This window comes from Vulpes lagopus, chromosome 10 (assembly GCF_018345385.1).
Source record: "Vulpes lagopus strain Blue_001 chromosome 10, ASM1834538v1, whole genome shotgun sequence".
In the NCBI taxonomy this organism is placed as follows: domain Eukaryota; kingdom Metazoa; phylum Chordata; class Mammalia; order Carnivora; family Canidae; genus Vulpes; species Vulpes lagopus.
Window position 1 is genome coordinate 8,491,675 of NC_054833.1, and position 72,089 is coordinate 8,563,763.

The window sequence follows — 72,089 nt, forward strand, 5'->3', positions numbered from 1 at the left end:
CTATTTGTTGCTTTTTCTCTAGTTCCTTTATGTGTAAGGTGAGCTTTTGAATTTGAGATCTTTCCAGTTTTTGAATGTATGCTTGTATTGCGATGTATTTCCCCCTCAGGACTGCTTTTGCTGCATCCCAAAGATTTTGAACGGTTGTATCTTCATTTTCATTAGTTTCCATGAATCTTTTTAATTCTTCCTTAATTTCCTGGTTGACCTTTTCATCTTTTAGCAGGATGGTCCTTAACCTCCACGTGTTTGTGGTCCTTCCATATTTCTTGTTGTGATTAAGTTCTAATTTCAAGGCATTATGGTCTGAGAATATACAGGGGACTATCCCGATCTTTTGGTATCGGTTCAGACCCGATTTGTGACCCAGTATGTGGTCTATTCTGGAGAAAGTTCCATGTGCACTTGAGAAGAATGTGTATTCAGTTGAGTTTGGATGTAAAGTTCTGTAGATATCTGTGAAATCCATCTCGTCCAGTGTATCATTTAAAGCTCTCGTTTCTTTGGAGATGTTGTGGCTATCACTTTCCATTAAACCTCCAACAGTTTAAGATGTCCTACTTAAGAAGTGACAAATAATATTCCTTTATACCTGCTGGGAGGAAGAAGTCTGGACCCTCTGGCTGGTCTAGGATTGGTCTGATCTGTGTGTACCTTTATATCTAGCAGCTTTTTTCAGCTTGTGCAGTGACTGGACAGCGTAATACACAAAGGTCTCACATTGGGCAAGGGAATGAATGGCCAGACATCCCCTGATGGTGACTGAGTGCTCAATGCCCCATCACTACCTCCCAGCACAGTCTGAGCCCCACAAGTCCTCCTCACAGGTGCCCTGACCAATCCCTGACACAGTTCTGTGTCCTGAGAGCCATGCTGTAGTCCAGCCATGTGACACATCTACAGAAGCCCTTGCCCATGACGAGATCTTGGAGCCTGCAGCTCAAAATCAGCGGCCTTCCCAGGATCCAGCTGCTCTGCGCTTACTTTGAAACCTATGAAATTGCTTCACTAAAAAGCCAAGGCTTCTTCTGGACCCCATCGTGGGCAAGGTTGACAATGCAGGCAAAACAGATGCAAGGCAAAACACCAGCTGTGTGTCAGGCCCGAGGTTCTATGCTTCCCAGGCTCATCCACTCTTCCCAAACATCCCAAGAGGGAGGTGCAATTACTCTTACTTTTCAGGTGAAGAAGCTAAGCTCAGAGAGCTGAACTTCCCTAGGCTACAAGCCAGGTAGGTGCAAAACCCTGAGGTCAAAGCAGACACTCACTGCCTTTGGAGGCCCATTTTTATGAGGGAAGGGAGGACAGAGGAGACCATTCTTGTTCTTACCTTACTACACAGTCACTGGTCACTGGTAACATAATGTGCACAAGCTCATATTTGTTGCTCTATATTTCATTATCTGGCATCAAAAGAGAAAGGGAACACTTTCAGGTGTTCAACTCGTTGAGCATTGGGTGTCTGACTTTTGGTTTCCACTCAGGTCATGATCTCAGGGTCCTGGGATCTATCCCTGCATCAGCTCCTGGCTCAGCAAGGAGTCTTTGGATTCTCTCTCTCCCACTCCCTCTGTCCCTCCCCCTTTTCATTCTCTCTTTCTCTCAAACAAAAAAAAATCTTTTAAAAAGGAGAGAGAGAGAGAGAGAAAAGGGAGCACTTTTAGAAATATGTTTATTGGGAAAAAAAGACACCAGTAACAACCATTTTTTCTGAATTCAGATAAATGTTTTAAATGCCTGGGGTTTTTTATTTTGTTTTTGTTTTTGTTTTTTTTAAGTAATAAAAAATGGCTCTGGCAACAAGTTCCCAAGGCCTAGGATGAAAATGAAAGATGAAATAAAGACAAGCTGTAACAGGGCAGTGACCAGAGAGGTTAACCACATGATACCTCCATTTACACAGAGTGTTGACATGACCCTCAAGACAGAAGGCTCATATTTAGAGATAAGTTGAGTCATGGAAAAGTTTCTGCTTTCTGTGCCAACAGAGACTGGAGAAAGGCAGCAGAGGATGTTGAAGCAGCCGCAGGCACAGGAGACCAGCTTTGGGAAGTCTCCACCTAAGAGAGGTGTGTCCACTAACAAGCCACTAGGACTCTCTACGCCCCTCTCCCCACACATGCCTCTAAGTGAAGGCAAGAAAGTTGGTGGTGGCTAAGACAGCTTTGTCCAAACACTTGTCCTCAAAATTTGACTCTTTTACAACACTTAACAGATAGACGTTTAACAGAAAGAGGGATTCTGGTCCACTACATTTAGAAGACCCTTCCCACAATATCCCCCCACCAGGATATTCATTAAGAGAATTAGCATATTAATGACTTTGAGAAGTCCTAACATAAGCATATACCTATCAACTTTATATAATCCTTTGCTTTTAATATTTAAAAGTATTCTGCAAATACTTTTATATACAGATTCTTGTTTTTCATTTAATCTTCCACAGAACAGAGGTTTGTTCAATGGAAATGCTCTGTAACAGAAATGTAGTGGAATATTCCTTATTTCCACGGTTGCAAGGCTCCTGGGACCAGTCAGAACAGCTGCCCCTTTGCCAGCCAGATCTCTACATGGAGCTTTTCCATAGCCACAAATTGTAGTCTGAGGGAAGCAACATCCCCCCTCCCCCCCCCACCCCCATGAGCCAGCAGAAGGCCCAGTGCACCTTTATAAACAAGACAAAATTGATGCTCAAGTTTTCTGAATCACTGAAAAGGGTACTTGTTTCACCTGAATATTATTCTATACCTGTTCTACTTTCATGTAATCAAAGAGAAAAAAAATATTCCAACGCGGTATTTGGGGGATAAAAAAGAGAAAAAGAAAAAAAGAAAGAAAAGAAAAGCAAAAAAGAAGAGAAAAGGAAAGAAAGAAGAAAAAAAATATCAGTGAGAAAAGTATGTTTAAATCTCAGGTTTCTTTAATCTCATAGAAAAATGAACCTGCCAGAAAAATAGTTGCAAGGTCACAGGAGTTTGCATGGCTCCTGAACCACATTATGTATAAACAAGTACTTCTTGAAGGCTGTTGAAGGTGACCAGATTTTTACACACTGTAACTATAAAGCATAAATCATTCTAAGTAGAGATAGCTCAAACATGTTAGGTGAGTATGTCCATCTTATTTACATAGTTTCAGATGTATTTTAAGTAAGAGTAGAACACTAGGAATTTCTTCCCTGGTGTTTAAATTTAGAACATAAATTTAAGGATTGGAAAGCCTTGTAACCATAGTCATTATGTCACCCAAGCTACCTGGGAAACATAACATCTTTCATGCTTATAGGGCATGGAGTTTTACTCTTTCATAATATTCTTTGAACTGTGGAGTCAGGTTCAAATATTAATCTACATTTACCAGGAAAAAAAAATTATACCTCTAGTTTCTCATCATTGTCCACATCCTAAGCCCTAATTGAAATATCAATATCAAAAGTACCAGTACTCTCATGTTCTGACTTTAAATTGAACTAGAACAACTAAAAAGCTGTAGGGTGAAAACATTTTACATGGTAGAGTATCATGTAAGCCAAACAATTAAAATTTCTTAAGAAGTAAAATGGTCTATCATAATTTGCCCTACATATTTCAACCTAGCAAAATTAAATTAGCCATTTCCCTATCGAATGAAAAAGTAGTTCTAACACACAAATATTTTTCAGGGGTCACTTTGGATTCTATCCATTAGGCATGAACTAGATTAAGTTTCTGAGCATAACTGGTCATTTCCCATCACAGAATTTAATATCACTTATGAATAAAACCCAAATATTGTCATGGTTTTTAGGCATTTTTTTAACCATATAACTAATATAAGCATTTATTTTACAAAATCAAGATGACAGTTAGGTCATTCAATAATAATGAATTGTTTATTGTAAGCTTACAAGCTTACAATAAACTGAGCCATCCTCATTTGATTTCCTTTTTTTTTTTTTTTTTTGAGGAAAAGGATCATCTCTGTGTTTCCCATATAGCCTAAAACAATACCTTGCATATAATAGCAAGGGATCAGTGTGTTAGAGTGAAAACAATTCTTGATATACCTGGTCAAACACATATGAAATTAAGCAGAGTATGGGTGGAATGAATCTTATAAACTGGCTCCCCCCAAAACTCCAGATAAAAGGTCCTAATTCAACCTGACAGCCAATAGCTCCCTACCATGACACAACAAAGCTGCCCCAAATTATCAAGGAGTCATAATCCCCTATTAATTTCTCTGCCATCATAAGACAGATTCAGAGAGTAAAAACTCTAGTGGAGCCCACAACCTTTCTAGGTAGCTAGAAGCTGCAGGGAAAAGATGGCTTTCTCCTGGAACAGGTTTTGTTGCTCATGTGACAAATACGACCTTACATAAATCCTCTCCTCCCATCTGTGTTCTAGCTGACTCAACTTCAAAATCCAGGCAATGCTGCCACACTGCGTTATCAGTCTCCCAATGACATGACAGAGGGCTGTGTTCTGGTAGCCAGCTTGAATTAGGCACTGTAGGAATCAAATGACGCAAATGTTCCTAACAATAGATTTCTGAAACTAAGATCACTCTGGTTTATTCATAGAATCTAGAATCATAGAATATTGAATGTGAAGGACTTGTATACATCACTAATTTAACTCACTCCATTCAAAAAGGAAGAAAACAGGGGTGCCTGGGTGGCTCAGTTCATTTAGCATCCAACTCTTGATTTCAGCTGAGGTCATGGTCCCAGCATTGTGAGATAGAGCCCCAAGATTCTCTCTCTCCTTCTGCACCTCCCCTCTTTTCTCTCTCTCTCTCTCTCAAAAAAAAAAAGGAAGAAAACAAAGTCCTTCAAAATGAAGGGATTCATCTGGGGTCTCAGAGGTAATTCAAGGCACAGCTATGGAACCAGGGCTCCATCCTTTAAAACTCTGGGTCTTTTCCACCACCAAATTTTAACAAAATTTCCTACAAAGTTTGTACTGTTGCATATGAAAGAATTATTCTAAGATTGACAAAGAGGCATTGATAAAAATGTAACTAATGATGTACTGATTTAGGCTTCTTTTTAATCCATCAACCCATTTATAGATCTTTGGCTTTTGTTTTTTTGTGTGTATCCACAGAAAGGTACAGACATCCAGAAGAGACACACACCCACATTCAGACATTCCTATTTGGGGCTTGCACATGTGGGTGGCTAGTTGCCTGAGCATGAAGAATTCCTTCAATTGGAAATAGATATCTTTGAAGAAATCTGACAAACCGATCCCTTCTCTCATGTCAAACTAAAAACCAGTGCATCAGTGATCATTATGATCACACGGTCTGCCCAGCCAAGAATCCATTCTTTACACAGTGGTAAGAATAATACTACCAGTCACTCAGAAGGGAAGTCCTTCATTCAGGAATCCAAGGATATTTACTCAGACATTTCTTTGGAAACATCTAAGAGCTATAGAATCTATTTCAAAATGCAAATTGAAATTTCCTCCCTGAATTTATGTTTAGAGGAAATAAAACTTCACATTTCTTCTTCTCTAGTACCATCGTGCTGCTGGTTATGTAGTTTACCTCTTGCCGTTTTATAGGGAGCTATGTTGTAGTGAAGAAGTTAGTTCTATATGTATTTCTATTCAGGTATGTTGCTGCTGTTTAAAAAAAAAAAAAAAAAAGAACCAACAGTAACGAAATACTGTGCAGACTGGAAATGACATGGCAATTACAAGCCCAGTTTGGGCTGATTTAGCTCTATCTTCCCATCTCCAGAGTCATCGAGAAGGTTATGACTGGCTATTGCTCCAAGTGTCCTAGAGCTCCAGGTCTGACCCCACCAAGACTGCAAGTGCAAGAACAGACTAAAGCAGTGTTGGCATAGTTCGGGGTCCTCCATCTTCAAACTCCACAACCAATATTACTCAACTCCCTTTCTTAGGATTCCTTTCCTTTCCTTTCCTTTAAACAGAAGTTCATTCTCCTTTCCCTGAGTTCCTAATTACATAGATGTTTGGTCCCATCATTCTTATTTGCACTATACTGCCTTGTACTATTTTTTGGCAACTTATACCCCCAACATTTTTCCTCTGCCCTTTTTTTTGTTTGTTTAAGATGTTATTTATTCATGAGAGACACACATACGGGGGGGGCGGGGGGGGCAAAGGGAGAAGCAGGCTCCATGCAGAGAGCCCGACGTGGGACTCGATCCTGGGTCTCCAGGATCAGGCCCTGGGCTGAAGGCAGCGCTAAACCGCTGAGCCACCCGGGCTGCCCCCTTTTTTTTTTTAAGCTTTTCCTGACCTCCCCAGTAAAGGAGCTAGCTCAGACCTCAGAATTCCTGTCTGACAGCAGGACAGACTCATATAATGTGTGCATAACCCCTAATTCCTCCGCATATCCATCCGCCTCTCTGCCAATCCCTTGAAGGCAAAGACAACACTGTAATGTATCGTTGAGTCTTTAAACATTATAATACTTCTCAGCACAAAATAAATATTTGTTTGTAATCAAACAAACTGATTCATTGATACCGTAAGTTCCTGCAGAGGCAGCCCTCACTAACTGGCTAATTTTCTGTTTTGTCGCTCCGTGACTGCTGTCCTCAGGGTAGCTGTCCCTTTTTCCTGTCATCATCCTGTATCAGTCACAGTCAATGAGAACGAGTAGTCTAGATGGGCACATGGATGTGAACATTGTTGTGAGTGCAGATGAAGTCAGGAATGCCGGCCTTATACACGAGAAGCAGAAATGCTAAGCTTATATATGAAGTGGTCACTTGGATTAGTGAAATGGTCACTTGGATTAGGATATGGGGAGTTTACATTCTTTCTCCCCTCACACAAAGAACAATGCTTCTCTGCCTGCGCTGGCCACATATCCAGAACAAAATGGTACAATGACTGTTCAGCTGCCTCACTTGATCAAACATTTCAGCAGCCTGGTGGTCAGACAGTTGAGGAGTAAGCAGGAGATGTAAAGCATCCTTTTTTTACTGAGGACCCTGGCTCATTTGAGAGGGATTTGTTGGAGAATCCATTCCCCAAACAGCTTGTTTTGTTTGGTTTGGCTTCCTTTGTATGTAGGCTGATTGTCTTAAACTGCCAAAGTAGGAAATAAATGGCATTAAAAATGTGTTCCTATGAAGAAGCAAATGATCTCTTTTACCCTAATATTCATCAGAGATTTCCTGAAATTTTGAAAACAACACAAAACCATCAGTGACTTTCCGGTGATTCTTCCCTTGAACTGAGTCTAATTTCAGGTTCTTTCTCCCTGCACTTTAAAGTTGCTAATGTCTGTAGCAGTATGCGCTATCACACCAGCTTTAATTCAGGTGCAGCTAAAATTAGAGGTAAACTTACTGGTTAAGTGGTCTCATATCACATATCACACCGAAGCTCAAAGTAGACACTTAGGGCTACATTTTTAAAAGGGCTCTCCAAATTTGCATTGACAAAACCCTCATTGGTATGCATGAGCAGCTGTCTGGTTACCCACCCCACCCAATGCAAGCTGGTGACTTCCTTATCAAAGGCTATACAAATCTGGGGCTAGGACTATAATTGCAAATTGATAAAACATTGAAACATTGACTACAAAATGCAACCAGCATGCCCTTACCCATTGTTGCTAGAATGAGCTATATCAACTATCAACCCTTCACACAATATGTGAACTTCTCTGCGATGCCTGCCTTTATTCTAACTCAGTGGTGAGATGGATGTTCTCATTCGATCAAGTATCATCACCAGACCATAACAGAAGCAACTCCTCTGACACCAAACCCAGCAGCTGGGGAATAAAGCACAAACAACCTAAATCTTCAGAGGCTGATTTGTAAACCAAATGATCTAACAAAATAGATATAATTTTTCCCCTCATTCACTCACTCTCCGGATGAAGATTGTTATGGGCTGAATATTTGCTCCCCTCCCTGCAAACTCATGTGTTGAAGCCCTAACCTCCAATATAAGGGCATTTGGAAGTGGGGTCACCCTTTGGGACCTAATTAGAGTTAGATGAGGTCATGAGAGTAGGGCCCTCATGACGAAATCCTTATTTAGGAAGACACACCAGAGAGCTTGCTTGCTCTCTCTCTCCTTGCCATGGGAGGACACGGTGAGGGGCACCTGGGTGGTTCAGTTGGTTGAGCATCTGCCTTTTGCTCAGGTCATGATCCTGGGGTCCTGGGATCAAGTCCCACATCAGGCTCCCTAATGGAAGTCTGCTTCTGTGTCTCTGCCTCTCTCTGTGTGTCTCTCATGAATAAATAAATAAAATCTTTAAAAAAAATTAAAAGGACATGGTGAGAAGGGCAGCCATCTGCAAGGAAGGAGAGAGCTCTTACAGGAAATCAAACTACCTAGCCCTTGATCTCCGACTTCCCAACCTCCACAACTGTGAGAAAATAAATTCCTGTTGTTGAAGTCACCTGGCCTATGGTATTTCCTTACGGAAGCGCGAGTTGACTGAGACAAAGAAATAATGGTAGAAGTGACCATATATACAAATACATAAGTAAATACTGACATTATAGCTGCGGTGGGATAGGTATCACTGAATGGCTCCATGTGGATTTAGATCCAGCTGCACACCATTAACTACACTTGCGGTGTATGTCTTCAGCTGGCGAAAGTTTCTCTATTTAGCCCATTTGGAAAAGGTATTCCCTTTGGGGAACTATTTAATAAGTCAAAGGCATAACAGAAACAGTGTTGACCTCATTAACATAAGCTCCCTTTTCCTGTTTATAACTTGCCCATAAACCTTCATAACTGCTCAGTAAGAAAACCGTCTGGATGATAATAGTACTCAGAGGGGGTGTTGTTTGCAGATCAGTGAAGCCAGGCCACATGTCCCTCCACCAAAGAGCTTTAAAAGTGCTACTCTTGGTGAAAACAGAGCTTACTTTAAAAATTATTGACATATCAAGACCACTATATAGAGGAGAATGTGAGTGATACAGAATATAGAAGAGACTTTTCTTTATAACATCTTAACATGGGCTTACACAGGCCTGCAATTCTAAAATGCAATCGGTTGCAAGGCTCACCTTATATCCAAATTTGCTTTTGAACACACCCACATGTACAAAGTTATACCCATGGAAAGTGATACCTTTCCTAAAAATAATGATCCTAATAATCAGTGTTATGTGAAAAATGTGTCATAAAATTGTATAAATGAGTGACATTTATATCTTAATTATCTTTTCTGTGTGTGTATATGTGTGTGTGTTGGAAAGTAAGGAAGAAGGGGATAAACTTTATTCTTTAAATTTGCTCTTATGATCTCTGAAGTATTGATAAGATGTGCAGCACACACACAGGTGAGGAGGAGATACAGTGAGATGACAAAATAGAAGGTTACAGAGGGTAAAAAAAATGAATCAAAAGGGAATAGTTTGGATACATGGGCGGCTCAGTTGGTTGAGCGTCTGCCTTCCGCTCAGCTCATGATCTCAGGGTCCTGGGATCAAGCCCCACATTGAGCTCTCTGCTCAGCAGGGAGTCTGCATCTCTCTCTCTCTCTCTCTCTCTCTCTTCTCTCTCTTTCTCTCAAATAAATAAGTAAATAAATCTTTAAAAAGGGGGGCCATTTCTTCTTTAATCCATACTGTCTCACTAGCAAATAATACTAACTTCAGTTTATTCTCAAAGATATATTAAATGCACTCTCCCAAGCATCTCATATCTTTTTTGTGTTGATTAAATACCTACATTGAGTGTTCTATGGAACCTAAGCAATTCAGTGTATATACCATCCAAGTTAGAGTACCGAATTAATTGAAGTTAATTATGAAGTATGAAAACTACTGCCATATATATATAGTCTTTTAGAAGTAAGTGAGGATCACCTTCACATAGTAGTGAACATCAGTGTCACTAAGGGTGGGTCAACAGGATGTGCTTCCTGTGTCTCACCCCTGAAACAGTCTTTCTAAAAATGACTGATGTGAGCCTAGTCGAATTTTTAGATCTGATTTTCAGTGAATAGAACAGCAGCCATGAGATGGACAATAAGCAAGGAAGCAATCTGAGAAATCCAGCTGATAGAACTTTCTGCAGGATAACCAGCCAGCTCTACTCAACAGGCATATGGCACAAGGGAAAGAGCAAAAGGAAGGTGCACCGAGTCCTCAGGAAAGGCTGTTAAGATACAACAACCAAATATTATGTGTGGACCTGAACTGGATCCTACTTGAAACACACCAACATTAACCGGTATTAAAGGTTAATGTAAGGATGCCTGGGTGGCTCAGTGGTTGAGCGTCTGACTTTGGCTCAGGGCTCAGTCCTGGGATCGAGTCCCACATCAGGCCCCCTGCATGGAGCCTGCTTCTCCCTCTGCCTGTGTCTCTGCCTCTCTCTGTGTGTCTCTCGTGAATAAATAAATAAAATCTTTTAAAAAAAGGCTATTGTAGCAAATTTCAATATGAAACGGATGTTAGTAAGAATGTCCCTGTAATAATGTAATGGTTATTTAGGGAAAATGTCTTTATTTTTGGAGAATGCCTTCAAAAGTATTTAGGGATGAAATATCATAAGGCCTATAACTTATTTTAGATATTTCAGCAAAAAATGTATAAAGCAAATACAATGAAAGACATACAATTACTAAATTTAGCTCATGAATACATAGTTATTCCTTATACTATTGTCTTTACTTTCCTATAGGTTTGAAAGTTATGAAAGCAAATGAATCTACATTAACAACTAACAGAGTCTTACAGAGATGACATTCTTTCAGTCTTTTTAAAATATTAAATAAAAGAATGTCACAAATGCACCTAAAGATCTATTAGTAGAGAATTGACCTAGTAAAAATAATTATTGTAAAATGTGAATCCTCGCTTTATTGTTTGGTTGTAACTTAACAGCTGGGCTCACTAGTAAATTAGGAGGAACATAACTCTTTCCTCAAAACATTATTGGGAGAATCAAAAGAAGCAATCACGTTTTATAGATTATATGTTGCTCTTTATAATCATAACTTATACAAATTCCACTTATAACCCGAACTTCTAGGACTTGGTTCTTACCTGGCAGTCAATTTCCTAATTGCAATGAACTTGTTAGTCCTTGACTCAGAAGAAGAAGCGTACTCCTAGATTCACCATTCTAAACATTCACACCTTCAAATACATATCCTATATTTTCTATCATCTGGCAAGGAACCAAGCATAGTACCTTATTCTCAATAAAAGCTACCATATACAGGTCACATATAAAGTAATTTATGGTCACGGAAGACTGTTCTCTTGGCATATATTTTAATTTCTCCCCAACTTACTGTACATCCTTTCTGAACACTGTTGTGATCAAAGACGAACATTATCAAATCAAAAGAGACCACTGTCTCTGCAGCTTACAGGGGTATCTGGCAAGAGATCAAGAGTCCACATATGAAACTCTGTGTTTTGCAGGTTTGGGGAACACCCGGCAGATGTTCACTTCTAAAAATTCTACATCTCCTCATCTCTCTGCCTTAATTATTTGAACCCCATCCTTTTCTGTTATATTACTGCTGAGGTGAATTTTTTATATAACTGATTGTGTGGCAAATGACTTAATACAAGTGGCCAAGTTTCTCAGAAATTCTTTTTTCTTTTTTTTCTTTCTAGTTTTTCAGAAATTAATTTTTCTTCTAGAACACAGAGGTACAGGGACTTTAAATGTTCCTCCTGCTATTAAAAAAAAATAGGCAAATTACCAAATCATAGATAATGAAATGCATTACAAGAAAAAATTAAGTATTTAAAAATTGAAGTGAACCACCAAGGAATATTAAGAACTTAGAATCTTGAATTTAAAATGGACGTTGGTCTAGAGGATTCAGGAAATGTTGCTTACGATGTACAGATGGATATCGAATTCTGTGTTTGACAAAGTTTCCAGTACTCATACTCCTCTTATTCTCATTCAAAGTAGGCTCCTCCCAATTCCCATGGAGCCCAAGTAGGTCAAAGAGATCTTGCTGGTAAATAGAACAAAACAAGCCCTCACCTCTAGCAGGGGCCTAGCCCAGCCTTGAGCAAGCACCTTAGAAGGCAGGTATGAGCAAAGAGAGCCTGAAACAGCCACCTACATACCTCTCCTAGGTCTCCCATAATACCAACAAGGCAAGGAGAAGATTTGGAGACAATACTATTGCCCACTCCACCCACCTGCCCAAGATGGGTAGAGAATTAGCTATGAATTTGGAGTATGATTCTTGCCAGACATTTGCCATGGCAAGGGGCAGAAGGAGCTCATAACAGAGTATGCAGGATGCTCAATTTGACTCCAGGAGCCAGGTGGATAATATCATTGAACTTCAAAGAGTACATGAGAACTGACACAGGGCACCTGCCTGGTTAGCAGGTGGCCCAGGAAGGAGCCCAGAGCAGTCATGGTGCATCGGGTAGGAGCAATAATGTGTTCCTTCAGCTGGGGTTGCATAAGAGCCAGAGCCTGGGAACCACAGCCCCAGGGAGAAGAGGTGTTTCCACAGAAGCCAACAAGGACAGGAGCAAGCTAGCCTGCAAAGCTGATACTTCCTCCTTGTTGCCATGGGACTTCTGACTCCTGGGAGAGGAAAATTCACTGACTAGGATTTTAAAATAACTTAGCAGTTTGGGAAAAAATGGTCTCAATTCTGGAGAAACATGGCCACCTTTCTGCACATCTGAGTTTTGCCTATAAATTTCAATCCCACTACCAACCACTCAGAACGTCGTGCCTGATTCTCTGCTTCAGACTTAGGGAGGCATGCTTTCTCAGTTCCTCAAGGCAAGAGAACTCAAAACTGCTAATGAAGAGCTACATTCTTTCCCCTGTTCTTTAGCAAGATTTTCACAGGGTAAACCTTCTAATCCAGCTTCCCTGGCTTTCAGGACCATGTAAAATTGTCAGCGCCTGCCATTGTAATGTGTTTTAACACAGCAGGCTCATGCAAGGTGGCAGCTGGAAGCAGGTGTAAGATGGGGGCTGGGTTGGCCAACTTCTAAGGAAAACCAAGGTTTTCCTGGCAAAGAATCTAAAAGCAAAGGTACACTGCCATCTCCAGACTACACCAAAACCAGGAAACCACTTTTGACCTTAGTACTCAGAGTAGGATCAAGGAGTATAGTAGGATTCAATCATCCACAGCAACCCACCAGAGAAGATAGAATTCAGAGCAATAACCTAGACTGAGAGAAAAGGAAAGCAAGGTATTTTGTAAACCTTTTTTATTCTTAAAAAAAAAAAAAAGAAAAGAAACAGAATTATAGTGTTATTCTAAACAAACAGAATCAGATAATAGGATTTTTCTAACATCTGATGTTGACCACTTACACTCAACAACAACAACAAAAATTAAACTATCTCTCACGGATTTAATAAAATATGTATCTGTGAAAATAAAATACATACTAAATTATAATTTACTTGTGAAGCATCCAAAGACTGAGAGAGTTTACTATGTATAATCAAACCTGTCTGAAAAAATTAGGAACAGATATAAATCATCAAAAAGAAATTTGAACCCGCAGAGATAATGAATGATGGTGAACACAGATTTTTATCAAATATGTCAGTAACTTTAATTAATATGCTGCATTAAAAATAAAACAAAAATCTAGGAGAAACAAATATTTTCAGAGAAATATTCAAGACAGAGGCAAAATGTTGGGGGATCCCTGGGTGGCTCAGCAGTATAGTGCCTGCCTTCAGCCCAGGGTGTGATCCTGGAGTCCCGGGATCGAGTCCCGCATCAAACTGCCTTCATGGAGCCTGCTTCTCCCTCTGCCCGTGTCTCTGCCCCTCCCCCCGTCTCTCTCATGAATAAATAAATAAAATCTTTTTTAAAAAAAAGAGAGCTACAGAGGCAAAATATGATGGGTCTTGTGTTCAGGAGTAGAAAAAGTACAGAAATACCCATAATTATTAACAGTGATTCTCAATGGAGTCTAAATGGGAATATACTTTGGAAGAAATCATTTTGTAAGTAAAAACTGAAATTGCTTCCCAAAAAGTTTGCTTTATATAGGGTAAAAACAATAAGCAAAGAAAAATCTTCAAAATATCTTTTGTGCTATTCCAGTTTTTGTTGTTGTTGTTGTTGTTGTTGTTGTTTTAGTAGGCACACACAACATGGCGCTTGAACTCACAACCCTGAAATCAAGAGTCACATATTGCTCTACCAACTAAGCCAGCCAGGCACCCCATAGCCTCATCATTCTGGTCTGTTGCTTTTTTTCAGAACACATTGAATCTCCACCTCTGAAATCACAATCAACCTGTGAAAAACCCAATCATTCCCCCCTAACATGAGGGTGGAGACTTGCTACTAAATGCAGTTTCTTAAAACTGCACTGTCAAAGTTTTAGTCTCAAGACACCTCTACATGCCGAAAAAAATTATCTGGGCCTCAAAGAGTTTTGTATATGTGGATTATATCTGTCACAATTATATTATATATATTATATTATATCTGTTACAATATTAGAAGCTAAAATTTAAAAGTTTAAATGTATTTGTTTACTTATTTAAAACAAATGGTGCAAAACTCATTTTTAAATGATGTATTTTTATGAAAAATAATTATATGTCCTAAAGAAATGATAATTTGTGAGAAAATGGCCATGTTCTTTACATTTTTATAAATTTCTTTAATGTCTGCTTAATAGAAACATACACAGGTCCATATTCAATCTGTTGAGTTATGCTGCTCTTGATGAAGTATATGAAAGGTATTTGACTTGACAGATATATACTTGAGGAAAGGAGGAGTATTTTTAATATCCCTTTCAGATAACTGTAGATATATTTTAAAACTACACCAAAACTCAATTTTTTTTAGTTTACTTACAATGTGGAATCTTATATCATGTAAATAAACATTTTTACTCTATACATTAAAATATGTTGGTTTATCTCATACACTGAAGAGTTCTTTTACCATACATGGTTTTGTGACACCATTCATTAATATTTTAGAAAATACTGGTTGACTGAGTTATGCTGATCTTCTAAATATTCCACATTTCATGATACAATACCAAAAAGTCACATTTTTAATATCACCGTTGGGCTCATCAGAAAAAAATCTTTAAGAATTGGAAAGCTCTCAAGCTCATGACAGATACAATTTTTCAAAACTTCAAATTTTCACTTGAGATTTTAAATTTTCTCCTTGGAAATGAATACTATAGTTTGTTTTTGAATTGACATTTGCAAGAATATATCTGGGAAATACACAAATTTGAGCAACCATAGTTGGTGTGGCAGTGAGTCTTTCAAGGAAAAATGGCATGTCATGCAAAAAGCCAGTATAGCTCAGTTCACAACTTAATTCAACCTCAAGACAACATCAGTACAGGGATGCCTGGGGGCTCAGTGGTTGAGCGTCTGCCTGGCTCAGGTGGTAATCCCGGGGTCCTGGGATCAGGTTCTCTATCAGGGTCCCCACATGGAGCCTGCTTCTCCCTCTGTCTATGTCTCTGCCTCTCTCTGTCTCTCATGAGTAAATAAATAAAATCTTTAAAGAAAAAAGACAACCTCAGTATAAAGCAGAAATGCTTTATGAATACTTCCCATTTTGTCATACAAAATATTAAAAGGATGTTTACCGAAGGGTCAAAATTTAATAAAATTAATAAATTATATTCCTTCATTAAAGACATTTTTTCTAAAAAAAAATAATTAAGAGAAACTAGTTGTTTTTTTTTTTCTTTTTAAATGCAAAGACTACAAGGACCTCTTGAGTTTGAGGCCACTGCCTTAGTTAATGTTAAGATGCTAAACCTTTTACCCACCATTTCTTTTTCACCATCACTGCAAACTCAGTACCATGTAAAAGGCAAATAATATTTTGGACCTATTATAAAAATAATTTTGAAATTGCAGACCCTCTGAATATATCTCAGGGGCCACTAAAGATGGATAGATCACTCTTTGAGAACCATTGCCCTTAAAAAAAAAGAAAAACAGAATGACAAGGAGTAGGCCCTTATAAACATCTGCTAAGTGAATAAAGAAGCTGTAAATGTGGGATATTCTAAGTGCATTAAGGACCACTCATCAGTAAAATCTGCCAAATAAGTAATGCTTTCCCACCAGTGAATACCTCTCAGAAACTGAACAGGAAAGGCCCAAATTGGACCAGTGATGCAATGGTGAGAGAAAGATGTGAGGAGCCAAGGGGTGTTTAGAAATAAGTGGCAGATTTAAAAAGAAGAAGAAAAAGAAAAAAAAGAAAGAAAGAAAGAAAGAAAGAAAGAAGAAGAAGGAAGAAGGAAGAAGAAGAAGAAGAAAGAAAGAAAGAAAGAAAGAAAGAAAGAAAGAAAGAAAGAAAGAAAGAAAATCAAAGAATCCAGGTGAACCTGGACTGAACAAATCAGTGTTGAATCAATAGTCTTTTCTAGAAGGGCCTTTTATATTGTTTAAAGTGTACCTTAAAATATTTCAGCATGGATAGTGTATTACAGTTACAGATTAGTTTTCATGTATATCCTCAGGGCAATTAGTTAACAATGGACATATTTTAATTAGGATACCCACTACAGAGTGTTTAGTTAACATCTGAAAGACTAATCCAGAGTCCACACTCCAGAGAGTTACCAGTCTCAACTCTCTTGAAGGGTTTACCATGAAAGATTGTATGATTAGTATAAGAAATGGCTTTCCATTGGTGAAATGAGTTTAAAATTGACAGAATATCACAGAGGTACCTCTGCCTTTGCAGGACACAGTGTAAGGCTCTGAGGACAATGGCATACCACAACCTTTAGAAGGGGTGATTTGGGCCTAGGACACAGGTTTCTTTTTTTAATTATGTTTATAGATTTCACTTATTTATTCATGACAGTCTCAGAGAGAGAGAGGCAGAAACATAGACAGAGGGAGAAGCAGGCTCCCTGTGGAGGAACCCGATGCAGGACTCCATCCGGGACTCCAGGATCATGACCTGAGCCAAAGGCAGATGCTCAACCACTGAGCCACCCAGGTGCCCAGGACACAGGGTTCTGTGCTCAGACTCACAATGATCCTGTCACCTAAGTACTTAATCTGAATCATGAAGCCAGAATACGTTCACATCTGTCTTGAGTGGACTTTCTGCTCACAGTTGGCAGAGTGCCTTAAAAGGACAGAGCCAAGACTTTATGGATTTTTTTTAAAGACTTAATTGAATTTTGAGGCACCTGGTTGGCTCAGTCAGTTAAGCATCCAACTCTTGATTTCAGCTCAGGTCATGATCCTAGGGGTCATGGAATTGAGCCTTGAGGGGGATTCCATGCTCAGTGGGGAATCTGCCTGGGATTCTTTCTCTCCCTCTCCCTCTGCCCTCCCAAGTTCATGTACCTACTCACTTTCTCTCTCTCTCTCTCTCTCTCTCTTCTCAAATAAATAAATCTTTTTAAAAAATAAAATAATTTTTAAAGACTTTATTGAATTTAAAAAATATATTTCGCTAGGTCATTTCAAAGAGGGCTTGTGGAACCAAAAGCAAGAACTCTTAACACTGAAGTTCTCCATAGGATGTAATGTTCACTCAATAGTTTCATCTTTTTCCTAAGGAAATGTAGGGCTTAATCACTCATATTCATAGTTGGTGATATGAGAAAGTAAATCAATGTTTTCAAAGTTTAAAAATATTTCTATGTTTAAAACTTGGTTTCTTGCCTGCCTGCCTGCCTGCCTGCCTGCTAATAAGGGTTTGTAAGTGTACCAGAATTCAGTCTGAGACTTGCCTTTGGACACATACCACCCAGTAGCAAGAGACCTCAAATCTTCATTTATCTCAAACAAAAAAGTTTCTGTTGGTTACAAGAAGAAGGAAAAAAAAAAAAAAAAGACTCTTAACATTTGGGAAAGACCAAAATCATTTCACAATGAAGTGGCAGGTAACAGTTGAACTAGTGAAACAGCTAAATAACCTGTCAACATTTTCAGCTGGAAGCATCAAACACCTAGGCTACAAAAGATTAACCTTGCCCAATGAATGATAGGCCTGACTTTCACCCTTGGCTTTTCGAAGGTAATCTCCAAGCTTTTGGAATGTCCAGCCTGATGAGAGTGTGTTGTGTGTTCACAAACTTGGGCCATGCCAGATAGTCTATGCTAAAGATATGATTTATGGTGAAGGAGCCTCAGGCCATGTAGTATCAGCTCCACCTCTGAAGAGGCTGGAATCTGAGGTCAGACACACAGGGAGCCAGCCATGTCTTCATGACTGAGCTCCAATAAAACCTGAGCTCTAAGGCTGAAGTCAACTTCACAGGTTGTCAATACTCTGTGTATATCAATATACATCATTTTCTATGACAAGCAAATGCTGCCTGCGTAATTCCACTGAGCAAGGGCAACTGGAAGATCCTCACTTGCAACTTGCGTAGGTTCTGCCCTATGCCCCTTCCTGCGTGGCTAACTTTAATCTGAATTCACTTGCCGTAATAAACCGTAACTGTGAGTATAACTGCTTTTTCAGTGAGCTCCGCAAGTCCTTCTTACAAACTATTGAATGTGAAGGTAGTCTTGGTTATCCCCGAACTCACAACTGATGTCAGAAGAGAGGTTGGGCATTTGTGTGGCTCAGCAGTTGAAAGTTTGCCTTCAGCTCAAGAGGTGATCCCAGGGTCCTGAGATGGAGTCCAGCATCTGGCTCCCCACAGGGAACCTGCTTCTCCCTTTTCCTTTCCTTTCTCTGCCTCTCTTGTGTCTCTCATGAACAAATAAATAAAATCTTAAAAAAGAGAGAGACAGACAGAGAGAGAGAGAGAGAAAAGAGGGTGGTTTTGGGGAATCCAAGAGTTTGTAGTACCCAGATGATTTTATTCCCCCAGAAGCTAAAATCAGATTAAAGGCAGCCTCAGAGTAGATAGAGAGAGAAAGTATACTGAGCTGACCAGACCTTCCCCTGCAGGAACTGGAAACTGAGAGAAGGGTCTAAATATTAAAAAGAAGGACACCTGGGTGGCTCAGTGGTTGAAGGTCTGCCTTTAGCTCAGGTCATTACCCGAGTCCCAGGATCACGTCCCACATCTGGCTCCCTTCAAAGAGCCTTCTTCTCCCTCTACCTATGTCTCTGCCTCTCTCTGTGTCTCTCATGGCAAATAAATAAAATCTTTAAAAAAAAGAAAAGATTAAAAGGACTAGAAGTAGAAAGAACAAATGTAACACCTTAAACCCAAACTAAAAATATTAGGCCACATGAGCTACTATATTAAATTCAATTCACCTCAACTGCATATACATGGAATCCAGGATTTCCCTCATATTTTTTGAACTAGAAGTGCTTGTAGAAGTGAAAAGTGTAGAGAGTGGCCTGAGAGTGGAAAGCTGCCAGATAGTAAAGCAAAGGGGTCTTGGAGTCATGGTCCCAGATGGGGACAGCTCTGTCCTTTAGCTCTAGGAGATGGCTGCATGCAGTTAAGTTCAGAGCCACAGTCAGGAGGGGAAGGAAACTGGCTTTCAGGCAATCTGATGACTTGAAGGCCCCCATGTCTCAGACAGCCAAGCTCCCAAGTTCACACCTCATACAATGGCAGAAAAGAATGAAGTAAGTCAAAAAGGAAAGCCAGTGCCCGCAGGGCCTCAGCATGGCCATGGTATATATTTCAAAGTGAGAAGAAGTGTTTGGGAAACATGAGGTTTCTAACATCCTGGATATGAGAGTTATATAATATCTCAAAGAACAAAACATCAATTTATTTTCCCTTCAGGATATTCTGTTTTCCTCTCAACAGCTTATGTGTACTGTACACACCAGCTGAGGAAGGATAGGTAGGTGGGTTTCAGAAACCTGTTTTCTTGAAAGCTGAGAAGACAGCCATATTCAAAGCCGCATCTGTTGTAGGCAGTACGGTTGCCAACAATGTTGCTCTGCTTGGGACACAGGGCAGCCTCTGAAATGGAAGCCTGCCCAGTCATCCAAGGCTGTCAAGCTCCAATCCTTTCCTTTTAGAACTCATTCCCTTTTCCACTAAGACAAGGCTCTGACACACTGCAAATACCTAAGATATCACAAACAGACTGTTTTCAAGAACTATGTGTTCCAGAACCAAATAAGAATTTGGGGAGAATTACTGGTTTGACCCATCTGAGCTTCTGCTCTGTGATATTTTCAGAAGACACTCAAAAGGCTAGTGTGCCTCTGCTTGTTCCTCACATCTGTTTATCTTCAACCTTCCCACCTCCATCAACTCATTCAACAATCGTCTTTTTAAGTTGTGAATAAGCCCCTCATGAAAATCCATTTTGCAAAGTTCCAAATTTGCAAATCAAAGAAGTAGGTTTCTGTTTCATTAAAGAAGCAGGGCTCTGCAATTTATGGATCTGAACATTTTCCCAAACCAGGTGACTCCTTGTCATTTGACAAGCTGTGAGTGTTCTAAAAACTTTTCACACATTGAGAAAACAGGCAAATAAGATGACACTTGGGCTTAGGTGGGAAGCACCAAACTCCATGAATCTGTCAAATGATCCTCAATTTTAAGGAGCTTCATTTAGTTTAGTAATAATTCATTTTACCAAGAACATTTATAGAAAATATATTTTCCATTAAGTAAGGCAAACCTTTCCTTGAGTTCTTGACATTCATTCCTATCGATTTCTCTCTCTCTCTCTCTCTCTCCCTCCCTCCCTTTGTGAGTGTGAGAGAGAGACAGACGGAGACAGAGAGACAGAGACAGAGATCATTCTTTCCAAACGCCTACAAAGAAAACCAGATATGTTCCTTTATTTTGGACCACAGCTAGATTCTGTACTATCTCAGGAATCCAAAATCTAATCAGAGGAGAGCTAAGTAAGGGAAACTGATATTCATCTATCCCTTTATATTTATATATTCATTCTCATTTAAAAGAATATTGATCCTTGGGGATAAAATGGTGTAGAAGACTTGTAGTCTCAGCTCTTGTGAAACTTAGCATCAAATGGAGAAAACAGAAATCTTATAAGGCATCCAGAGCCAATGTGATATTATGTTTGATAGGGCAGATGTATGGTGCCCTGGGACCATACCAGAGGGTATAATACCATGAGTTTAGCAGAGGAAGTGACATCTTAGGTGAAAGCCAAAGACTGAATAGGAGTCAAGCAAGAGAAGAGGGAAATCTGTTTCAAGGAGAAATAACCACAGGTAAAGGAACGTGGTAAATTCTATGAGTGACAGAGACCCTTCTATAAGGAACATCAAGGAAAGAAACAGGACAGATTGGCACTGGCCGGACGCTAGGTGCCCTTGTGTGTGACTCCAGGGAGCTGGGATCTTACCCAACAGCAGTGGGCTTTCCCTAAAGGATTATTAACAAAATTAAATTAAAAACTCTACAGTGGCATTAAGATCAAACCTAATTAATATCCTTAACTGGGCTAATATGGCACGAGGAAGAATAGCATCAGGAATCAGACACACCATCAACAGATGCCTAAAGTAACTGGAAAAGAAATCCAGTTTGGGGCACAGCAGTGAACAAAGACCTCATCACAGAAATGTGAGTTACTGGAATATAAGGCCGCAGTTCAGATCATGACCAACAAAGACTAGCTTGAGGCTGAGCTAAATCTCCAGACATGATCCCTTCTATCCCCTGTCCTAGATAACAATATCTATCTAGCATGAGGCTCCACCTAGAGTGTAGGAGACTCAGTTTCAAAGATTAGAAGGACTGGAGGGATAAAGGGCCATCGGTTCAGTGATTGATTCCTTCCTTCCTGAATTTATTCATTCAATAGGCATTCACAGTGGAGGCCATTCTGGGAAAGTATCCATTTCTGCTCAATAATTCAATATGTATGTAAATGAAGTATTAGATTACGGAAACAGCTGACAAACTAAATGCACGTACAATTTGCTTCAGGTGCCTCTTAAAGGTCAGATATTTGACACAATATCAGCAAAAGACAAATGGAGAACCAAGCAATGTTAATGGTCAAAATACTGTGACTTCACTAGCCGGGAATATCCTAGAAAACAACGGCAATGTCAGAATCAGCCTAATAACCAACGTACTATTCAGCATTATTGTATCAGCCTGCCAATCAGGGTATTTTATTGAACACCTACTATCATAAAGCAGATTCAGACATTAATGTTGGAAAATTAAAGAAGACAGAGAAATGCTGGGCCTCATTTCAAGAGATTATAATCTAATTGTAAATTATCTAAACATACAACATAGGAACATAAGTGCTGAAGGAGAGTCTCCACAAAGGATGCAGTGAGTGGACAGTGCAGGAGGTTTGTCAGGAGAGGCTCTGTAGAGGTGGACGGACTGGACTCAGGACTGCAGATATGAGAAACTGTAGGGTTTAGCAGTGCCAGTCTTATAGAGCTGGACATGGTTGCTAGTAAGATGTTGTCTTCTTACTTTGTTTTAATAAAAGCACATTCCAAAGTCAACCATATGCTTGAGTCCTGATCCAAGCACGCCATTGGCAATGTCGCTATCAACCTGTTCCCAGGGCTGTCATACTCTCCAACTCTCTAACCAACTGTCATGATCAGACCCAGCCAACTAATACTCATTCTTATAAATTCTTTCTAGCTACTTCTCACCTATCATAATGCACTTTCTTAGACTGAGAAGCAGATAAGTGGGTGTTTTCCTTCCTCCCTGCAAACAATGCTTAGAAGACTCTGGGGTAAAAGGATTTCCTACAGTTTAAAACTCTAATAACTTTCAAGGAGTCATTTTAGGGGCATTCCTAATATATTGGAGACTTTTAGATGATGGGGTAGTTTACCAGTAGCCTGAAATTTACTTGACCTATTCTTGAAAGGATACATCTCTCACAGGCCAGTGAACCTGGGGACACTTCCTGAACCACACAACCTCTTAGAGGGTAGTTGTGACTCATAATAGTCTTCAGTGACATCTCTATCAGATTTTTTTATCTTCATGTCTGTTAGAAATTCACTCTTCAGTGTCTAACAATTACTAGTTTTGAACTCAAAACCACCAGTATACTTTATTGATAGCTCCTTATCAATTACTCTCCCCATTCATTCCCTTCAGAAGGCTATACTGGAGAGCATCCAATTTTCATCCTTTGTTCCAACTACAATGAAGTCTCGTTGCTATTATGGCTTCTGGATTGACATTTAAGGAGCATATGAACCCTGTTTCAACAGCCTTTTACTTTCTCATGGATATTCCCTGAGCAAGGTGCCTCGTCTGTGTGCAGATAGACAGACAGAAATGCACCATGTCTCAGCATTTGGCATTTACTATTTGACATGCACAGAGTTCAAGTCAAATCTATGAAAAACAGCAGCCAGACCTTCTGTGGGGAAAAAAAATCTGTAGAAGGGGCAGCATTTATATATTTCAGAAAGCTGTTAGCAGATCTCCTTGAAGAATAAATTTTGGAACATTAAGAACTCCAGGAGAAGAAAATTTATAATACCATTCTGGGGATAGAGTACAAAGAGGATAAAATTTAATGAACCTTCATTTTATGTAAATACAACAAAACTTTGGATTTATAGAACTGATAACATCAGGGAACTCATTTAATTTTATATGACCCAAGGTCCCAAATTTAAGGAATTCATCTGTTAAAGTTATTACTATGTTAGTCTAAGGGCCAGTAACTTCATAAATATGTATGGCAAGACACCAACCTTGAGTGGCAGAGAGCAGACCAAAGTTTCAGCTGATACAATATAGGGGGGAATGGTTTTCTCATAAATGGAAGAGGGAGGACTCACTTGCAACGATGTCCTTGTTGTAAATTTAAAAAAGGGACACATGAGTCGCTCACTCTTACTATAGCTATAACTTGTTGGAACACTATCTTCTATCTTCAGGGACTGGTCTCATGATGGAAGCAGACTCAGAGAACTCTGGGCAATGTCCTCCAGGAACACATAGTAGGGGAGCAAAATTATTCCAAACATGACTGAACCAAGGGGAAGAAGCTAACTTTGCCCCAGACCTTGGAGCTGAGGGTAATATATAAAAAAAAAAAGCTGGTAAACCAAGATGTAAAAGCTGAATATGGGATTAAAGATGAGAGGAGTCAGAAGAGCAAATAAGAGGGTTGTAAAAGAGAGCAGCAAAGGGGGACGAAGATGTTTGGGAGAGAAGGGGGAATATCACAATGTCCTGCCAGAGGTGACAGCAGAGCCACTATGACTCCTGGGCAGTCATTGGTACTTAGAAGCAGAGAACAGGGTTAGAAGACCACCTTGAAACCTTATGAGGGACACAGACAATCTTGAAGCAACTCGTCAAGGGGATGAATAACCAGGCTTCAATCTCCTCCTCCTAATTTCCCACCCCATTGACTGACCCTGACCAGAAGCCAGAGGGCATGGGAGCTCCTTTTTGCAGTTCATATGAATCAGCCTCTCATTGCACAGGGTGGAGAATGGAGGCGAGTAAAGACAGAGACTCCAACAGAAATTATTTCCCTATCAGTCTCAGACCTCCATTTGAAAACATCCAGCAACCCAAGGAAAATCATTCCACAACACATCAACCTGGGGAAGAAGGCTGGAGTCTCCCATAGCATCCAGGAGCAGTGTTGGATTCAGGCAGTCCAACAGTTGTCCTCAAGTAGTTAATAAAATTTAGGGGCACCTGAGTGGCTCAGTGGGTTAAGCCTCAGACTCTTGGTTTCAGCTCAGGTCATGATCTCATGAGTTGTAGGGTCTAGCCCCTCATCAGGCTCCATGCTCAGCAGGGTGCCTGCTTGAAGGATCCTCTCCCTCTGTCCCTCCCGCTACTCACTCTTTTGTGTACGCATGCTCTCTCTATATATATCTTTAAAGAATAATTAATAAAATTTATTCCACACTGTGCTAGAAACTAAAGAGACTGTCATACTTCCTGTTGCCAAGAATTTTACAATCTAATATGTTCAAATGATGAAACAAATATTTATCAAATTTCTTATATACGTTCAGGGCAGAGATACAAGGCTTCTTTGTATTACATACCTTTCAAAGGTATTATGTAATAGTAAGAGATTCACTTGAAAAAAAATAAAAATGTTATTATTAAATGATGAACATTATGAGTTCATAGAAGTGGAGTAAGATGTGCACAAAAAGGAAGCATCACAATTCCCAGACACCTGACTTGATGCACTGGCCTAGGTAATACCACTCCTACTGCAGCACTTTGAAAGGCTTCTAAGCAGGGTATGGACCTCTCGGTCCCTTCCCCTGTCATCTAGGCTTCATACATTCCTCTCCATAGAGATTTCTGAAAAATCCAATGGAATAGCAGCCAGCAGGCTTGGAATGATACTGTGTCCACACCTTACTAACTTTTTTTTTCCACCTTACTAACTTAAACTACACTGAAGCAAGACTTCTTGTGCCTCAGTTTCCTTGCCTGGATAATGCACCTTAAATCAGAAAGATTTCCTTTAGCTCTTTCTGTGGTTCTCATATGATTAGAAAAAGAAATTGTTATTTTTACAGTGAAGGTGCCAGACTTTCTGTTTTAAGTATCTTCTTAGGTTATCTGTACAGTGTTAGTATTACTGCTTTAAGCTGTGTCCCCAGTCTCCAAAACCAGGCACCCCAATGTCATTTCCTCTGTTTTCCCTATAGCTGAACTTCTACTTCTGTGACTTCTATAATCCCCTTGGTGAAGGAGTTTTCCCTCTTGCCCTGTAAGCCACCTGCTAATTGGCATGTGATGGAGCATCCCACCTGTACGATACCTCTCTCCTGCTAATAAATGACACAAATTAAAATGATCACACTTATCGTATATTCCACTTGAGATTAAATAAGGGAATGTTTTATTCTGTATAAGTATCTTCCAGCTGTAGGAAGAAAATGTTAATCAGACATTAAAGATGCCAAGAAAAATAAATTCAATATGTAAATAGCTACTTTGAGTAATTAGCTATTTACTATTTAATAAATGCTAAATAAGATCTCCCAGTTCACCACAACACTGGAGAAAAAGTATTTTGAAGGGCACCATAACAGGTTAGTGTTGACAAGAGCCTACAGCCCCAGCGAAAGGTCTAAAAGTTTAATCAGGTTCTTGTGGCAGTAAAGCAGCCCAGTAACTGAGCTTTGTGCACATAGAATCAGTCTGGGTGGTTAGGGAGAAGGATAATGGGACAGCTCTCGCTCTGACAGAGGTCGCCAAATATGTGATGATCAATGACACCTCACTGTGGAAGAAGCAAAGAATGGGTTCAAATTCTGACAAGGGATCATTACTTGGGTGTGAAAGGCAAGCTTTGCTCTGATGGGCTAGTTTATCTTGTGCCAACTTACTGTTAGAACCTTGACACTTACTGGGTGTGATGGTTAATTTTACGTGTCAGCTTCAACCTGACTGGGCTAGGGAATGCCCAGATTGCTGGTAAGACATTATTTCTGGGTGTGCGTGTGAGGGTGTCTCTGGAAGAGATTAGATTTGAATCAGAAGAGTCAATAAAGAAGATCGCCCTCACCAGTGCCCTGAGCATCATCCAATCCATCAAGCGCCCACACAGACAAAATAGCCAAAGGGCAGATTTGATCTGTCTGAGCTGTGACATTCATCTCTTGCCCTCAGGCATCAGCTCTGACTCAGATCAGAACTTTTACCAGCAGTCTCCCAATTCTCCAACCTTCGGACCGGGACTGAATTATACACCCAGCTTCTCCAGCTTGCAGATGACAGATCACAGGACTTCTTGGTTTCCATAACTGTGTGAGCCAATCCCTGTAGTAAATCTCTTCTTACATATTGGGTTTGTTTCTCTGGAGAATCCTAACTAACAATCTAGGGTTTCACATCACAAAATTGCAAATAAAGGGAGCAAAACCATGAGAGCAATGGCTTAACTGGAGATGTTTACAAATGGAAGTGGGCTTAGAAGGATGGGAGGCATAGTTTCACTCACTGGTCCATCATGATGCCAGTATCTCACTGGAGATGAAGACTAGCAGCCTGCTGGTCATCCCAATGGTGAAGAGCTTCCCATCCAGCAATTTCTCCCAAGTAAGACCCCCACTGAGTATTCCCTTCAAGAACCACTATCAATGCCTGATAAAGCATACAACCCCACAGATGTTTGTGTGGCTAACCGTGGAGCTAATAGAAGTCCCTTTTGCTCCACATATTCTCTTCTCAGAGGAAGAGCACAAAATTGCAAAATAAGTAAGCTAATTATTTTCTCCTTCAAGCAACTGTGTATATTACTTAGCTATAGAATAGAGGAGACTATTCTGAAAAGGTTTTTCTCTCAGGCTCTTGCTTCCCATTTCCTTCACTTGTTCCCTCACCTGGTACTGGATCCTCACTGGTCCCCAAGCTGTTATTAAGAAACCATGTTACATCGTGAAGTGACATTAAGCCTTATTTCCAGGTGTGGAATAAGGGAACTGGGGAAATAGTATGTATACTGGTTATTCTCCAACTCCAGAGCCAAAGTGCTGCTGAGTAACCTGCTCAATTTCTGTCTTCGGGACCTTCAAGCACAAGATAAATAGATGCAATTAGGGTACCTATTCACAGATCTGTTGTGAGGATAAAAAGAGTTTGCATCCATGAAGCACTGCCAACAGTGCCTAACACAGAGTAAGTAATTAGTAAGTATTTGTTACTATTGTTTCTTTATTTTTATCATTTATAAAGAATTGCTGTTCATTATAAAAAATCCAGAGAAATAGAGAAGACAATGGAAACCATATCTAGTCCTAGCATCCAAAGATACCCATTTCAATATTTTGGAATAGTTAACAATTTAACTGATTCCAAATCAGTTACTGAATTTGAACTGATATTTGGTAAAAATCTTAAATTTTTAAAATAGAAATGGCATCATGCTAGATAATTTTGTTTGCTGCTCTTTTCACTCAATATTATGAATATTTTCTTATGCCCTTAGTAGTCTTCCAAAGCATAATTATAATGGGGATATTATATACTACCCTATGGCTGTAATAGGATTTGCTTTGCCATTGCCTGACTGAGCCTTAGGACAACTTTCGATTTTCTACTATTAAAAACAGTGCTGCAGCAAAGAAAACTGGTTTGGTGTTTTTTGTTGTTGTTGTTGTTGTTTTGTTGTTGCTTTGTTTTGTTGTTTATTGAGGCTTTTTTCTTTTTTTGCTGCTTCATGATTGCATCTGGTATAGAAAGTGGGATTTGAGGTTACTTCTGGTTATCTTTAGCATCAGGCCCTTTGTGATCTAGGGAGAGTGGCCCAATATTCTGCTCAATATACACACTGATCGATATACACACTGGTCATTGGGTTAGAAGCCAGGGATGGGGGCAGGATTGGAGACACAGGTCAAAACACCTTCCTAACTGCTGTCAAGTGAATGGGGATGCTCTGTCCTATGAAGCCAAACATGACCAGGCCATAATCCAGATATGCTCCAACTTCTTTGGCCTAAGAATTAGTAGAAATTCATTCTAGAGTCTGGCAATAGGATTTGTGTATTGTTCTTTGCTCATGTTAGTATTTCATTGGAAAATTGGGAGATGCTATGTCAAAAAATGATAGTTGATCTGTTTGATTTATATTTTATATGTAATATATAATGTGTGAACATGTTTGTGAGCCACAGACACATAGAATCACAGTAACCACATCTCTTGCTCCTAGCTAGCTACCACCAGTTCATGCAACTCCTCCTCCTTCTCTCCAATTCCTCCTTCTTCCTCCTCCTCCTCTTCTCCCTCTTCTTTCTCCTCTCCTCCCTCTTCCTTCTTCTTCTTTCTCCTCCTTCACTGCATGCTCTTTTATCCAATCCCATTCCCTTTCCCAAAGACACCCATTCTCAAGTATTTAAGTATGTTTAGTCAGTATAAATTTCAGGCCCTTGTTTCATATGTGAGTAGCTATGAAAATATAAAACATTATAGTCTGTATAGCGTTTAATGTAAATTTTATTTTGCTACTCATTTCATATTTATCTTTTATGGTAGCAGCATGTTCCTCAAATCGGTTCATGCTTCCATTCCTGGATTTAGTTCAATCCACCCAACCATTATTCCTTTTTGCACACATGCCATATTTTACGACTCTATTAATCCCATGGTGGTTGACTACATTGTCTTCAACTCTTCAACTCTCAAGAGCTACTATCAATAGCTCTTCAACAAACTATTTCACCTTTGTACAGTTTTCAGAAAACTGTACAAAGCCAGGAAAACTGTATAAATCTTCCCTGTAAAAAAATCCAGAAAAGAACTGTTAAAGCACAGAGCATTTTTACGTTAATTTCACTAAATTGCTCTCCAAAAGACTACACCAGCCCTCATGACAATTAGCAGCTATTGAGATTATGAGTCTCTCTTCAACCTCGCCAGCACTTGATATTGTCCAAATTCCTTTTTTGCCAATCACATAGATGCCAACTGGTATTTTATCTTTATTTTCGTTTGTCTCTTTGTCAGTGAAACTGAACATCTCTTTATATATTTCTCAGCCATTCAGGTTCCTCTTTTGTAAACTAATGATTCACCCACTTATTGGGTTTTCTTATTTTGTATATTTTATAACTATTTCTTACATATTGTAAATCCTTTGTCAGAGATGCTGCAAATAGCTCCTTGCAACCAAGCACCCAGACAAACTCTATTTTAAATAATTCATACTTGTCTACTGTTGAAGAAATTCTAGTCAGTAAAAGACATTGTGTTGGATGTAACAGACATGTGGCTCCCTCACTTCCTTGCCTTTTCAGGACCTCTAAAACATTCCATCCTTGTATTTCTAGGTTTTATTTTTCAAGAGGAAAGTACCATTTTTTACTATTTTTATGTTGCAACTCACAGCATTAGCAGGAATGGTAACAGTAGTCCTAACATGGCCTTTACTGCAACCACTCTGCACAAGAAAAGTTACACAAATGGAAAACTATCACAGGTACTTGGCATATTATGGCTTCTAGGTGAGAAAACCAAAGATTACCTAGGTTTTTCCATGTCATTTATGTTGTGAAATACTAATTCTTTCTTCTCATACCTATTATTTTATGTACATGTTGATTTTTTTCCTATTCCTATTACTCTTATTCTCTAAGGTGCTTGTGTTTGGAAAGATGGTCAGTTGACAAGGGCCTGTCAAGCCCTCATTCCCCATGGCCTCTCACGATTCTCAAAGAAGATTAGAGCAGGTGCTCTGGTGATAGGGAAGGTCATTACACACAATCCTAGCTTAGGCCCACAGCAGCTGCATTGTCCTAGCTCTACCGTCACTTGCACATGCAACCATTCCCAGAATACAGTGTGATTCAGCCTATGTTAGGGATAGGAAATACACTTTAGGGAGAGTTCCTGAACAGAAACTTAGATTCCAGCCCAGCAAGTTTTAAAAAGTATACTCATAGGAATTTCTCAGGATGTGAGGTAGTTGTAGTAGATGTTTTCTCTCACGTTGAAGTTCCCTTTCATGTGCAGAGCTATAGATCAGAGTAGTATTCCTGGTCGGCATCCCTACCCTTTGCTTATCAGTGGGAAAATAAATTGCTTATTGTGATTGAAAAAGGAGGAGGAGAAACATGGTGGTATACCCAATGATGATGCCACTTCCTCGTGGGATCAAGATGGCCCTAGAGAACTTATATTCTCCTCTCCTCCATTCCAGAAGTCTGTAGATCTATGGTAAGACCTATCTGGCCCAGCATTGCCCATGACTGAGGGAATGCTTTTCTAATTCTGGGGTCAGCATTTGAAAGCAGACTTACACACAGATGAAAACTACCTCCTCCAGCTTCAATCTTAAAAATAACCAATGCTGTATGCTGAGTCCATTTTTCTTATTTCTCAGAGTCGATTTAGAACTCAGAAGGTGAAGAGGGTCATTGAGGTTCCCAACAAGAACAAAATTTGTTAAACAATACAAGTAATTAAATTTTATTTCCAAATATTTTGATTTAATATATTGAGGGTGGGACAACTCCTGGAAATCTTCATTTTTAACCAGATTTCCAAATAGTAATGCAGTAGGCTCCCATGATGACCCTGGAAATGTTGTTTTAAATATATTTAGGAATGGCTGTTATAACACAGCATCAGGTGGACTCAAAAAAATATAGCTCTACAAATTCATGTAACAGGAATTTTATTTTTCGTTCAATTTTATGTAAAATTATTATAGCAAAAGTGATATTTATTGAGTACCTATGTTTAACAGTCCCATTGCCATGAGCTTAAGAGATGCTGTTCCAACTTTTATAAAGGCATGAATTTATTACTGCAAATTTTTCCAGATGAGGAATCCAAAGTCCAGAGAAATTTCATGACTTTCTAAAGCTTTGAAAGGTAACTAAATGACAGATGAGGTTGGGACTTACATCTTTTGGGTCAATGTTTTTTCCACTATTCTGCTTTCTTATTTATATCTACATGTACTCATAAAGTGAACCATTAATCAGTGCACCCAAAAAGCGAGAATTCCCACTCACTTTCCAAAATGTGACGAAAAAAATGTCAGTTTTATTCCAATATCAAGTTATCTCCAGAGTGTTTGGCACTTATAAATCTTTTCAAATAATATAATATGCCTTCATTGAGAGGGTATGTATGAGTGAAAAGGAAATAAGTATGTGTGAGCTGACCCCATTTTCTCTTCCCATTAGTATATAATGGTGACTTGGTCATAATCTTATTTTCTACATTGTCATCAAGAGTAGGGGTGCCTGGGTGGCTCAGTCAGTTAAGCATCCAGCTCTTGAGTTTGGCTCAGGGCATGATCTCAGGGTGGTGAGATGGAGCCCTGAGTCAGGCTCTAGGCTAGGCATGGAGTCTGCTTAAGATTCTCTCCCTCTGCCCCTCCCCTCATCCTGTTCATGCATGCTCTCTCTCTCTAAGAAAAAGAGAAAAGTAAAATATATCAGTTGGAGAGTGCAATGAAAAGAACACAAAACTTGGAGTAAGGCTCCCTAAATCTAATTTTATCTCTTTTATTTCCTGGCAGTCTGAGGTTTCCTCAACCATACAATAATAGCTTTGGTCAGGATTAAGGACCTACACCACCATTTCTCTTATTTCCTTCTGTAAAAAACTATGCTAGCTGATCATGACATTTTTATTCTCAATTGACCTGCAAGCAGAGAGGTAAAGGCTTCTCAATCCAGGGCTCTCAAAGCTGGTAACCGATGGATCAGAGTTGGAATGCCATCTAAGCCTTCTTTACCATTGCTGAAATAGATCAAACCTAAAATCTTTCCACCTGTAAGTCGAAGATTGCTGTCAGTAGGGACCAAAGAGACAGTAGCAATTAGGTGAAAAACCATAAGCCAGAAATTAACATTCTAATGAGTTTGAGGAAGACTGGCTTCTGTTGGATATAATCATTTGCATATAGCAATTTCCCCCAACCAGTGGTTTTTCCCCTTTCTGAAAATATATAGCTTGACATCTGGATGAGAAAAAGAGTCGACATCTTCTTCCCTGATGTCTCTCCATCAGGTGGCATAAAGCAATATAAGCAATGCCCACACGGTATTTGTTAAGAAATCCAGAAGAAAAGTCAAGCAAGAAATACAATCTCATGCCTGTTTCAAAACCCCTGGGGAAGGAAGGACCTAGCAACTATGTCTCTGCTTTAGGGCAGAGTAGGGACTATCCTGCTGCAGGGAGTAACCACCAGGGCCTCGTTAGTGATAGAACATCAAGCTGTTACCTAGTAATACATCATTTTTCTCCTTCTTTCCCATTAAGTAACCCCTTCGAGAAATCACACCTGCTTGGTCAGGACTTTTGAGCAGAGAAACCTCAAAAGTCAAGAACAACCTCTAGGTAAGTGAGGTCTCAGGGAATGTTTGTCCACCAGACAGATACTCCAAAAAACTATTGCCCCCTCCAGGAATCAAGAATCCCCATGGCCAGGTTCCGCCACCCCACTAAACCTAGCTGATGACATTAAATGATTGAGATTTCTATACTGTATTCCTTGTGTTCAAATCCAAAGGTACTTCTGTAGGTCTGATCGAGATTTGGAGTTAACCCGTTCCTCACGGACACATGAACAATGTATATCTTCTCAATTGTCTCTGACCTTCTCTAGCCATCCTTATCAACCTGAGAAGCAGTATCACATGTCCCACTTCTGAGGGTTCCCCATGTGATAGTTTCCCTTTGGCGATAATAGATGCTTCCTGCCACCTGTGACCCAATAGGTTTAAGTGTTTGTTTGCTAATCGACTCCAAGCCCTCTCCTATTTAGCCCTGGACTTGACCCTCCATTGCCTCAGATGCTAGAGTCTAATAATTTCCCTTGAGTTCTAGTTACAGCATGCACCTGGTGTTTCCTTTATTACCAGAAGCTTTCCTAGCAGCAAAATCCTGCGCTATATCCAAAAGCAGAGACACACGTGCTTTAAGGATGAAAGTCAGGCATTCACAAAATGTAGAATTCAAGAACTCCCTGTCCTTTCCTGCCATACATATCCACATAGAACACCTTGTGTGTGCTTTTCCTGACAGTTTGAAAGGGCCTTTGAGGTTTAATCAGTAGATAGTGGCAAAAGGATAACACAGTGTTCATAGTGGGAATTCTTATCTTAATGCTCCTGCCGGCAGAACACCAAAGACTGCATGCTCTGCAGTTTATTTAGCTGTAAGGAATAGGGGTCAGGGTGATTCTTGGGTTACTATATATAAAAATATTACTTTCTCAACTCAAAAGTGATCCCTAGGCAATGCGTAACAGCAACTTGTAAGAAGTTCAAGGTAAAATATTTCTTTTAAGGGAATACGTTCCTTTCCCCTGTAGTTCATACTATAATAATTCCTGAATTACTAAGTGTGGTCCTTTTTTTTTTTTTTTTTTGCATTCCTTTTTACTTTTATTTTAGCAAATGATCATCCCTAATCAAGTCAATGATGGAAAATGAAAAAATTAATCTTGATTGATGCACCAGAAAAGGGGGAAAAAATCCATGACTTGTGATGACTAAGCAAACATTGATATTTTAGAGCAGTTAAGACTTAGAATCAGGATCCCTGGGTGGCGCAGCGGTTTGGCACCTGCCTTTGGCCCAGGGCGCGATCCTGGAGACCCGGGATCGAATCCCACATCAGGCTCCCGGTGCATGGAGCCTGCTTCTCCCTCCGCCTGTGTCTCTGCCTCTCTCTCTCTCTCTCTCTCTCTCTGTGACTATCATAAATAAATAAAAAATTAAAAAAAAAAAAGACTTAGAATCATAAAGACAATTTGAAAATTCTGTGAAAACACCTGACTTTTTAAATATAACAATTGTATACATTGAACATATTACTTTGTAAATTTTATATAATTTTTGTTTAGGGTTCTAATGCTACTTAGCATCCCAATTATTTTATTAATTCAATTTTCCTACAAAGCATTTCAATTGCTTTCTGCTAATGTAGTCCTTGGACCTGCAGCTTTGATGTCACTTCAGACATTTTAGAAAATGCAGTATTTTGTACTCTGCCCTGATTGAGAATCTAAATTTTTCACAAGACCCATAGGTGGTTCAGATGTATGTGAACATGTAAAAAGGTTTTGAATGAAGAAAGGAGCCTGGGTTTCTAGACAAGATCTCAGATTCAAGTTTCATGACTTTTGAAGTTAGACAAGTTTTCACATTTTTTTAAAATATCATACTTTTCTCTTGTAGGAGCATAATAATTTATACATTATAGGATTGTCAAGAAGTTGAAGTTAGCTAATGCATATAAAGAATTTAATTAGCACAGGATTTAGAATCCAGAATTTTTCAATGAATGATCATTGTCACCTTTCCAGAAGTTATGGGCTTTCAAAATAGAATAATACAAAGTAAGTCCCTTGCCCTGCACATGCAATCTACATAACTTCTGCCCTTAAACTTCAACTCAGAATTATTATTGTGACATTTTAATGGATACTCTAGTTTTCTATAGTAGACCGTCTTAATCTTGATAAAGGAGGACCAGATTAATATAGAAAGTCCAACCATTTAGGGAAGGGGGAAAAAACCTTTATAAGAAGTAGAGAAAAAAATTTTGGACAAAAGTGCTATAGATGAAGTCACTAAGTATTGGTTGCTTACCATTTATTCATTCATTCATTCATTCATTCATTTACAATAAACTTATTTATTGGCTACACTATACTGGATAGTTAAACCACTGTAAATTTTTTAAATATGCACTTTTTCTTTTCTAAACAAGGTGTACTAGGGATGCCTGAGTGGCTCAGTGGTTGAGTTACTGCCTTCGGCTCAGGTTGTGATCGTGGGGTCCTGGGAGGGAGTCCCTCCCTGCAGGGAGCCTGCTTCTCCCTCTGCCTATGTCTCTGCCTCTCTCTCTGTGTCTCTCATAAATAAATAAATAAATAAATAAATAAATAAATAAATAAATAAAATCTTTAAAAATGAAATAATATAAATAAAATAAAATAACATTAAAAAACAGGGTACACTACATGGCTTCAGGGTCAAGGGAGGAATAAGTGCTAGTCCTAGTGGAGGGGCTGGGAAAGGATGGACTGGGATGCCCTAAAGTAAAGGGTAGCTCAGAAAGCTGGTGCCTGGTGCCTGGTGGGTGCCCGGGTGGCTCAGTGGGTTGAACATCTGACTCCTGATGTTGGCTCCAGTCTTGATCTCAGGGTCATGAGTTCAAGCCCCACATTGGGCTCCCATGGAGCTTACTCAAGAAAGGGGAGTGGGGAAGGGTAGCTTCCCTTCTATTCTATCCCTGAGAATAGAATCAGGCCCAAGGCACAGATGTCTGGGGTTCTCTGAGGGCCAGGCAGAGGAGTCCTGGGATGAAGAACACCTGGATACCCCAAGTACTGGCAGTCCCTTGTGCCAGCCTCATCCTAAGAGGCTAAAAACCCCCAATCTACACCCATATCTCTTTCCCTGCCACCTGCCCACTCAGACAGAGTCACAGTGCAGTGTCACCTCAACCCAGAGGCCCAGCCAGGTGAAATCCAAGTCTTCAGATTGTCACATAGAAAGTAATTAGAGAAGCTTTCAATAATAAATATTCTTAGTTGATAAATTTATAGAATGCAGTATTCATTCAGAAAATAGAGATCCCTAGCTACGAGGAAAAAAGATTCATTGAAGCCATGAGACAGGAGCTACTTTGGAAGATGAGCAGAGTGTGAATATTCATAGATATGGGGATGAAGGAAACATTCATACAGAGACATAATATGGTACCTAAGGTCTAAAATTGCATATGCAAACGTTTTACTATTACACCTAATTTAATTTAATTTGCATTTGAGTAACTCAGCAAATTGGTAAAGACAAAGACTGGCTTATAAAGTGTACATATGCTCCCTAAAAATGCCAAATTTCATCCCCAAAGCCTATATAATTAATTTTATTCTCCCTATTCTTATTTTAAGCTTTAAGGAGCTAAACCTATATCCAAGGCAATGCATCCATATTTCTAAGTTTCATTCTTTTCAACACTTTTAATAAAAGGATATATAAAATATTTACATTAACTAGTCATATAAATGAGAGCATGTCCTCCTTCACCCATACCATTTATGAGAGGTTGTATTATACTACAGTGATAGTGATGAAATTCTAGATTTTCGATAATTTAACCCAACAGAATTTATCTTCCTGGGTCTGAGCAACAATCCAAAGTTGTTTTCCTTTTCTTAGTATTCTGTCTGCTTTGATCTGTAGATGACTGTATATCAACGCATGATTCCGCAAATACCATAGCAGGGAAAAAGAGATCACAGAAAATATTATAGCAGTTAATTGCTTCTAACCACCACATATGTCACTTCCATTTATATTTCCCTGAACAAAGCCAGTCACATGGTTGATTTCAAAGGAAGAGGAAATAAGATGTTCTTTGTATGCCAAGGAGGGGAGAAAAATTGTTATTTTGAATGAAGAAAGTTTAATGAACAACACAATCGTGTAGTAATGAAAGTCTGTCTGCAGGGAAAACTATCACTTGCCAACATTTCCTATGCCTCTCTACAAATGTTTGAATACATGTAATTAATTACAGAGTTTACTCTTATGATTATGTTTTATTTTAAATGAACTTTATCATTTCATAGGTATTGTTCTGCAACTTGCTTCTTTGATCCGTTTAAAATGGATTTTTAAGGTAGATATTGATCTGCCCTATTCTTTTCAACTTTTTTCTTCCTACCAACTCTGAAATATGGAAATGCCAAACTGTATGTAACTTGATAAATATCTACTTTGCTTCCAGTTATTTTTTATTTTTATTTTTTAAGATTTTATTTATTTATTCATGATAGACATAGAGAGAGAGAGAGAGAGAGAGAGAGAGACAGGTAGAGACACAGGCAGAGGGAGAAGCAGGGTCCATGCCGGGAGCCGGACAGGGGACTAGATCCGGGACCCCAGGACCGCACCCCGGGCCAAAGGCAGGCGCTGAACTGCTGAGCCACCCAAGGACCCCCATCCAGTTATTTTTTAAAGATTTATTTATTTGAGAGTGAGAGAGAGAGCATGAGCAAGCAAGGAGAGGGTCAGAGAGAGAGTGGGAGAAAATCTCAAGCAGACACCCTGCTGAGCATGGAGCCCAATGATGCAGGGCTGGATCTAAGGACCCTGAGATCATGACCTGAGCCAAAATCAAGAGTCGGATGTTCAACCAACTGAGCCAACCAAGTGCGCCCCAGGTTTTTTATTTATATACATTTTGATGCTACCCTAAGTAGTAGTATTTGGTAGTTGGCAGAATGTAGAACTTCACTGAATATTTATATTAAACTTGTAGGTCAGAAACTTGCTAAACTGTTAGTTCAAACATTTTAACTATGAATTATTTGGAGTTATCTAAATTCGCAACTGTGAATTTCAATTCCAATACAACAATTTTACTTATAACCCCTGTACCATTGTCTCCTTGTGTTCTTGCACTGACAAGGACTTCCAGACCATAAAGAATGAAAATTGTGATAGTGATATACTTTCTCATACCAAATCTCAGAAAAGAATATTCACGATTTCACCATTAAGTAGAATGTTTTCTGTAGATTTTTTAAGATACTTTTTACCAAATTAAGGAAAACTTTTTCCAACCCTAGTTTGCTAAATGTTTTATGCTGAACACATGTTCAATTTAATCAATTTTTTTCTGTATCTTTTAGGTGATCATATGGCTTTCCTATATTTGATGAATATATTGATAATATTCAAACAACCTTGCATTTCTGAACTAAAATTAACTTTGTGGGGCATCTGTGTGGCTCAGCAGTTGAGTGTCTGCCTTCAGATCAGGTTGTGATCCCAGGGTCCTAGGACTGAGTCCTACATCAGGCATCCTGCATCAGGCTCCCTGCAGGGAATGTACATGCATCTCTGTCTCTCTGTGTGTATCTCTCATGAACGAATAAATAAATAAAATATTTTAAAAAATAAAAATTAAAAAATTAAATTAACTTTATAATGATATATTATCCTTTTATTTATAAATTTGAGTTGCTATTTTTTTTGTTGTTGTTGTTTTAGACTTTCTGCATCTACGTTCAGGAATAAGAATGACAATTTAGTTGTAAGGGGCCTAGACAGGGTTTCCTTTTAATTTATTATACATGAGGAATATAGAACTTGTGTGTGTATGTGTGTGTGCTTTAGAGAAGGAGAGAGATGATGGGGGGAGCAGGGTAGGCAGTGGGAGAGACAATCTTAAGCAGGCTCCACACCCAGCATGGAACCTGATGATGGGCTCTATGCAGGACTCAATCTCACAAATCTGAGATCATGACCTGAGCTGAAATCAAGAGTCTGATGCTTAATGTCTGGACTGAACCACCCAGGTGCCCCTACTCTAGAACTTCTAAATCTGTACCTTAATGTGTTTAGTCAAACTTGGAAATCTTTCACCTATTTGTTTTTTGAGTGGTTTTTTCTCTTTCCTGGATTCCAATTATTCTCATTTCAAACATGTGTCCTACATGTCTCTCCTGTTTTTATCAGGATTTTCTATCCTTTTTTTTCAGAGCTTCAGTTCGAACTTTCTTCCCCCCAAGCAGAGCTTCTATACAGATAGTAAGTTTTTATTCTTAGTTATTGTAGTTTTAAATTTTTATTGTTTCCTTTTGACTTAATATTTCTTAGAACTTATAGTTTTCTGCTAACATTCTCTGTCTTACGTATGAATCTTAATAATTATAAATCTGTGGTGAACATTCCAATAACTTAAACTCCCATGTACCAACTTCTACTGTCAACATTTTCTCTTGCTTTTGTGAATTTTTGATTTCCTGGTATTGTAAAGTCATCAATTCTAACCACAACGATCATAGATTAAATGTAATTTATTCAAAATTTCAACAGGATTTTTTGTTACATTGACAATTATATTCGGAAATTAATGAAAGAAAATAAAGTATTTAGGAATTAAAAAAGGAAAGAACAAAGCAGGAGGACTTAATAAGATAAGGAGATTTATTCTAAAGTTATGATTAGGACAGTTTGATGTTGCAAGTACATAGAGCAAGTACAATAGACTAGTGAAATAGATTAAAGAATTTAGCTTTGGGGCACCTGGGTGGCTCAGTCAGATAAGTGTCTGACTTAATTTTGGCTCAGGTCATGATCTCAGGGTCATGATCAAGCCCCACGTAGGTTCCGCACTGAGCCTACTTTGGATTTTCTCTCTCCATCTATCCTTCTCTCCCACCCCCAGGGTCTCAGCCTCTTTCTCAAAACAAGAGAAAAAAATCTAGCCACAAACCTATTCATACATGGTCACTTGATTTCAAGAAAAAGGTGACCATGCAGAGCAGAGCATAGGCATGTATTATTGTCTTTTTTTTTTTTTTTGAAGATTTATTTATTTTAGAGCGAGAGAGAGCAAAGGAGAGGGGCAGAGGGAGAGGGAGAAGAGAATCTCAAGCTGACTTCTGCCAATTGCAGTCCTGATCTCATGACCCTGAGATCAGATCTGAGCCTAAACCAAGAGTCAGATGCTTAACCAAGTGTACCACCCAGGCACCTCTGAATTGCCTTTTAAAAAATTTTTTTAAATTTTTTATTTAAATTCAATTTGCCAACATATAGTATAACACCCAGTGCTCATCTCATCAAGTTCCCTCCTTAGCGCCTGTCACCTAGTTTCCCCATTGCCCAACCACCTCCCCTTCTGCAACCCTTTGTTTGTTTCCCAGTTAGGAGTCTCTCATAGTTTGTCTTCCTCTCTAATTTTTCCCACTCAGTTTCCCTCCTTTCCCTTTTAGTCCCTTTAACTATTTCTTATATTCCACATATGAGTGAAACCGTATGATGATTGTCCTTCTCCAATAGACTTATTTCACTCAGCATAATAATACCCTCCAGTTCTAACCATGTCGATGTAAATGGCAGGTATTCACTGGATTGCCTTTTTAATAAATGGTTCTAGATTAACTGGATATCAATATGAGGAAAATGTCTTGACCATTATCTCACTATACAAACAAAAATCAATTTCAAATAGATTACAGGTCTAAATGTGAAAAGTTAAAGAAGGGGATGGGGGCTTAAAAGGGAATTTAGGAGGAAATTTCATGATGCTGGTGTATACTAAAACAAACAGAACCCAAAATCAATAAGCCTAAAAATTTTTTAAATTAATCAAATTACTATAAAATAATATGGCTGTTTATCAAAAGAAACTGTTAACAAAAGTATAAAGGCAAGCCACAGGGTAGAGGAAGAAATTTTCAATACCTGTATCTAAAAAGGACCAACATGAGAATACATAAAGAAAACCTACAGATCAATAAGAGAGTGTCAGGAAACCAAATAGAAAAATGGGCAAAAAACTATCACTTTACCAAGGAGGATATGCAAATTGTTGATAAGTATAGAAAATTTGTGTTTAACTTCATTGTTTAATAAAAAATTACAAATTAAACTAAACAACTTCTCCACAACCGGGATCCCTGGGTGGCGCAGTGGTTTAGCGCCTGTCTTTGGCCCAGGGCGCTATCCTGGAGACCCGGGATCAAATCCCACGTCGGGCTCCCGGTGCATGGAGCCTGCTTCTCCCTCTGCCTGTGTCTCTGCCTCTCTCTCTCTCTCTGACTATCATAAATAAATAAAGTTAAAAAAAATTAAAAAAAAAAAACAACTTCTCCACAACCACTATAATACCAAAATAAAGGTAACAGTCTTAGTGATAATATAGATTTATAAGTGCACTTAAGTTGTATCCTTATAATTGTTTCATTTTTATGTATGTACATTACATTTTGATAAAAAAGTTAATTAAAAACAATTGCCCACTCATATAAAACTCTTAGCAAACTAGCGGTGTGGGGGTGGGAGGAAACTCCTTTAACCCAATTAGGGATACCTAATGATAAAAATAATAAGCACCATGTTTAATGGTAAAATATAGAAAAATTGTCCTCTTAGATCTAAGTCACTACATCTATTTGACATTTTATTAGAAGTCACAGCTAGTTGAAAAAGTCTTTAAAAAGGAAAAAGGAAGAACAGAAGGAAAAAATAGAACAATAGAAAACACAAAAAGGTCTATTGACAAAATATTGGCATTAATTCAAACACTTAGAAAGTTTACTAGACAGAATGTAAATTTTTGTTTTCTAATATATAAAAAAGTCTTCAGGTAAAGGATCTATACCCTAAAAACTATAGAACATTTCTGAAAGAAATTGAGGAAGACACAAAGAGATGGAAAAATATTCCATGCTCATGGATTGGCAGAATTAATATTGTGAAAATGTCAATGTTACCCAGGGCAATTTACACATTTAATGAAATCCCTATCAAAATACCATGGACTTTCTTCAGAGAGTTAGAACAAATTATTTTAAGATTTGTGTGGAATCAGAAAACACTCCAAATAGCCAGGGGAATTTTAAAAAAGAAAACCATAGCTGGGGGCATCACAATGCCAGATTTCAGGCTGTACTACAAAGCTGTGATCATCAAGACAGTGTGGTACTGGCACAAAAAAAAACTGGCACAAAAACAGACACATAGATCAATGGAACAGAACAGAGAATCCAGAAGTGGACCCTCAAATTTATGGTCAACTCGATAAAGGAGGAAAGACTATCCACTGGAAGAAAGACAGTCTCTTCAATAAATGGTGCTGGGAAAATTGGACATCCACATGCAGAAGAATGAAACTAGACCACTCTCTTGCACCATACACAAAGATAAACTCAAAATGGATGAAAGATCTAAATGTGAGACAAGATTCCATCAAAATCCCAGAGGAGAACACAGGCAACACCCTTTTTGAACTCGGCCACAGTAACTTCTTGCAAGATACATCCACGAAGGCAAAAGAAACAAAAGCACAAATGAACTATTGGGACTTCATCAAGATAAGAAGCTTTTGCACAGCAAAGGATACAGTCAACAAAACTAAAAGACAACCTACAGAATGGGAGAAGATATTTGCAAATGACGTATCAGATAAAGGGCTAGTTTCCAAGATCTATAAAGAACTTATTAAACTCAACACCAAAGAAACAAACAATCCAATCCTGAAATGGGCAAAAGACATGAACAGAAATCTCACAGAGGAAGACATAGACATGGCCAACACGCACATGAGAAAATGGTCTGCATCACTTGCCATCAGGGAAATACAAATCAAAACCACAATGAGATACCACCTCACACCAGTGAGAATGGGGAAAATTAACAAGGCAGGAAACCACAAATGTTGGAGAGGATGCGGAGAAAAGGGAACTCTCTTACACTGTTGGTGGGAATGTGAACTGATGCAGCCACTCTGGAAAACTGTGTGGAGGTTCCTCAAAGAGTTAAAAATAGACCTGCCCTACGACCCAGCAGTTGCACTGTGGGGATTTACCCCAAGGATGCAATGTCCACAATAGCCAAACTGTGGAAGGAGCCTTGGTGTCCATCAAAAGATGAATGGATAAAGAAGATGTGGTTTATGTATACAATGGAATATTACTCAGCCATTAGAAATGACAAATACCCACCATTGGCTTCAACATGGTTGGAACTGGAGGGTATTATGCTGAGTGAAATAAGTCATTCAGAGAAGGACAAACAGTGTATGTTCTCATTCATTTGGGGAATATAAATAATAGTAAAAGGGAATAGAAGGGAAGGGAGAAGAAATGGGTAGGAAATATCAGAAAGGGAGACAGAACATAAAGACTCCTAACTCGGGGAAACGAACTAGGGGTCGTGGAAGGGGAGGAGGGTGGGGGGTGGGGGTGAATGGGTGACGGGCACTGAGGGGAGCACTTGACGGGATGAGCACTGGGTGTTATTCTGTATGTTGGCAAATTGAACACCAATAAAAAATAAATTTATTATTATAAAAAAAGAAAAAAATTAAAAAGTCTTCAAGTAAATTTTTAAAATTAAGCATGCAATATTTTTTAATTATACAAGCAAAATATTCAAATGGTCAAAGAGCCAAGAATATGTTCTCAATCTCACTATATGCAAGGGAATCAAATTAAAACCTCAAGAAAGTACGCAGAATCAATTAGAATGAGTGCGGTTAAAAAGGATTGACAAAGTACATGGAAATGACAGTTTCTAGCAGCTCTATAAGTAATAGCCAAAAAGTGGACACAATCCAAATATCAAACAGATGGTAGAAAGAATGGATACATGAATTGTGGCATACCTACTAAGCAATTGGTATACAAAGAAGATTCTAGTAGTAAAGAGGCTTTAACTCTATCAGTTACTTTTTTATTGCTTATTAGTAGTTAATAGGTATGAGAGCATCTGTTATGTTTTCCATTAAACAATTTTGTATTTAAGCCTTCAAATACCTTTTTAGTAAGCCTTACCAAAATATGCAAATAAAATATATATTTAGAGCTTCCAAAACAGCAAGCAAAATACAAACTAAACAAAAATTGGGGTTTGAAATTAAAACTTCATAACTCCAACAGGAAGCAGAGAGAGAAAGAGGGAGGGAAGGAGGAAGGAAATTTTACCTTTTGAAGGTAGATCCTGAAAAACATCATGGTCATATTTTTCTTTTTAACTCAGTACATAATGCTTTATTTATTAACATGGAAATATATCCATGGAATACTATTCTGTGAAAAAAGCACATAACCAAACTCCTAATATTTTTAAAAAACAAGGTACTAGTTTTATAGTAAAAAAATCAATTATAAAGATGTCATCATTAAGAATACAGATCAACACCTATGGCTTCCAGAACCTTTCTGTCCAACCCTTACTTCAGTCCATACAAAGCAAAGAACGGGATCAGATACCACAGTCCAATTTGCTAGCACTGGTTATAGACTACACACTCCTCCTCAGAGTCCTGCAATTTTTTGGATTTTCCATTTTTTCTTCCTTTTTGGCCTTATGACAATTTTTGCTTCTCTTGCTTTTTGCTGGATTTCTGTGTCTAAACCCTAGCACTTGTAGATGTTTGATACTCCCTGGACCTCACTACATTAGGCAGATTCCAGATCCCCTCTGTCTGAGTTTATGCTGCACTTAGCCTAGTATGACAGGCTTTCATAGCTCTCATTCCCACCCCCTTGCCACTACCAGGCCCCTTAAAGTCACTTAGCAGACACTGAATATTTCCTATTGTCCCCTTTCAGAAACACAATACAATAATAAACCGTGCGGTGTATTTATGATTTCCAATCTTTTTTCACTGATAGACACCACATACAGGTGTAGTTACATAAGAAAAAGAAATCTGGGGAAAATGTTGATAAGAAAGAATTGAATTTGAACTCTGTTTCTTTTGTGATCTGAGCTAATATTACCTTGGTAGAAATACAGCATTATCTGGTGGAGGTCTTCGGGGGTTCTGATTACGGTTCCAAACAAATCACAATGCAATCCATCACATCCACTCACAGTCTGCTTCAGGTTTACTCTCTCGATTTCCCTTGAAGGTGCTGTTGCATACTTTCATTTTTATTCCAGCCATTATGGAAAAGGAGCGTTGTATGGTGGAGGCAATCACATTTACTAGAAAATGCCCTTGGCTTGCTTGTTTATTATGTACACGGAGGTGAGGGAAGGAAAAAAAAACTCACTTGTTATTTCCCTCAACCTTGAAAAGATAAAGAAAATTAATCTATAGAAACTTCTTTCAGTAGATTTCCCAGTACAAAATTCAGTGTCACATGTTTGGCTACTAAGAGGAAGGAGTCTGACCAGGAATGAGCATGTGGATCGCATCCTTAGTAGAGTCAGATTGAGTTAAGATCTCAGGATCTGTGTCTAGCCCAAATTTCAAATATGCTTATTATGGCTTGCTCAAATCCCATGTGCTGCGGGGTATGATAATTCCTGAAAAAGCAGTTCTTCTGGCAGATTAAGAGAACAGTTTGCTTTTGCCTCAGGCCATTAACATTTTAATAAAACGGTCGTCAACTGTGATAACAATTCATCTTTCGGGGACTTTATCTATTATTAACCTTATTAAATAACAAGTTTATTATTGCTGACATGTAGATTTTCCAGCCTTCATCAAGCATGCTTCTCACTCCAGCTCTCTTTCACTCTCTCTCTTTAAAAATTTAGTTCAATTAAGCTGAATTTCTGTGCCAAGTGCATATTTACAAGTTTGTTGGTTTGTTTTCCTTTGGAGCGATTTGAAAATTATTCTCATTTCCAATAATAGTTGATTAAGCTAAACACATTTTATGCGCTTTGTTGAGGACCACAATCTGCTAAGCAGGAATAATTTACTACTTTGATTTTGGTGAGAGATACAGTTGTCAGTCTTAAGAAAATATTATTTTAGGAAAGAGTGGGCGATCAAAAGATACAAGTTAAATTTTATTGTCAGGTAGCAATAAGGTGTTATAATATGCAATTATGTCCCCTACCAACAGCATCATGTCCAATATATTTTATTGAAATAATAATAAATACCCTATTTAATCTATATTTGACAAAGGAAAATAAACCCAGTACTAATGTTCTAAAATGCACAAAGAAGAGAAGCACAGGAATATGGTGGTCCAGGATGTGTTTGGGGAAAATGATCCACTATAATAATAGTCAAGGAATAGGCAGAGAGGGAACAGAGTGTAGAATTTAAAAAAAAAAAAAAAAAGGTGTTTGAAATCAATTTTATAGTATAAAACATCAAAAGTGTTTTAAAGAAAAAAGTCAAGAACGATGCTCTGATAAATTTATGTCAAACAGGGAAAAACCTCATTAGATCAGGATCTTAAACAACTCTGCAGCAATGTACAGAGCAGTTTTGGTTTAAGTTTGGGAAGCAGGTAAATTCTATTGACAGCAGTTGCAAGAGGCTACCCAAAAGATGGTGAGGACCTTGGTAGAGAAGGTGGCAAGGAGACACATGTGATATATAATAGTCATTTCCAAAGAATGTTCAATACAACTTGATGAAGGAAGGATGAGTGATGTTTATGAGAAAAACTAATAAATCTGAGATTTCTAGTTTGAACAGCCAATTGATTATGTCCCCAGTCAGCAATTGTGACAGAAAAGTATAAAGATAAATGTCATAGTGAAAAGATACTGAGTTCTACTGGCATATGTATAGTTTTGAAGTCTATAGATGACATCAAGGTGTAGCAACAAGAGTTTCCAGTGAGCTAGAAATACAAAACTAAGCTGCCCTGTACATTGACATTTCTAGACTAAGCAAACCTCACCTTTTGGGTTAAAAAATAGAGGTACTGGAGTTTATAGAGGACAAAACATTTTTCCAACTCCTACTTGCTTTGCATTTGTTCTTTCTAAAAGTATCTCTGATATACCTCTTTCTCTCCATTCCCATATTCACTGATTTGTTCAGAACTATCAGAATCGTTTTTATGGATATTACAACAATGATTTCAATCACTGGCATTATGGAACATAATACCCCCTTTACATGAGATTGATTTTTGTAGTGTATTTGTACTGTCCTGAAGTAAAATTGACAGATATTTTAACTCATCAATGCATTTAATTTCAAAACAAATCAGTAAAAATAATAAAGATGAAACAGCAGTAAGCTATAGTAAAATAATGTTTATTTCTTTTTTTAAGATTTTATTTCCTTGAGAGAGAGAGAGAGAGCACAAGCAGGGGGAGGGGGAGAGGAAAAAGGAGCAGCAGACTCTGGGCTGAGTAGGGAGACCAATGTGGGGCTCAATCCCAGGACGCTGGGATCATGCATGACCTGAGCTGAAGGCAGATGCTTAACCAACTGAGCCACCCAGGCACTGCAAAATAATGGATATTTCAATACAAAAATGTTCAGGCACCAATCAATATCAGGCACCAACTGGAAGACATAATGAAGTAAACTACTGCTTGTATGTAGAGTCTGAGTGGATAGACAGATGGGGGTCCAGTGTAGTTATGTGGGCTGCTGAAACACTGCCATTGATGATATAATTTCCCTAATACATATAAGACTTATGGTAAAGTTGCCAATGCATGAAGTCTTTTATTTGCATTGTAGTTGTATTCCTGGGAAATGTGATGTACTGTTATAGCAAACAGTATGGCACTGAAGTATAAAATAGATTTAAGGTTCAGGTTCCAAGCATTATAATTCAGCTATAATTTAAATGAACGTCCAACGTGACATTTCAAAGTTGTGTGAAAGAAAGAAAAAATTCTTCATCCTGTAGGAAAGTCCCACATATTGCAGGGAATACAATCTCCTACTAGATACCAGCAGTGCAGCCTAGGTGATATAAAAGTCTAAAAATTGCTCTCCAAATTGTTGGATGGCTACCATGGAAAAGACACTTTATACCTTTCAAAGGTTCTACATACTACAGGACTAGATTGATAAGAAATGAAATTTGAAGAAATAATGGTGGGAAAATTTCCAAATTTGGTGAAAGATACAACTTTCCAATTCAAGAATCTCAGCAAATCTAAACAGGTTAATTTCAAAGACACCCATGCCTAGATACATCACAATAAAACTGTTAAATATCAAAGATTAAGTGTGGAAAAGAGCTTGAGAAAATATGATGCATTACATACAGGGAAAAAATGATTAATATCATTGTAGGTTTATTTTTTTTAAGATTTTATTTATTCATTCATGAGAGACACACAGAGAGAAGCAGAGACACAGGCAGAGGGAAAAGCAGACCCCCTGCGGGAAGCCCCATGCAGGACTCTGTTCCAGGACACCAGGATCATGTGCTGAGCCAAAGACAGATGCTCAACCATTGAGCCACCCAGGCGTCCCAATATAATTGTAGATTTATCATCAGAAGACAGTGAACCATGTCTTTAAAGGACTATACATAAAAAGAGTCAAAGCATTACTCTATACCCATATAAGGTATCCTTTAGAAATGAAATCAAAAGAAAGACATTTTCAAAGTAAAACTAAGGGAACTTGTCACCAGCTGTCCTGCTTTATAAAGACCGATGAAAAGAATTTTCATAGACGAAGGAAAAGGACAATCTAGGACAATCTAGGATTTTCAGAATTTAAGAAAGAAGATCAAAAATAGTAAATATCTGGGCAAATATAAAAGAGTAACTTCAACTCTTTAATTTTAAAAGTTCTCTATATGCATTTAAAACAAGATTATACCATTATCTAGTTGACTTGCCAATATATATGGAGTTAATTAGTATAAAAATTTTAACACAAACAGAGTGGGTATGGGGCCTTTCTGTTAGGTTTCTATACATATGTGATGTGGTACAATTTTAATTTTAAGTAGACTATGAAAGATTAGACATATATATCATATGGCCTAGATCAATCAATAGAAACTAATACAAAGAAATAGAACCCCAAAAGTCAACAAGTAAATTAAAATATTTAAAAATATTCAACTAGTCCAAAAGAGAGAAGGAAAAAGGGAAGTGAAAGGAAGAAAAAAAACCCAACATATTAAAATAGTACATTGACTAGAAGCAAGTAATTGTTACCTATCAGGAAAATTTCAAAAAATCAAAAGTAGAATTATTATATGATCCAGTGAATCCACCTCTGGGCACATACCAAAAAAATTGAAAATGGGGATTCCAATAGATATGTGTACACTCATGTTCACAGCAGTGTTATTTACAATAGCCAAAAAAGTGGAAGCAACCCAAGTGTCCATAGATGGATGCATGGATAAGCAAAATGTGGTATACACACACACATTTGTCATCTTCTTGTCGTATTCTTGACTTTAAAAGTAAGGAAATTCTGATATATGTCACAACATGGATGAATTCAGAGGACACAATACTAAGTGAAATAAGCCAATTGTAAAAAGATAAATATGGTATAATTCCACCTATATGAAGTACTTGGTATAATCAAATTCATAGAGACAGTAAGTAGAAGGGTAGTGGCTCAGGGTCAGAGGGTAGGGGGAATCAGCAGTTGCTGCTCAATGGGTTTTGCAAGATAGATTTCTGGACACTGGTTGCACAATAATGTGAATGTACTCACTACTGAACTGCACACTTAAAAATGGTTAAGATTATAAGTTTTATATTATGTGTATTTTGCCACAATTTCAAAAAAATCTCTTCCAACTTATAATGAGGATACAAACAACTCAATAAAAAATGGTGAAATTATTTGAACGGAGACTTCACAAATGAAGACACACAAGTGGCCAAAGAATATCTGCAACATCAATGGTCATCAGAAAAATGCAAATTCAAGCCATACAAAATATCACCACATCCCATTATAATGGCTAAAATTAAAATTACTTACCATACCAAGTATTGGAGAGGATATGGAAATCCTGTGAAAATGTAATATAACTTAGAAAACTATTTTTCTTAAAAAGTTAAAGATACGTCTGCCACTCCTCTACAAAATATATGTTTGACCACACAAACACAATTGAAATTTATATACTGTGTTGTTAAAAGCAATAAATATTTAGATTGAAAATAAATATGCATCTTTATGTATTCATACATATTTTGTTTATTTTTTTCTTAGCACTTAAAATGCTATTCTAGGTGAAATAATTACACCATTTTGCACTCATATTAAGCTTTTACATGGTAATTTATTGTATAAAATTAGAGTTTCAAAAAATTAATACCATTTATTGAAGGCCTACTATATGCCAGATCTCTTACATATATTGTAACCTTTAATTCTGCATTATACTATATTTGGCTAAAATTAATTGAGCACTTGCTATTTACTAAACACTTTAAACAGGATATTTGATGTGGACGTTTCCATTATCCTCATTTTACTTCCCTTATATATAAGACCTCATTATACTCTTAAAAGCTCACAGTCCAAAATAAACCTATGCTCAGAAGCCTTTAGACCAGTGGTTCTCACCTAGGGACAATTTTGTTCCCCAGGGGACATTCAGAAACCTCTGGAGACATTTTCTGGTCATCACAATTGGTGGAATACTACTGGCATCTAGTGGGTAGAGGCCAGGAATGCTGCTGAACATCCTACCTATATCACACAAGACTGTCTCCTACAGCAGAGAATTAACCAGCTCAAAATGTCAATCATGCCACCAAGTTTGAGCAATCCTACACTGGACCCATTATCCAAAACCTTTCTCTCCCCTGGGACTATAACCTACTCACTTTTTTTCTGTCCAGGTCCCATCCTCCTTCGCATGATTGTATGGATATGGCACAAAGGAGAAAGAGAAAGGACACCTTCCCTATTTCAGGAGGTTGCTCTCATACAACTCCCCCTCGAATTTTCCTGCTTTAGTCCTATCTCGCATGAATGGTGTGGTGTATTTGGCACTTCTCCTTTGATGGCTAAATACCCACTTCTACAAATCTCCCTTCTCTGTGTGACTATTGGGATTTGGCTATGCAGCAAGGAGAGACTGACTCTTTTAGCATCTTACTATGCCCCTACTTATTTGGCATGCCCCAGTCTTTGTGATTGAACAATCAGCCTTTTGCAAGTGGCCTCCACCACATCTCCCCTTTGCGCACTATTAAGAAAAGTGATAAGGGGCACTTGGGTGGCTCAGTGGTTGAGTGTCTACCTTCAGCTCAGGTCATGATCCTGAGGTCCTGGAATCTAGTCCCACATCAGGCTCCCCTGATAAATAAAAATCATTAAATAAGTAAATAAAATATGTTTTTAAAAAAGAAAGCTGATAAAATGTAAAGCCCTCAAAAGTATAAGAATAGGAAACGGGAGGTTGGTTACAAATTTATATCTAGAGAGTGCATTCTTTTTTTTAATAATACTTTTTTTAAGATTTTTATTTATTTATTCATGAGAAACACACACAGAGAGAGGCAGAGACATAGGCAGAGAGAAGCAGGCTCCATGCAGGGAGCCTGATGCAGGACTCGATCCCGTGACTCCAGGATCACATCCTGTGCCAAAGGCAGATGCTCAACCTCTGAGCCACCCAGGCATCCCTAGGCAGTGCATTCTGAACCATTAACTCATACTCCATTTTCTCTCTTGTCCAGTAAAAAAGCCTTGATGTCCTTTTGGCTAATCTAGTTTTGACTCTACTTTTTATCAGGGTGACAGCAGCGATAATGGACTTGAAAGTGGAACAGAATATTCTATGTCAGTATGCTGCTTACTTCAAGTTTTTATATCTATAAGTCCTCAGAATTGGAAGATAATGTTCTTGAATGCACTAGTATAAAGTCAGTATTCCAAGAAGTTCTTGACTTTCTCCAGATGTTCAAAACTGCAGATTAAAATAGCAATCCTCTGTAATAGAACACTGCCTCCACCTGCAGTTAGAAAGACATTCACAACAAGAACCCCATTCCTTAAAAAAAATAAACTAAAATTCTCTAGCAAAGAACTTGGAAGAGGATGGTTTGTTTAGAAGATAACCATGAATTCTGAGTCAAATTTACACATCTCAATGCTTTGGTATGACTTCTAGAAACAGTTAATAAGAACTAGATTTCTATCTATTGATGGATCGTAAGTAAGTATGTTATTGCTCAGGTTTGGCTTAAATAGAATTTGAAGTAGAGTGAAGTTCCTAGGTCTTACCTGAAGTATCCTTGTTGGGTTCATTCAGTATTATCCTCATGAAATCATCCTTACTACATTTCTCCTTACATAACTCAGGGATTGACCTACAAGTCTTATTGGAGTTGTTTGCATGGCTTGGTCTTTGGTCTCTCACGGCATTATCGATATGAGACCTGTGAGAAGGTAGCATGAACTTTTGGATGGCATCTTTTTATTCGATTCATATTGCTCTCAAATGCTTATGCTTGTTACTCCTGGGTTGTCAAAAACAGGACATCAGTGAATTCATGAAGAGTAAGTCTTGAAAATAAAGGAAAGAAAGCTGAAAGCCCAGGAAAGACTTGGGACAAACTAACAGTAGTTTTTGCTCATTTTGGAATGTTCTCTTTTCTTCTGACTTGAAATTTGTCATTTTAGGGATGGTACAACTTCAGTGTGAGAGTGGGAATAGCCTAAAGTGATGCAGAAAAAAAATAAATTCCCTATCTGGCTGTACCCAAGTCTCACTGGCAACGGAATATCCAGAAAGCAAAGATGAAGGATATCTAAGATGGGCACAGAGTGATCACAATGGGGTGTGTAATCCAAGAAGGGCAACCACTGAAAGCTTAGATAATCTTTAGATTATTTCCTTGACGCAATCTCCTTGATACAGCATCTATTACTCTAACATCTGTCTATCTAGCATCTATCCCAGTAGCAACCTGCCCACCTGGTGCCCAAATCCGGTTTTTAGTACTATTCTCCAATAAAGGACTACCTGGAGAAATGACTGATTCCAAGACTAGAGAAGGAAATACACATGATATTCCTGGACTGTCTTACAGTGCCAGGAATTTAGAATGTGCCAAAAACAAATTAAAAACAGAACAAAACAAAAACTCCATAATAACCCAAGTGTTTCAAAGTAACACAGGGACAAATTGTGTGAAAGAGCTCCCAGTCGGGGAGTGCCTGTGTGGCATAGTTGGTTGAGTGTTCCAACTCTTAGTTTTGGCTCAGGTTGTGATGTCAAGGTTGTGAGATCAAGGCCCACCATAGGCTTTTGCGCTCATAGGGAAGTCTGCTTCAGGTTCTCTTGATCTCCCTCAAGCCCTCACCCTTAATGCTTGCCCCACCTTCTCTCTAAAATAAATAAATAAATCCTTAAAAAAAAAAGAAAAGAAAAAAGCAAGTAAGAGCTCCCAATAGTCAATGCTGGAACAATGTGAGTAACAAAATAAATAACAGTAACATTGGATTTTAACCCATAGACTAAAATAAATATCCATTAGTCCATATTGATATGTTTTTGAATAAATAAATACATAGGGAGAATAGTTCAAGAAGAATTCCAAATAATTTATGTAGCTCTTTCACACTTAAGGAGATAGAAGACAACTCCTTCTATAAGTGTGAGCTTTGCACAGTGACTTTCTTCCCAATCGCGAAGTATTGAAAGGAAGGAGAAAAAAGAGTAACTTAATGTGGAAAATTTGAAGAACACTACCTCAACCTGGGTGATCATGGTCAACATCAATCCAGGTTATATTGATAGCATTTACCCTTGATCTGATGTGATAAGAATAGCATCTCACCTGTGAATTTCCTCTCCCGTAATCCAGTCTAATCACGAAAAAGACATCAGAGAACTCCCAGCTGAGGGACATCCTACCAAGTACCTGACCAGCTCTCCTCAAAACTGTCAATTAAAAACCAGAAAAATCTGAAAAACTGTCACAACTAAGAGGAGCATAGGGAGACATGACAACTAAACACAGTGTGGTTCCTGGATGAGATCCTGGAACAGAAAAAGAACATCAGGGAAAAACTGAGGAAATCTTAATAAATTACAGACTTTAGTTAACACTGATGTATCAATATTGGTTCATGAATTGTGACAAATGTAATACACTTAGGTAAGATGTTAATAGGAGACACTGACTATGAGGTAAACAGGAACTCTCCATAGAATCTTCAGGATGATTCTGTACATCTAAAACTGTCCCAAGATTAAAAGTCTATTTTAAAAATAATAGAATATTCTCATTTGAATCTGCTAAATGCTTACAAAAGTGAGATTGCCCCTAGGCAGAGACAAACATAGGAAGTTGTATGAAATGCCAAACTGACCACTTAAGTTCTCACTCCAGAACACAATCAGTCTAAGCTTGGTATCCATATCTCAGCACTTTTCCCTAACAGGGCTTGTTCTTACCAGTTGTCAGACTCCTTTTTCCATTTCATGTTACTATCCTACACACTGGCCCTCAGCAAGTTAATCTGATAAGCAAATCTACAGTAACAGCAAAAGGTAAAAGACTAATTGCTTTTAATCTTTTAAAAGCTTTTGTTAACTGAGCAACATGTCAACTGTGGTCATTGGGAGCCAAGACACTTTCATCCCTCATTGACTCTCATAGTGGGGTTGTCAGACAAGAAAGGTGGGGATGGCTTCAACAGCAGATGCTATTGAGATAGGTGATACTCGGTCCCTCTTCCCTTATGCATAGTTGTGCACCTAATGTAGGTCCACCTTTCTGGAAAGGCAATGGGAAGTCAGTCACCAGATTCCCCATAATACAGAGGACCCGCCGGTAAGAACTCCTAGAAATAGCCATGAAAAAGACAAAATCACATTAGTCTTCAGGAGACAGCATCATAGACCTTGACTATTTTATGGGTTTAGGTCTACCTGGGAGATCACTGCTGGGTGTATGCTTCCTATTAAGTTTGTCTATGAAATCGTGGCATTCCTCTTTCCTGCATAAGACCTATGACAAAAACAGCCTCATATTAATCATATTAATATACTAGGGAGAAATGGTACTCAAAAGACTCCATGAAATTGTATCAATCGTATTAATATAGCAGGGAGAAATGGTATTTAACGGACTCTATGAAATACCAGGGCTGAATTACACTGGCTTTTGTGAAGCAGGCATACCTCATCCATTTCATCTCCAGCTAGTTATCCCAGTAGCTGCCTCTTAAAAAAAAATCATTTAAATCAAACCACACTTTCCCTTACAGACAGACGAAATCACTTGCAGCTAATCCATCTCCTACTTTATTGCCCATAGAAATGAAGAACAGGTTGCACAAGCACGGTGGCTGGGAGACAGCAGTCATCCGTTTCCTTATAGTATACAAGTTTGATCGTGTTTGCCTAATTATCCCATTAACCTGTACCTAAAGATCCAATTACTCCAGCTGTGGGTGATTGAATAAAGGGCAATTGCAACAGATACCAGGCAGGGGACATGTGCATTCCTCATCTGTAAAGTTTGTAATTGCTGGTTCAGTCTTTCACCAAGAAATTCCTAGGGCAGCACAGATAACTGAAATGTTTTCAAAGCGCAGTTTCTAAATTGGCAAGTATTCATTTAAATTCTAAATGTTTATTATGAATCAAAGTACTCTTCCTTCTTATGAGTTCACATTTGTGCTATTCCCATCACTTTCTTCCTTCAAAGGATTTTGAAAAATCGAGCCTACCAAACCAGATTCTTTCTTTCTAAGCACTATTCCTCCAATTCAGGTAGCTGTCATCAGATATATAGAGGTCTCGAACTCAAGATAGGGATGCATGAACCAATGATCTAGGCTTTCTTTGGGTGTGATTAAATGTGTGTAAATTATTCATTAAAGCATAATTTTCCCATAAAAACAATTCTACATTAAATAGCTAGCATAAACATTTAGCTATGGTTTCTGATCTCAAGTGGACCGTGCTGGCCACAAATCCTTATATTTTTTTTCCAGTTAGGTTCCCCCACAGAAAATGATAAGATTTTATCTCTTCATCTTAAATATCAAATCCCATCATCCCAGCAGGTGAGCTCATCTGACCTCGTAGTGAAGCAGACATCACCATCCAAAGGCCACCACATATCTGCTACACCCCTTCTGCCACACCCACGGTCTCCTTCTTGCACGTTTCATCAAAGATTAACTCATTACCTAAATCTCTATCTCTCTTATCTTCCCAGAAACTATTTTACCCCATTGATGATCTTCCCATTCCTATATCTTCTGCTACTACCTCTCCCTCTCTATTGGCTTCTTCCCATTAACATTTATATCTGCTCAAGGCATTCCTATCTTTAGAAGGAATTGTTCAGCTGACATTCTCATCCAGCAATATCACTAACACTCTCTTCCTTTTTACAACCAAACTTCCTACATGAGCATACCTCCTCATGGTTCAATCCACTCTAATGGAATTGGTGCTTACATAGCTCCACCGGAATGGGTCTTGTTGAGGTCACCAATTGATCTCCATGTAGCTCTTTCACACTTAAGGAGATAGACATTGTTAATACTGATTTTTGCCTCTAAATGTTGATTATTATCTTTCTCTCCTCTTTTCTTGGCTTACGTGGCTCATTTTTGTTCTTCCTTTTCTGTCTTCTCTTGTCATTTACCTATTCTCCCCGGATATCCACATGGCACATTCCCTCACTTTCTTAAGGTTATTATTCAAATTTTACCTACCCAATAAGACTATCTTTCATCACCTTATTTAAAACTGCAAATTCCCAACAGAAAACAACAAGTGTTGTTGATAATATAGAGAAGTTAAAACACTTGTACACTATTTGTGTGGGAAAGTAAAATGGTACGGCCACTATAGAAAACAGTATAGAGATATATAAAAAAAAAATAAAGATGGAATTACCATATGATCCAGCAATTCCACTCCTTGGGATATGGAAAGTAGGGACTAGAACAGCTATTTGTACATCCACATTCCCAACAGCATTGTTCAAAAGAGACAAAAGGTGGGAAGCAACCCAAATGTGCATTGATGAACAGACTAACAAAACATAATATATACATACAATGGACTATTATTCAGCCTTAAAAGTAAGGACATTTTGACATATGTTACAACATGGATCAACCCATGGGATATCATGCTAAAATAAGCCAGTCACAAAAAGATAAATACTGTATGATTCCACTTACATGAAGTGTCTAGAGCAGTCAAATTTAGAGACAGAAAGTAGAATGGTGATTACTAGGGGCTGTGGGAGAGAGGAACAGGAAGATATTGCTTAATGGATATAGAGTTTCCATTTTACCAGGTGAAATGAGTTCTGGAAATTGGTTGCACAACAGTGTGAATGTACCTGACACTATTGAAATGCACACTTAAAAATGGTCAAGATGGTTAAGTGTTAGGTTATATATATTTTGCAATGACTAAAAATTTTAAAAATTACAAATTTCCCTTTCCTGCTATTTTTACTCCATAGCTTTTATTACCAACTAATATTTATTTTCCTTATATCTTTTGTTTATTATCTGTCTCTTCCCACTAGAATGTAAACTACATGAGGGCAGGGATTTTCACGTTTGGTATATTGATGTATGTCCATTGCCTAAAACAGTGTCTTGCATATATTAGGTGTTCAAGTATCTTTTGAATTTTGAATGATTTAATATATTTTGTTGGACTTTTTTATGTGCTTTCCCTAAATGTCAGTTCAGTTCTGTCATATGTCCTCTCAACATCTCAATCTGTTTGATCTCTATGGGAGATTTCATTCATTTTAATTACTAACTACAAGTTCATACCTCTAAAAAATGTACCTACAGTTTAGATTTCTCTTCTGGGATTCATACCCTTATGTCTAGCTAAATATCTACATTTGGCTGAAGTCCCACTCACCTCAAGGTCAGGAGCTTTAAAACAGAGCACATCTTCTCCCTCAAATCAGCTCCCCTTTCTGTGTTCTTTTGCAACTAATTTCACTCAATTTCCAAGACAGCAACCTGACATTCATCCTTGACTCCTCATTCTTTCCTATTTTCCACAAAAAAATCACTTGAAAGCCTAAAATTTATACCCTCTAATTATTTATTGAATCTGTTCGTTTTAGTTGTTTCAACTTTGGAGCTATTGCTGGTAGGGCTGCTATAAAATTCTTATGCATTGTTCTTTGATGAAGAAATAAATGAGTTTTTGAGGCTATATAAGAATAGAATTTCTTAGTCATTAGATATCTATATATTTGGCTTTGGTAGATATTGATGGATTTCCAACATGTTTGTACCAAATTACATTCCCTCCAGCACTGTATAGGAACTCTTAATTGCTCTATATCATTTCAACATTTGTTATCATCAGTCTTTTTAATTTTTGCTATTCTGATAGGTATACAATAGTATTAGTTTGTGGTTTTATTTGTACTTCCATGAATAATTAATAATATCAAGCAATTTTTGATATGTTTTGGGACTATTTTATATCTTTTTTTGTAAAGTGCCTATTCAAATTTTGCCCAATTTTTTAGAGTGTGATCTATAGTTTTCTTAATGAGTTACAAAAGTTTTTGTATATTCTATATGCAAATTCTTTATAGAACATATGAATACTAATATAGTCTCCCTTTCTACTGTTGTTTTTTTTTACTCTTAATGATGGATTTAATGAACCAGGGTTCTTAAATCTAGTGTAATCCATTTTTCAATTTTTCTTTTATTGTCAGATTTTTTGTGTATTGTTGAATAAAATTTTGATTAGCCTAAAATCTTGAAGATGTTCTCCTATTTTATCATCTAGAACCTTTATGTCTCCCTTTCCCAGCCCAGGGTGTGATCCTGCAGTCCCAGGATCGAGTCCCACATCCAGCTCCTTGAGTGGAGCCTGCTTCTCCCTCTGCCTGTGTCTCTGCCTCTCTGCCTCTCTCTCTCTGTGTATCTCTCATGAATAAATAAATTTTAAAATCTTTAAATATGTATATTTAAAGATTTAAAGATTTAAATATATGTATATTTAAATATACATATATATATCAGGGTGCCTGGATGGCTCAGTTGGTTAAGTGTCTGCCTTAGGCTCAGGTCATAATCTCTGGGTGTTGAGATTGAGTCCTGCACCAGGCTCCCTGCTCAGCTGGAAGTCTGCTCTCTTTCTCTCTCTCTCTCTCTCTCTCTCTCTCTCTCGCCCTCTGCCCCTCCCCACTGCTCATTCTATCTCTCTCAAATACATGAAATCTTTAAAATCTTTAAAATATATATATATGTACTCATATGTACTCATATCAATAATGTTTTATAGTTTTCTGTGTAGAATTTTGTGTAGAATGTGTAGAATTTTGAACAACTTTCAATAGATTAATTCCTTGTATTTGACATCTTTGTTATTATAAAAATATTATTTAATTTTATTCTTTAATTTTTTTAGAATACAGAAAGAAATACTTTGGTTTTACCTCGATAAACTTACTGTTTCATTCTAATAGGTTATCTGTAAATTTTTTTTCAGGTGATTTTCTACAAACTGCGTTTTCTATGAATAACATAGAAATAGGCCTTAAACATTTTTTTTTCTTGACTTACTGTACTTAGACTTATAGTAAAATGTTGAGTAGTAGTTTTGGTGTCAGACATCCTTGTTTCTAATTCCAGAATAGTCTTCTTATTTTTTTAAAATATTTTATTTATTTATTCATGAGAGACACAGAGAGAGAGAGAGAGACCGGCAGAGACACAGGCAGGCTCCATACAGGGAGCCTGATGTGGGACTCGATCCCAAGACTCCAGGATCATGCCCTGGGCAAAAGGCATTTGCTAAACCGCTGAGCCACCCAGGGATCCCCCAGAAGAGTGTTCTTAAATGGAAAACACTGACAGAAAATAAGAGTGAGTGCATTTCAAAGCATGCTTCTTTTCTCTAGGATACTGAAACCTCAAATTCTGGATATCTTGATAACTCTCTAGTGCCTTCATACCGATCATTTTTTTTATTTTATCCAGCTTGCCTACTTGTTCTTAAAATTTTCCCAAGCATAAGGTGTTCCACGATCACTGGAAGTAAGAATGTTAATAAAGGCTTTCAACATTACTTTATTCCTAAAGAATCCATGCTTTATTTTGCCTTTCTGGACATTTTAAACACAAGCTGGAGAGAATTTTTCATTGAAAATATATGGCAATTGTTCCATACCATTTTAATTTTTAATTCAACTTATATCAATAAATAAATCCCACTGAATTTCTGTGACAAAATTTTGCTGAGAATTAGCTCATAAGATTTCTAGAAATCTGTTCCTCTTGTTCCATCCATGAACACAGAGCAGGGTTTTTTTTTCCTTCCCCTCCCCCCCTTTTTTTGAGAGAGAGAGAGGATGGGGGTGAGGAGGGGCAGAGGGAGAAGGAGATGGAGAGAGAATCTTAAGCAGGCTCAACAGCCAGTGTGGAGCCAAATGAGGGGTTCAACCTCACAACAAGAAAGAAGAAGAAAGAAAGAAAGAAAGAAAGAAAGAAAGAAAGAAAGAAAGAAAGAACGAGCTCCTACATTAAGCCTGAATCCTTTGCTATAATCAAAGCAACATCCTTTTGGTGCTCATTGATCTTCCATCTCTTAAAAGATATATAATACTATGAGCAGACTTTTAAAATGATTTTCTAGGAAATCATTGCCTGACTCTCTGAATGAAGGGAATAATGGGAAGTGGTGTGCCTAGCCATAACATTACTAGATTTTGTTAATCTATTTCTCCAGACAGCCTTAATATCCACATATGTCATCTAAAATTATATGAACCTTATCCAGATCAATAGTCCATTTATGCACAGAAGATGGCAAGAATAAAATATGGTATCATATAGTTTAAACTCAAAAGTAATGTATATTCATATAGCACTTGATTTTACAAAGCAGCTTCACACATTATAATTGTTTCTTGACAATTACCCTATAAGACATATTTGACAATAATAGTAACTACTATTCATTGAGTACAGTGTCCTTCTACTATAGTATATGTTTTTATAATACCAGTTGCTCCTAGGCAATTTGTAAATACAGGAATAATATCATTATAACATGGTAGTTTTTGCATTGGTTCTAGTTCCTAGGTCATAAATAAAATCTGGAGCAGCAGAATTATAACTATAATCCAATAGAATGACACAGAAACTAGAAAAAACAAAACAATTGCAAAAAAAGAAGAAAGTCAAAAGACTCATTTTACCACATTTTAAAACTTACTGTAAAGCAGTGGTAACCAAGATGTCATGATATTGTTAAAAGCTAGGCAAATAGATCAGTGGAACAGAACATAGAGGCCAGAAATAGACAAACACAAACACAGTGAAGTGGTTTTGACAAAGAAGCAAAGGCAATTCAATGGAAAAACTAATGTCTCTTCAACAAATAGTACTGAAATAACTAGATGTCTATAGACAAAAACATTAACCTCAACACATACCTTATACCTTATACAAAAATTAACTCAATATAAATCATAGACCTGAATGTAAAATGTAAAACTATAAAAATTCTTCAAAAACCTATAGGAGAAAATCTGCATGATTCAGGATTTAGAGATGAATTTTTAATACAACATCATAAACCCAATCCTTAAACTTTTTTAAGAAAAGATAAATTTGGGATCCCTGGGTGGCGCAGCGGTTTGGCGCCTGTCTTTGGCCCAGGGCGCGATCCTGGAGACCCGGGATCGAATCCCACATCAGGCTCCCGGCGCATGGAGCCTGCTTCTCCCTCTGCCTGTGTCTCTGCCTCTCTCTCTTTCTCTCTGTATGACTATCATAAATAAAAAATAAAAATAAAAAAAAATTTAAGAAAAGATAAATTTGATTTTATTAATATTTAAAACTTCTGATCTTTAAAAGACACTATTAAGAGGATGAAAAGGCAAGCCACAGAATGGGGGAAATACTTGCCAATCACATATCTTATAAATAACTTGTGTCCTGAATATATAATTTCTAAACTCAACAATAAGAAAACAAAAAGCACAATTAAAAACAGGCAAAAGATTTAAACAGATATTTCACCAAAATTTGGCAAATACATGGGCACATAAGCATTTGAGAGATTCTCACCATCATTTGTCATTAGGAAATGGAAAGTTAAAATCACAATAAGATACCAATCTACATATATTAGAATAGCTAAAATACTTTTTAAAAACCTAACAATATCACATGCTGAGGATACTGAGCAACAAGGACTCTCATCACTGGTGGTGAGAAGACAAAATAGTACAGCTATTTTGGAAGAGAGTTTAGTGGTTTATTATAAAGTGAAACAGATTTACCATTCGATCCAGTAATTGTGCTCCTAGGTATTTGTTCAAGTGAAATAGAAGCTTGTTTTCACACAAAAACCTGTATGTGATGTTCTCAGCAGCTTTATTCATAATTACCCAGAACTAGAAGCAATCAAGATGTCCTTCAACTGATGAATACATAAACAAGCTGTTACATCAATACAATAGGATACTATTCAATATTGAAAAGCTACATACATTCACACAACATAGATGGCTCTGAAATGCATCTTGCTATGTAAGAAAGTCAGATCCCGAAAGCTACCTGTTATCTGTCTACACCAGAAAAAAGCAATTGGATGGAAACTCATAGAGATGAAAAACATATTAGTGATCTTCAGAGCTTAGAGTAATAGGAAAGGATAGCTTAAAAGAGAGGCAGAAGGCAATTTTTACGGTCATGGAACTGTTCTCTACGGTACTGGACTTATGGACCAAACCCATTCACCAAAACCCCTAGAAACATACATTACAAAGAGTGAACATTAAAAATAAAATCAAACACAATATCAGAGGGATCCCAAGATGGAATGCAGAGTATGACAAATGGATCCATGATACAAATGTATAAATAACTTCATTGAAGGGGTGGTGGGGAAAAAGGGGCTGACCTCAATAAGTAACTTTGAAAACAGTTTTTACAGACTAGAAACTGTTAGGTTAAGTACACAAGAATGGAAGAGTACATAAACACTGCACTCTAGTTGATAATTTTTTTCTCATTATGGAATCAGTTAACAATTCTAAAACTGTCTAAAATGGGTACTAGAGTTAAACATATTAGTAAATGGATAGTGCATGGTGAGAACCAGGTTTCTCATTGTCAGAGACAGAAGTTACAGATAATCAGGTGGTAGGAGGGAACAAGAATGAACCATGTGATAATGAATTAGAGTCAAAGACATAAACTCATGTTTAGTTTACTATATATTCAGATGATAGCTAGAGATAATTAGGAATATAGGACATGTGTTAATATATATCCAGATATTTCATAACTCTGCTGAAAGGGCCTAGAGGGAGTGACACCCCAGTAGCAGTGAGCACACCTAATACCCAAATCTTGGTTTCTATTGTACTATTCTCCAGTGACAGGAACCAAAGCTTCTTAGATGAATGATTTATTCCTGGATTATAACAGGTATATTAAAGTTAAGCCCAGATATCTTTGAGGGCCAGAAAGTAAGGAAGTGCTGAAAAAAAAAAAAATGAAGGCATATCAAGGGAAACAGAAGTCAACCTAAAAGTGTCCCCAATGGCCCAAACTGAAAGAATTTGAGCAAAGAAATAAACTGTACAATATGGTATTATAACTCAAACAGTAAAATAAATATAGGTGAATCCATACAGACATAAATAAATGAATTCAATCAATAACTAATGGGAGTAAAGACCTAAATTTTCCTTATAAAAGGATTCCAAATGATACATGGAATGAAGCTTCATTTCTCCCTCCTCCTGGCGGTAGGCTGGAAGTTCTTACTGCTGGAGAGAGCAAGTAAAATTATAGTGGAGAAACCAATGAACACCAGCTGGTCATGTGGGTAATGTGTGTCCCCCTGGCATGATGTGATGAGAATAACAAGGGCACCTCACCTTGTTGTAGTCTTCCCCCACACCTTTAACCATTGACTAAGCGTGACAAAGACAGCAGCAAACTCAGCTGAGGACATTCTGCAAAATACCTGACCAGTTCCCCTTGAAAACTCCAGGGTGGTGAAAAACAGAAAGACACTGAAATTGTCACAGGCCGGAGGATGCTGAGGACACAGGAAGACTAAATGCACTGTGGTAAGTTGGATTGGCTCTTGAAACAGAAAAGGACAGCAGTGGGAAAATGGCAGAAATCCAAATAAATTATGAAGCTTGGTCAATTCTAATGTACCAATCTCGGTGTGTTGATTACAACAAGCATATCACGGTAATGTAAGATGTTAACATGAGCAGAAACTGGGGACGGCATTTGGGAATTCTGGTTATCTCTGCAAACTTTCTGTAAATCCAAAATTATTCCAAAAGAGAAAGGTTATTTTAAAATACCCTAGGTGTAGGGATGCTTGAGTGGCTCAGTGGTTGAGGGCCTGCCTTCAGCCCAAGGCGTGATCCTGGAGTCCTGGGATCGAGTCCCACATCGGGCTCCCCGATGTGTCTCTGCCTCTCACTTTCTGCGTCTCTCATGAATAAATAAATAAAACCTTAAAAAAAAATCCTAGGTGTAGCTTAAAAAATAGGAAATGAAAAAACTCAACTGGACATAAATGTTTTTAACAGTTTGGCATTAATTGAGCCTAATTTCTGATCTGCCTTGTCATGTAAATTTTTTTTTTTTAATTTGAAAACATGAGTTTTCCCCTGTAAATGCAGAAAATCACGTTGGTGTATTATGTTGGGGTTTACACTGATGAATAAATATCTGACACTTAAAAAATAAAATAAATAAATAAATAAATAAATAAATAAATATCTGACACTTGAAAAATATAAGCAAATAAAAACATAAGAAAATAATAATTTTATATTTGCTCTACGTGTTATCTTTGATGAAAATACAATTTGAGAGACTTAAAATGCATTTAGTGTATTATTCTGGGTAGAAGCCATTACATAAAATTCTTGATTATAAGACAAACAAAATATTTGGGGAAGGGAGAAAAACAGTCAGTGCAAGGGCTTACAACTTCCTGCTTCTCTGACTAAGATCTTTCTCCAGCGTCATGGGATCTAGATCAGAAAGTGCACAGAAAAGCCCAAAGCACGAGGAATTTGATACTCTCAGAGACAATCAGCAACTGAAGAGAATCAACATCGGTGAATAAAGTTCCCCAGCTCTCCTGTCTCACTGTGCACAATTCCTCGATGCGGACTGCACTAATGAGGGGCACTAATGAAAATGCATTCAGGTTAATCAGCTATTATTAGAAAGGAGAAATAATTTCAGAAATGCTTCAGAGGAAAACAAACTAATCAACCTCCAAACGTGCTTTTGGCATAGAAACTAATTTCCTGTAATTGTTCTACAGGTTAAAGAAAAATAACTTTATCATGAACATGTACAAAGGCAAAAGTGGAGGGAGGGTGTCTTTTGTTTTGCTTTGTTTTGTTTTGTTTAGTGAAAGATATGCTTCCAAAGGGAAGTGAGTCCCAGCTGTCCATGGTGCTAAGCTGTTCTCTGTCACTTACTTTTTGGCTTTTCCCCCCTTTCCTGTCTTGATTTCCTTGTTCTCTCCCCTGTGCTTCTTGGGATAACCTCCAGACAAGTTACCCACACCAAAATCCATTCCCAAAGCCTTTTGTGGAGAAACATCACTGCACAAGCAAGAGAACACTCAGATATGTGCAATAATAAAATTCAGCCAATTCTGTTGCTAATTGTTAACCATACTAAAGCCCACTGGCACTTTTATTTGTAATTCTGATGGTGCATTTTTCAAGGTAGGAGAACAGACATATTTTATTTAGTGAATTTTTTAGCTACATATATATCTTTAAAAATACTTAGACATATAATGGGTAGGTTTTCTACTCCAAGCTGCAAAATGTTTGAGACAGAACTGTCAGTAGGAAACACTGAGTCATGTCTAGGGTTCTGACAGGTGATGAGCCTCTTGACCTGTCCATAGGTGAGGAAGCATCCATGGGCCCTTTCAAAATTATAGATTGGAGTTTTACAAAACATATTTAGCAGTAGTTCCTTTTTAAAAAAGATTTTATTTATTTATGAGAGACATAGAGAGAGAGAGGCAGAGACATAGGCAGAGGGAGAAGCAGGTTCCATGCTGGGAGCCCGACGTGGGACTCGATCCAGGACCCCGGGATCACGCCCTGGGCTGAAGACAGAGCTAAACCGCTGAGCCACCCGGGCTGCCCTATTTAGCAGTAGTTCTCACTGGAAGAATAAAACCAGGTGTCTTAGTCTTGTCATCAAAAGAGGGAAGGAATTTGCCGCGACATTCTCCTAGGATCCAGTGGCACCTGGGTCAGCATTCTCTGTCTCACAGCAAAGAAACTTCTGGAAAATCCCATGTCCCTCTCTAACAGCAGTGCCCTATATCTATAAGGAAAAGTGTGCTGGATATCTCTTTTGAGGAGCTAATGGAGTTCTGACTTACTGACTAGCATTTTACCGGATAACACACCCTCTTCAAGCAATGTCTCCTTAAAAGAAAAAGAAATGGCATTCTACTCCAAGAAGGATCTTTCTATCTACATTTTGTTCATTGATTCATTCATACAGTAGAGACCCATCAATTTTTATATTATTTATCTCTTATTCAATGGGTTATAATCCATTACATTACTAGTTTTGGTGCTCTAACCACATAAGGATTAGCCAGTGGAACTCTTTCGGGCCAGCTCTAGTGTCATTTTGACATGTTCCCAACATTCTCAAGAAACTCCATGATTTCTTGTTCCATGAGCCAGTCCAAGCTTATCTCAGTCTCCCACCTCTAGCCCTGAAATCAGCCATTCTTCAAGAATCCAAGCTCCTTGAAATGGAAACTAGTATTCAGAGCTAATTAATAAAGATGAAATTATGGTGTTAGAAAATCATGATTTGGCAACTACTGTAGTAACAACTGCTTCAGACAAGAAATCATCAGTGGATGCAAAAACCACTGGTGGAGGTCTGATAAAGGACAGAATATTTACACAGCTTCAGAGTATCTCCCCACAAAATACTTATTAATGACAGAGAAAAATAGCAACTTTAATGTAGCACTACAGGGGCACGTGGGTGGCTCAGTCAGTTAAGCGTCCAATTCTTGGATTTGGTTCAGGTCATGATTTCATGGGTGGTGGGACTGAGCTCCGTGTCAGGCTGTGAGCTCAGCAGTGAATATGATTAAGCCTTTCTCTTTGCCTGTGCTCTTCCCCCTGCTCCCCCTCAGTCTTTCTCTCTAAGATAAATATCTTTTTTTTTAGTTTTATTTATTTATTCATGAGAGACACAGAGAGAGAGAGGCAGAGACGCAGGCAGAGGGAGAAGCAGGCTCCACACAGGGAGCCCGATGTGGGACTCAATCCCAGGACTCCAGTATCATGACCTGAGCTGAAGGCAGGTGCTAAACTGTTCAGCCACCCAAAGGTCCCCTACAATAAATATCTTTTAAAAAATAAAGTAACACTAATAATAACAGAATAAGCCTGTTAGACACCATCTTAATGAAGCAATAAAAAGTATCATCCAGTCATGGTTCAAAATGACCTCATGAGCCTCCTGATACACTATGCTGAGAACACAGTCTCACTTTTGCGACAAGCTTGCAAAAATACATAATCTCAGACTAATATTAAGAAAACATCACACAAACACAAATTGAAAGATATTCTATGAAATTACTGGTAAGTTCTCTGAAAATACATCAAGGTTATAAAAAGCAAAGAAAAAACAAGGGATTGTTCCAGAGTAGAGCACATAAGACAGAGTATGTATGTAATGCAACTTGTGATGGACTCCTGGCCACACATTTTCTCCCCATAAAATGTGTAAATAAGACAATGCCTAAAATTTGAATAACGTCTAGATATTAGTATATTGTCAGTGTGAGTGTTATGATTTTCACAGTTGTTCTGTGGCTATGTACAAAAACATGATTCTCTCTATTTTATTTTTAAAAAGATTTTATTTATTTATTTGACAGAGAGAGAGAGCAAAAGAACACAAGCAGGGAGAACAACAGAGGGAGTGTTTTGTACTGTGTTTGCAACTGGTCTGTAAATTTGAAACTATTTCAAAATAAAAAGTTACAAAGATAAACACAAAAATAAACTAAAAATGGATTAAAGACCTAAATGTGAGACCTGAAATCATAAAAATCCTAGCAGAGAGCACAGACAGTAATGTCTCTGACATCTGCCATAGCAACATTTTTCTAAATATATCTCCTGAGATAAGGGAAATAAAAGCAAAGATAAACTATTGAGACTACATCAAAATAAAAAGTTTCTGCATGGTGAAAAAGAAACAATCAAAACTAAACAACAACTTACTGAAGAGAAGATATTTGCAAATGATATATCCAATAAGGGGTTAACATCTAAAATACAAAAGAACTTTACAATTCAACACCCACAAAGCAAATAATCCAATTTAAAGTGGGCAGAAGACATGAACAGACAGTTCTCCAAAGAAGACATACAGATGGCCAACAGACACATGAAAAGATGCTCAAACATCACTCATCATCATTATCAGGGAAATGCGAATCCAAACCATAGCGGGACACCACTACACACCTGTAAGAATGGCGAAAATCAAAACATAAGAAACCACAACTGTTGGCAAGGATGTGGAGAAAAAGGAGCCCTCTTGCACTGCTGGTGGAAATGCAAACAGGAGCAGCCACTGTAGAAAACAGTATGGAGGTTGTTCAAAAGGTAATAATAGAACTACTCTACAATCTGATAGTCACACTACTGAGTACTTTAAAAATGCAAAAACACTAATTCAAAGGGATATATGTTTACAGCAGCATAATTTACAATAGCCCATTTATGGAACCAGCTCAAGTGCCCATCAACAGATGAATGGATAAAGACTGTATACACACACACACACACACACACACACACACACATACATATATATTTATATATACATATACACACATCTATACAGTAAAAAAATGAAATCTTGTCATTTACAACAAAATGGATGGAACTAGAGAGTATAATGTTAAGTAAAATAAGTCAGTCAGAGAAAGACAAATAGACAAATACCATGGGATTTCACTTATATGTGGAAGAAAACATTTTTGTGTTCCTAATCCTATGGCATTTAAATGTATCTGAATGAAATTTTCATGTGAAAATAAAATACCAATTTTTTTATTAATTTTTAAAGGATGAATTGGGGAACAATGAGTTATAATCTCAGCCCATAAAGTATTTTTGTTCACATTATATTAGTAATTTTCTCAGCCCTAATAACTTTGTGGGCATCTGATAAATTCTGAGGATACCTAGCAGATAGCTCGCTAAGAATTCATGCAGCGACCAAGACAGAGCCCTGATAAGTACTCATTTGAGTTAATCAACTATTATTAGAAAGGAAAGTATTTTCAGAAAAGCATCAGAAGGAAATAAGTGGGACAACCTGTAAACATGCTTTTGGCATAGAAATTTAATTTCCTGTATTCAAGTGGAGCAGCTTCTTTTGGCAAAGAAAGTGAAATTGTTTTTTTTTTTTTTGAGTTGAACATGTCCCTTGTTTCTAAAAATATCAATGGTCAGGATCATCAGATTGAGTCCCATGTTATCCTCATGTTCAGCAGGGAGTCTGCTTACACACACACACACATACACATCACTGATGTATATATATATTGTGTATATATATATGTATATTATACATATATATGTATAATATACATATATCAGTGTTATTTCCCACAATCATGATTAAAAACTTCATAATAGTGGGGCACCTGGGTGACTCAGTGGTTGAGTGTCTGCCTTTGGCTCAGGATGTGATCCTGGGGTCCTGGAATCAAGTCCTGCATCTGGCTCCCCACAGGGAGCCTGCTTCTCCCTCTGCCTATGTCTCTGCCTCTCTCTGTGTGTCTCTCATGAATAAATAAATAAATTTTTTTAAAAAAACCTTCATAGTGGTGAGATGGTCACTCAAAGCCTAGGTAGATCTGCACTCCTTCACAGGTTGGACAGGGAAGAAATCAAAAATCACTTCTGCCATTTTGCTGTATTTCCACTTTTATTCACTTTGATGTTAGCCACAGGATTTGGGGTCATAGGCATGTTGGTTTCTTCACCAACCATTTTCTGAGAAAAGAAAGCAGCTCTGAATTTTCCAAGCTTGCAAGAAGCATTAATAAATCAGATGGCAAAGGCAATGCATTTAAAATGCTCATTAACTCTCCCTTTCTCTGCCATCATGGTGTGTGTGGGTTGACCGTTCTCCACCATGTCTTCTCACAAGACATTCAGGATCAAGCCATTCCTGACCAAGACACAAAAGCGGGATCATCCCATTTCCCAGTGGATTCAGATGAAAACTGGTAATAAAATCCCATACAGGTCCAAGAGAGGACATTGTAGAACCAAGCTGGATCTATAAGGGATGACATAGAAGGTGGCACATATATTTATGCTGTGTGATGGCCATGTGCTTGTATCCCTTTGTAAGATCACTACTATCTAAACAGTAGACACAGAAAAATGACTTTTCTCTCTTATTATGCTTCTGCACCAGTAAGTTGGTTCAGTAATAAGTATGTGAGACCTTTTGTTTGAAAATTAATAAAAAATAAAACAAAATGAAGTCAGTCATTAAGTGATCTTTGTTCAAAGAGAGGGAGGTTTGAAACTACATTCTCAATTGTGAATTCCCCAAGACTAAATTGTACAGTGGTTCTCACCTGAAGCTCTGAGAAAAAGGCAATTTTAGACAAGTTTCTCTTGAAACTATTTTGGACCACTCTGCTCTTATATTATCCTTGTCTACCTAGTATTTCATTCTAGTCCTGTAATGATTAAATTTTTCCTATCTCTGCCTATTGCCTACCTCTGCTTCTATTACCATTAAATTTGTTTTTCACCCTTGAACAAAATCCCAAGTAGTATCACTTTATTCTGTGTTTCATATTTGTTATAATAAAAAGACTGATTTACACTACTCTATCTTACTTTGTGATTTTACTAGTAGTAGGCTCTGAATCATTAAAATATTAGTATTAATAGTATTATCAGCAATTGTTATCAATGGAAAATGGGATCCTGTTCTTAAAAAGCACCTGCTCTTTAAAAAATAGCATTGCCATGGGGCGCTTGGGTGGCTCAATCAGTTAAACATCTGTCTTTGGCTCAGGCCATGATCCCAAGGTCCTGGGATCAAGCCCTGCATCGGGGTCCCTGCTCAGCGTGAAGTCTGCTTCTTCCTCTCTTTCTGCTCCTCCCCACCTAAACTCATGCTTTCTCCCTCTCTCAATCAGATAAATAAAATCCTTTAAAAAAATAAAAATTAAAAAAATAAAAGACAGTATTGTCTATTTAAAGATTGAAACCATATTTCCCATCTCAATGGATCCGTTAAAGCACATTCCTCCTAAAAATTGGCATAATTCACATCTCATAGTTTAAAATCTGACTCTAAGGAGAGTACACCAGGGCATTTCCAGGTTTGCTTTCATATTAAGTCATTGATGCTCTATTAATGTTCTTTGCAGGAGCCTTGAGGGGAGACAGGATCCTTTGTCTAAGGCATTGGTCCTAATTTGGGAGGGAGTTAAAAAGGGATTTAATCCCTCAGGGGATATTTGGTCAGGTGTCTGGAAACATTTTTGCTTGTCACAGCTAGGGGAGAGTTGCTACCAGCACCTAATGGATAGAGGCCAAGGATGCTGCAAAACGCCCTCAATACACCGCCCATCACCATCAATAATTTTCCTGCCCAAGATGTCAGTAGTGTTGAGGTTGTCAATGCAAAATGAACAAAACTTTTAGAATCTCTAAAATGGAAAGGGAGCTTTATTCAAAGTTTAAACGAAGTTTATGTAGAGTCATGCTGACTTAGAAAGAAATCTAAAGTGGCTTCCTTTATATCTACAGCCTGTAAAGCATTTTTTCTCTCATCAAGGTTAAGAAACTCTGCTCTAAAGAAACTTACTTTGGAGAGATCCATAAAACTCTCTGGCAATGCAGAGTCAAAATGCTACAGGTTGAGGGAATATATGCTGAAAAGGAACAAAGTAAAATCAGCTGCTGTCATTCTACCTATTGAGTCCCACCCAATTGTTGAAAGAAAGTCGCAAGTCAGCACATGTAAAATGGCAACCACAGGCCACTTGTATATGTGAAGATACCAGCACACCATGTCTTTATCAATTCCACGTATCCACAGAGGATTATAAAAGTCACATTCTCCGAGTTTCACAGAAGTTGCCTGTTTGGAGACCTGCTCTCTCGTGAGATTAGTCTGGAAGAAATTCACTGGTCCGAGAAAAATCTCAGGACATCACCTCCTAACACTATTAGGAGGAAACACCCGATAATGGACGCTTCATAGTTATATGGGAAATATAGGAGAAGCTTTCCTTTGACAAATATAGACATCTAGCCTGTACTTCATTTCCTGTCCCTAAACCCATAAAAGAATAGTTCACATTTATTCAGAAACTGGTGAACTATTGGGTATTATTCTGTGAAGTATTCCAGGTATCCTGTTGGCTGACGCCCAGCTATTTAACAGACTGTAGCATTCAGTGCAACACTGTGACAAGCAAGCCCGGGCATGTTTTTATTTGTATTCATGTTATTTGAATAAGATTCAACTACTGTCACTTTCATTAATTAATGTG

The 72,089-nt window shown here is 37.9% G+C and overlaps 1 non-coding gene across 1 annotated transcript; it reads left to right on the forward strand.

Annotated features, from left to right (window-relative positions):
- The first annotated feature begins 10,207 nt into the window (after window positions 1-10,207).
- Window positions 10,208-10,282, forward strand: TRNAQ-UUG. Its single transcript has one exon. It is a non-coding gene; the product is annotated as a tRNA-Gln (tRNA).
- The last annotated feature ends 61,807 nt before the right edge of the window (window positions 10,283-72,089 follow it).